This window comes from Rhinatrema bivittatum, chromosome 2, assembly GCF_901001135.1.
Source record: "Rhinatrema bivittatum chromosome 2, aRhiBiv1.1, whole genome shotgun sequence".
In the NCBI taxonomy this organism is placed as follows: Eukaryota; Metazoa; Chordata; class Amphibia; order Gymnophiona; family Rhinatrematidae; genus Rhinatrema; species Rhinatrema bivittatum.
In genome coordinates this window covers 361,917,156-361,989,244 of record NC_042616.1, presented here as the reverse complement: position 1 = coordinate 361,989,244, position 72,089 = coordinate 361,917,156, and positions in this window count along the sequence as shown.

Below are 72,089 nucleotides of genomic sequence, written 5' to 3'. Positions count from 1 at the left end.
CAGTTACAGCAACTTACCAGGTTCAACCGAGGGACCAGTAAAACAAAATACCGTTGGTTCCTATAGCCTCAGGCCACTTGGCCCTCTGGCTTTTTTCCAAAGATAATCCCACAGATTGAATAAACAATACAATTCCGGCTTCCTAAAACAGCCCACTCCAAAGGTCTTACCCACTGATACTTCAGAGCTAAACAATTGTATAAATCCCACATAGCTCTATTGTTAATATATCAAGGCTGCGCAGTTACAAAACACAACAAAGACATATCTTTTAAAGCAGGGCATAAGCAACTACATGACTTCAGCAGAGCTTTTACCCTTCACCCACGTGGAGAGTCACAGAAAGGTACTATCCCTGACAAGCTGACAGTAAACAGATAATTTTAGGTAGGGAAGATCCCTCTCTCTGTTATCAATCAGTAGCTGGCTTAACTGGCTCTCTGCACCTAGCACAGAGGCTTTCTGCGCATAACCCCATGGAAATTTACTCAACAATGGGAAAAATCCTTTAGTACATGAGGTAAACTGAAAAGAGGCATTCCCAGGATCACATCTAGAATAGGAAGGAAAAGTACATAAATTGATTGTACTTTCAAATCTTTCTCCATACTTTCTCAGCAAAATTCTACCTGCAGAGAAAGCAGGTGCAAGTGCTTATGCATACGTTCTCATTGCAAGCTGCAAAGTGAAAGTACATGCTGCTACTTAACAAATTGATTCAAAGTCCTCAGAATTTGTCCCAATCCAGTTTGAAAACTGCTTGCTAAAATTGTCAGGTGAAATTAAAAAACCCAATGGGGTAGATTTTCAAAGGGTTGCGCGCGTTAAGATATGCGTGCAACCCCCAAAAACCTCCCCCTGCCTCCCCCTGCGCGCGCCGAGCCTATCTTGCATAGGCTCAGTGGCGAGCACAAGCCCCGGGATGCGTGTATGTCCCAGGGCTTGCAAAAAGGGGCAGGGCATGGGCGGTCTGGGGTGGTCCGGGGGCAGGGCGGGGCCTGAGCCTCCAGGCACAGTGCCCATTTGCTGCTGTGCCCGGGATCGTGGGCCAGCCGTCGGCTGGCACACGTAGCTTCTTCAACAAAGGTAAGGGGGGATTCTAGGTAGGGCTGGGGGGTGGGTTAGGTAGGGGAAGGGAGGGAATGGTGCGGGCGGGCGGAGGGAACAGAGGCAGGATGCGCGGCTCAGCACGCGCAAGTTGCACAATTGTGCACCCCCCTTGTGCGCGCCGACCCTGGATTTTATAACATGTACGCAGCTGCGCGCGCATGTTATAAAATTGTGTGTAGATTTGTTCGTGCCAGGTTGCCCAAACAAATCTGCGCCCGCCGCAAGTTTTAAAATCTGCCCTAATGTGCGCATTAATTGGGGGATGTGCAAATATGTCAGACTCGCACGTGGTGAGCAGATTTTAGAAGCTACCGAGATAACGCACATATCTCCCGGAGTACGCACATCTCGGACGTTTGCAAAAAGGGGTGGGGCATGAGTGTGGCCTGAATCGATCAAGGGCATTTCAGGGTGTGAACCTCAGATGTGCATGTAAATATTTATGCAATCTGGCACGCACCAAGGACCCCTGTGGTGTAACTTTACTTCTGCTATGGATGACGTATAAGTTCAAAAATAAAGAAAAATAGGCAGATCTACAGTGTTTTAAGTGTCGGGACTAACTAGGGTAGTGAAGGCTATCAAACCAGGGGGGTTGGAGGACCTGTCTCTTAACTGGGAAAACTGGGGATGAACTGGTAAAACTTAGAATGGAGTTGTCATGCATCTCTTTTAAAATTCCCTAATTTATGTAGTAGACATGGCATTTGCACTCCTATGTGCATGCCCACTTAAAATCTGGTACACATGTGAGTGTGGCCAGTCTATTTTATAACATGTATTTATATATGTGTGCAAGTTATAAAATAGCTGCATTCCTGGTTGGGGGGGGGGGTATAAAATCTACCCCATTAGATGCAACACATGCAAATCTATTTCTTGAATATTCATTGTAGATATCCTGAAAACTGGGCCAGTTTAAAGATCTTAAGGACAGGAGTTGGCCACCCCTATTTTATAAGCTACTGCTAAATTAAATATGTAATTAATAGAAAAATAATCTTTTTCATCTTGAGACCCACTATGTGGAATTTCTTTACCTTTTAACCTCATGGAATTGGATTTGGGTTTAGTGACTCAATTTAAGCTTTTGCTTAACCTTGTGCTATTTTTATTTTGTTTTATTGGCTTTTTTGTTTGTGATTATGATATTCTGTTTTATGATTTATGCTTTATTTCATATTGATACTGTGTCCATTGCCTTTCTGGAGGGATGCAATTAATAAATTGAATAAATAAATAGAATAATCTGCTGCATATGCTCTTTGCTTTAGAATTGAAAAAAAAATATTTGTATTATATAGACAGTATGGGATCTGTTTGTACCTCCAGTTTTTCAGCCTCCCTTGGTAATGCCCCATATCTGAATACTCACTCTGTGGCTTTTGCCTTCTAGCACCACACAGATGGTCCTAGTAAATTTGAGATCCACTATGCCTGACCTCCCATTCTGTTTTTATGAGACTGTGAGAATAGCCTTGGACAAGAAATCCTTTCTCCCTCTCTCCCATCAAAGTAATGGGGCACCATTCAATTCAAACCATGAGACTGTCCTCCATTAAAAGAGGAGACTGACATGTTTTGAAGTACCATCCTCTTATCTTGCCGGCCAGTAGGTGGGAGGATCATAGGGACTGGCACATGAGGGAAGGAATCTCAGGGATTACATGGCGGCAAAGTGATCTTAGGAACTGGGAATTAGAATGGGGGAGTGAGACATGAAGAGACTCGGAGGTAGAAAGATTCTTTGGAATAGGGGAAAGCAGAGGAAGGGAAAGGATGCTAGGATACATTATCAGGGAGGAAAAAGAAAGGAAGAGGTGCTCCATGTCTGAATACCCAACTTGACTGCTTTTTCCTGTGGCTGGACCCTGTGCAGATGTCAGCTCTTGTAAGGTTTACCGTTTTTCCTCTGAAAATGGTAAATTCTGTGGAAGGGCAATATTTTTTCAAAAGTTTCCACAACCACAGAATCAAGGGAAATCAAGGAATATAACCACATCATATTTTCTCCCTGAGATCATGGAACTCATTTCCCATCAACCCATCTAGTTAGACAAGTTGGATACGCCAACAGAATATTCACTGGCTGACCATACCCTGAAGAAAAAAACATTGGTTTGAAACATGCACCCCTGTCGGCAGACAATGGAAGGGCAAGAAAACAGATAAGCCTTATAAATTGGTGGCATCAACTGACATTTTTTAAATCCTTCTCACTTGGAAATGGGAGAGTTTTAAGAAAACTAAAGCTAAGTTAAAAATTGAATTATTAATAAGAGAAGTTTATCAAGATAATTGATCTCTGGAAGACTATTATTTTAATTGTATCAAAAAATGTAAAATAATTGTGACTGCTTTATTTATATGTAAAAAAAAATATAATAAATCAGCAATACCACCACTGAGCTATGATTAGATATAAGGCAGAAAAAGCATTTGTGTGAAAACCCACTTTGATGATGCCTAGTATCAGGTCATCATTCCTAATATACTAAGAATATTTTAGTATTGAAGAGCAGAGGCATGTTTTTCACACTCGTTATTTAAGAGCACTTTGACCACTCTACTACACAAGAAGCATAGTAACCACACATTTGCCTCCCTTTCATTCATAATTCTTCTGCACATACTCTCTTCCATATACATTCACCACCTTTATCACACCACTACTTCTACTTATCATTTCTATAGCACTATTAGATGTTCCCAACACTATACATACTCCTAAACACATCTATCAGTCAGGCTGAAACACCTTGAAACAAATAAAAAAGGTACAGGAAACATTTTTCAAGGCTGTAAACAATAAAAATGTATTGCTTCTGCCTTGATAAAAGTCACATATTAGAAATAGCATTATTTTACATAAATAACCTTTGATTTAAAAAAAAAAATTCCTCAGTCTTGATGTTCCCATAGATTTCCTCAATATCAAATGTCTTTATTACAAATACATGCAAAATAAAAGAACACTATTTGATTAGTGATACTATTGCAGTAGTAATTCTACTCATGAGATTAGTCTGTGAAGTCAAATCATTAGCAGCTGCGGGGTGAGTAACTATAATCCACACTCCTGGGAGTAAGGATGATTATATCTGGTGGGAAATCATGAAGCCTTCTAAATATATTCAAAATTGTCTTTAGAAGTACTTATAAGAAGACTACAGATACCAGGAGATACTAAGAGAATATGAATGATTTGCAAGGATTTTTGAAAAACAATTCATCTAATTGTGCAGAATTTACATCACTGCCATGCCTTATGCTCAGGAGATGTTTTTAATCCATCTGTCATATTTTATTCTACAAGAGGCCAGAAGTCTCTTTATATTTTAGAAGGTTAATCAGTAAAATACTATGAATTACTGTGGTGTGTATACAGCAAGGAAAAGGTGGTGTAGGAGTACATTATTATCTTTTCACTTTATCTGCTTCACATTTAACTAACTTTGATCTTATCTAGAAATAGATATTTTGCTGAATTAATCACCATTTAAATATATTAGGTTGTTTGACATAGGTACTACACACAGTGAAAATCAATAATGATTATACAATCACTAGATACAATGTAAACTGCATACCAAATGACTTAACAGGGTTAGATAACATCATAGAAATCCTAATCAAAGTCAATAGTCGTTCATTTCTACAGGCAGCACTTGAACTTTTCTTCTTTATATTTTGTAACAAGTCCTAATGATTTGTGCAAAATTTGTCGCAAAGAAAATGAAAGAAAAGAATGACAAGTACACTTAACAAGCACATATCAGTAAAGGTCAATGTTTTCTGTTCTTTAGAAATAACAATTATAGCTGTATTTGCTGCATGATCTGGCATGTTAAGATTAATATGCATAGATTTTGGCACAGACATACCACAGATAAATTGGCTTACATTAAGATTTTACTAGCAGGGTCCATAAAATCTGTAAATCTGACAAACACAAACAGAAAATGACTGCACTTGCATACAACAATATTGCTGCTGGATTGATAGTGCACTGCCATTCACATAAAGAAGCCTGCTATATGTGTATCAGTGTGCTTGCTTCCACTATACAAAATTAAACTTAAGAATAGTTTTGTGCTGCCCAGTTTCCCTGGCTTCCAGATGTCTCTAGCTTATTATCTATCCTCCTTGAAGTCCATATTAAAATAGTAAAAGTTAATCTTTAGTAGATAAACATCCCTCATGCTTGTAAACCTGTATGGCACTGGGCTTCTCTTTTGCTGTTTTTTCTTTTTCTTTCTTTTCCGGAAAAATACAAGCTTGCCTTTGGTGAGGGGTAAATTTATCCCTAGATTTTTGGACTTTTGGTTGAATAGTGGCCAAAGAGCAGGTTTTCCCCACAATCTATTGTTGTAATCAGGATATTTGGCCACTATTTGAGTTGTTTTGAAACATTCAAAACCTTTACTTGGAAGAGGAACCTGATTATACATGACATATTCAGGCTCTACTTTACCTTCATTCTTAGCTACAGATGTTCATATTTATTTATTTATTTATTTATTTATTTATTTGAAAGTTTTTCTATACCGACATTAGTAGGCACATCATATCGGTTTACATTAAAACTTTAGATGGAAAAATACAAAGAGCAGGGAGCGGGGGAAAGGGACAACAAGAGGAACAAGTGCAATGGTGTTGCAATTAGTGTAGGCTATATATGAGATATCTAGATCTAGTCCATATCTAGATATGAGGCTTTTCTCCATCTACAAGCAGGATGAATCAGCCTTACTAGATGTCACATGAAAGCACCTACACAGAACATTTTTTCCACAGTTATGGAAAAGCCTCACAAGCATTTCTGGGCATGTGTCTTCTTTTGTCCTTGAATCTGATTGACTGTGTTTCAGTTGTTCTAAATCATTTTTCTGTTTTCAGGAAAGATAGGCTTCACCTCTTTTAGTACCTTGGGGTTGTTCTGCCTTTGCTCCGCCTATCTTTGAGGTACTTTTCAAATTCCCTAATGGCACTTGCTGACTCTTGGTCTTGTAATGGCAATCTAATGGTTTGCATACTTTATGTACCTCTCAAAGACCACTGGGCTTTTCATACCATTCATAGTACCTCTTTGCCCCTCTTTTGATTCCTTGGACTTTTGATGCCGTTCTTCTTCCTTCCTCAGCCCTCGCTATATATCATGGGGCCTTGATGTGACTCTGTGTTCTTCCGCACCTACCATTTGTGATTTTAAATGCCAGCACTGCTGCTATTACAAGCCTTCCTTGGTACATTGGAGTGATTCTGCCTCTGCTCCAGTTAACTGAGGTTATTTCCAAATTCCCTTGTCTTACTATACTCACCACTCTTGTTCTTAGTGTGACAATCTGTTGGTTTGTACTGATCTTGCTCAGTTACATTTAACTGTTACGGTCCCGGGCCAGGCCCCAGGACCTTCACTTACCTCATGGCCAGGCTGGGCCGCGAGAACCCTGCTCCGGCCATCCAGGCCTGAAATATGGCCTGCTGCAGCGTTCCCTCTGCGAGGGAGATGCTGCCGACCTTCCGCCACTGCCCCGCCCCCTAGGCACGTGCGTGCGCCGGGGCTCAAGATTTAAAGGGGCCAGCGTGGGAGATGGAGGACAGCCCTGTCGATGACGTCAGACGCTGCCGGGTTATTTAAACCCGGCAGCCACAGCTAGACCTCACCTTGTAACGAGGTTCACTCTTCTGAGTTGATAGTTGCTGCATTGGATTCCTGTTTGTCTTCGGCTCCTGACGTCTGACCCTGCTTCGTTCACCGACTCCGGCTTCAGCTTCCATTCCTGGTTTTGGCTTCTGACTTCTGGCTTCTGACCCGGCTCCGTCCATTGACTTCGGCTTCAGTCTTCATCTTTCCTAAGTCCCAGTGGCTCGGCTTCCAAGGGTGAAGTCTCTTCTTGCCTCCTGGGCTCTTCTGCTCCCGTCGAATACCTCTTCAGCTGCTTCTCTGGTCCTTGATCGCATAGGATCTCACCTAATTCCAAGAGGCCTGGGTCCCTACAGGCTTCTCCTGGGCGGACCTCGGGTTTCCAGTGGTGAAGCCTTCTTCGGAACACCTCTTCAGCACCGCCTCCCAGCTGCGATGCCCACTGTGGAATCCCACAGTGCAACTCCATCAGTCTCAGCCGGCCCAAGGGTCCACCCCCCGTAACATTAACAGCTTCATGCACTCTTGGACTTTTCATGCTAACTCTCTTCTCTTATGGTTCTTATTGACTATTGGTCTCATCCAGTATGTAGCTTTTTATGGATTGCACCACAGTAAAAGGGTAGGTACAGCAGACATGCAGCACCCAAAACCAGCACCATGCTCTTACATGATTACTGCATCTCTGATAATGGAGGCAGTATATGTAAGAACTGGTTGAAAGGAAGAATCATGTTTTGGATTTGGTGAATCACAGGATATTGAACAACTGGTAGCTGAAGTAGGGCCATAGCTAGCCATTGGCCAATATTGCCTTAACCATAGGTGACACTGCTCAAGGGTGTGACCATGAAGGCCAACAGTACAGGAGGAGCACACACTCCCCACTTTCCTATCCCATCTTTAGCCACCAACTAACACCTCTATCCAGTCCAGCAGCAACTGCTGCAAGCGGCACCTCTTTCCTCTTCTGATCCCATGGTTGAAAGTTCAGCTATTTGAACCTAGGGGACCATAACATTTAAAAAGCTAGTGTTTGAACCAAATGGGGCTCTGTCATTACTCACTACAGTGCTCTGCACTTCAAGTAGCTGAGCCTTCAACTGCCAGACCAGGAGACTAAAGAGGCACCACCTGCAGCAGGAGCAGCTTGTGAGACAACAAGGACATGGGAATTTTGGAGGGGGAGATCAAATCAAGAAGGAAGAATGGCTGGGGCAGAGTAGGTGTGTTATTGTGCTTTATATAATGATTGTGAATGTCAATTTTGTTATCTGCCAAAGGCTTTTGGATTGTATGAGCTATAAATTGCTCAAATAAATAAATTAGTAAATAGGGGAGGAAAAGGGCAAAAATGAGGACTGTCATAAGAACATAAGAACATAAGAACATGCCATACTGGGTCAGACCAAGGGTCCATCAAGCCCAGCATCCTGTTTCCAACAGTGGCCAATCCAGGCCATAAGAACCGGGCAAGAACCCAAAAACTAAGTCCATTCCATGTTACCGTTGCTAATGGCAGTGGCTATTCTCTAGGTGAATTTAATAGCAGGTAATGGACTTCTCCTCCAAGAACTTATCCAATCCTTTTTTAAACACAGCTATACTAACTGCACTAACCACATCCTCTGGCAACAAATTCCAGAGTTTAATTGTGCATTGAGTAAAAAAGAACTTTCTCCGATTAGTTTTAAATGTGCCACATGCTAACTTCATGGAGTGCCCCCTAGTCTTTCTATTATCCGAAAGAGTAAATAACCGATTCACATCTACTCAAGGTAAAATCCAGGAACACCCATACCTTTCCAAGACTATACCCTGGCCCTTTTTCAGAACTTTTCATTTGCACATGTAGCAGAAAGTATGCATGTATGCAGGCAGCTTTTAAATTCCACTTCGTGTGCACCAGCCCGACTTGTGTGCATATCTCCCGGTTTTGGCACTCACTGGACTTATAAAATTCACCTTCAAGTCAATTTGATTAATAGCAGTTTATGGTCTTCTCCTCCAGGAACTTATTGAAACCTTTTTTAAACCCAGCTACACTAACTGCTCTAACCACATCCTCCTGCAAAACTTAATTATACATTGAGTGAAAAAGAGTTTTCTCTGACTTATTTTAAATCTGCTATTTACTAACTTCATGCATTGCCCGCTAGACCTTCTATTATCTGAAATACTAAATAACCAATTCACATTTACCTCTTCTAGTCCTCTTATGATTTTATAGACCGCTATCATATCCCCCCTCAGCCGTCTCTTCTCCAAGTTGAACAGCCCTAACCTCTTTAGCTTTCCTCATAGAGGAGCCATTCCCTCCCCTTTATAATTTTAGTCTCCCTTTTCTGTACCTTCTCCAGAGCAATTATATCTTGTTTGAGTTGCTATGACCAGAATAACACACAGTACTCTAGGTGCCGTGTCACCATGCAGTGATACAGAGGCATTATGACATTCTCCATTTATTCACCATTCTCTTCCTAAGAATTCCTAACATTGGGGGTTATTTTCCAAGCCGCGACAGGCCCTGATTGCGGCAGTAAGATTTAAATTAGGGGGATGGGAGGAGTCAGGGCGGAGTTAAGGAGGGAATAATGATAACAGGTGGCGGCACCACTGCCGGTGATAATGTTTGAAACATTATCACCGGCAGTAGCACGAGGAATAGCACCACCTTTTATGAAGGTACTATGCCCGCGATAGCCTGCAGCTGGCTGCACAGCGGCAGGTGAAACCACAATGCCGTGGTGCAGCTGGCTGCAGGCTATCTCCCAACCGGCCCCTGCTTTGCCCCCTTGCCCCCCTGAAGTGCAGGGTTCAACATTCCACATGGAATGAATGATGAATCCTGGCCATTGTTTGCTTTTTTTACCACTACAGCATACTGAGTTATTTTTCCCTATATGCATCACATTGCACTTGTCCACATTAAATTTCATCTGCCATTTGGATGCCCAATTTCCAGTCTTGCAAAGTCCTTCTGTAATTTATCACAATCTGATTGTGATTTACCTTCTCTGAATAATTTTGTGTCATCTGCAAATTTGATCACATCACTCATCATTCCCTTTTCCAGATCATTTATAAATATATTGAAAAGTACCAATCAAAGTGCAGATCCCTGATGCACTCCACTGTTTATCTTTTTCCACTGAGGAACTGACCATTTAATCCTACTCTCTGTTTACTGCCTTTTAACCAGATTGCAATCCACAAAAGGACATCGCCTCCTATCCCATGACTTTTTAGTTTTCTTAGAAAAACTTGGGGATGGGAGAGAACAGTATAAGAATGTGTACTGGGGTATTGGAGAGAAGAGGAAGAATAGAGATTGGATTGCAGAGCAGAAGAAAAAGGACATGGCACAGAACAGGAGACTAGGGAGAGAGCATGGGAATAACAGGGACTGAGAGGTAGGAAAGCAGGGTAAGAATAGGGACTGAGGGTTAGCAGAGCAAGTGAAAAATGGGATCTGGTGAGGACAGAACAAGAATGAATGGGGACTTGGGTACTGGAGGGTGGAAGAGGAGGTGAAGAATGTGGACTTGTGGAGAACAGGGGGACTCAGTGACTTGGAGTACAGCAGGGACTCAGGGATTGAGGATAAGTGGGGACATAGGAAGGCAGGGAATCAATGAGTGAAGGAGAACAGGGCAGGGACTTGTGAATGCAAAGAGCAGGGACTTAAGATTTGTGCAGACAGTATGGATCTGACAACTGGGTATGAGTGGGGGTACATTAGTTGGGCTGAAAAAGTAAAAGTGAGTGTGTGAGTCATCTGTTGTACTGGAGAGAGTGTGAGAGGCAGTGGAAAGGAAGCTGGGTGCTGTGAAAGTGAGAGAGGATGGGAATAGAGCTCAGAAGACAGTGAAAGAGGGGTAGCGGGAGCTTCAGTAGGGAGTTAAGAGAAAGCAGAAAGGGTCCTGGGAGGGAATGAGTGACAAAAAAGAAGCAGGGGATGAAAGGCAGAGGAAGGTAGATTTGGGAGGGTGTGAGTACAGATGTGAGAAATAAGAGACTAGAGAGTGGATAAAAAAGCGAAGCTGGGGAATGACTGTAAGACAGAGGGAGGAATGGGAAAGGATGAAATAGAAAGCTGGAAGGTAGGTGAGAGGTGAAAAAAGGGAGACTGAAAACTGGGTAGAGAGGGGAAGAAGAGGGGTGAAATTTATCTATGATTGGATAGAGGGGCAGAAGAGAGAAATTAAGAGAGTCTCTGAGCTCCTGTTTTGTATAGGGTGAGGACACATTTTCTTTACTTGGCCAGAAATGCCAAACTGATTAGTTATGGCTCTGGGCTGAAGAGAAGTTGGGGGCCTTTAGTTAGTCACATCTTATCTTCCAGTGAGGAGGTTGAGGAGGCAGATGATACCAATGGGACTGAGATTAAACCACAGCAAAGAGAAAGACCATCTCCAAGCCTGAACCCTCAACCCCTTCCCTAAATGATTCCATAAGGTAACTACAATGGGCCTCCTCCACAGATTTCCTGGCTTCTCCCTGCCCAAGGATACCAAGTTCCCCATCTTCTGGCTTCTAGACTTTGGTCCTATATATAGATGAAAGTCTGAGGTCCAATTTGCACATCAAGACCACTACAGTTCTCTTCCAGAGATTTCCGGTCACATCTCCTTGCCCAAGGTTTATACCAGTTTAAATGGTGCTCTTTGCCCCTTCATTTGGGGTGTTCTTGCCACTATGGCTGGTTTTCACCTCTCATGATGCTTTCCAATCTTCAAGCCACTACTTCTGCTGCTTTGACCCTCTTTCAGTGCCTTGAGCTTTTTTCTTCCACTTTTGCTGCTCTGTCCCCCCTTCATGGTGCCTTAGGCTGTTCTTGTCACACTTCATGCTGCTTTGCCCCTCTTGTAATGCTTTAGGGGTGTTTTTGGTGCCCTTTACTCCTCTTTTGGAGCCTGGGGACATTCTTGCCACTCTTGTTGTGGCCTTGCTCCTTTTATGGTGCCTTGGAGGACTTCTGCTACTGCTGGTACCATTTTGCTCCTTTATGGTGCCTTAGGCTATTTGTGCCACTTTTATAGCCATTTTGAGATGGTATTAGTGCTTTGGAGTACTCTTTCTCCTTCTGATGATGTCTTCTCACAAGTTTTATTAGGACTGATTAGAAAACTCCAATTTTAGATCCCCTAAATAGGCTACATTGTTTCCTGCATTGAATTAATGGGAAATTAATACATGAATAAATAAATTAATGAATGAAACAAATAATAGGAGTGTGCATTTGTTTGAAACAAATGGGCAAAACATAATGAATGTGCCCATATTAGTTTAATTTGTCGGACCCTGAAACAAATGGATGGGGTCCCACAAATGAACAAAATATACTTCATCCCATTTCCTTATGCTTCCCATTCATTTCTATGGCCCATTGACATCTATGGCTGTGTACTGTGGAGGAAAAAAAAATCAAAACTGGTAACTATAGCAACCAGCTCTGGATCAAGTGATGCTAACCCAATCACTGTAAAGTCTAAGCAAGTCCAAGAAGCTCAGTAGTTATACTCAGAATTGCTGCTATGCCCAGACATTGTACCTTGTGGGTCTTGCTGTCATAACCCAGTCTCTACACTTAGCGCATCCATGTCACTGTGCATGCACTTCCCGGCATGCACACATAAATGCGCTGATTTTATAACATGCACGCACCTGCGCACACATGTTATAAAATCCGGGGTCTGCGCACATGCTGGGATGTGTTGCCATACGGAAATTACATAAGTCACCTCCCTTGCACGCGCCGCGCACACATTCATGCACATGTTATAAAATCCGGCACGCATGTGCACATGGACCCCAGATTTTATAACTTGTGCGCAGCACGTGCATGTTATAAAATCGACATGTTCATGTGTGCATGCCGGGAAGAGCACGCACAATGCTGCACACGCACTTCTTTTAAAATCTCCACCTAAGTGTAGAGTCTGGGGTATGACAGCAAGACAGAGTGACAGCAAGACCCACAAGATACAATGTCTGGGCATAGCAGCAATTCTGAGTAGAACTACTAAACTTTTTGGATTTGCTTAGACTTTACAGTGATTGGGTTAGCGTCACTTGATCCCGATAGCCACTACAGGCTAGTTAAAAAGATGTACTGTAATTTGTCCTCTGGCTAGTCTCCTTGCTATCTTGTCCTGCCGGCACTGCTGGCGCGCGAGGCTCCTGGACAGTGAGCAATGACGCTGCCACGGCCCCTCCCCCCCCGGGCCCCCTCCCCGCACAGAACACGTTCCCGGGCCCACCCCTTTCAGGAAAGCTGGCACTTGTGTGTGTACCAGTCTTTACGCATGTGTCCAAGCCTTGTTGAAAATTGGCTCAGCGAGCACATGGCCCAGCCACACGCAAAAAGGGTAGAATTTACTAGAGATGTGCTTTGGATTTAAATTTCGTATTGGGCTTTGTTTCGGGGACAACCCCCCCCCCCCCCCCGTGGGAATTTCATTTTTCCTGCAGTTTGGGGTTTTTTTTTGGGGGGCCCCAATTTTCGGGTTAGTGCACACTAACGGGAGTTAGTGCGCACCAACTCCCATTACTGTGCGCTAACTCCCGATAGTGCACACTAACATGGCAGAGTTAGTGTGCATTATCGGGGAGTTAGCACGCACTAACCCGAAAATGAATTTTTTTCCGAAATTTCGGAAAAAATTCAATCGTTTTTCAGTTCTCCCAAACCATTCCGAATTAGGCAATTTCATTGAAATTGCCTAATTCGGGAAAAATGATTGCACATCCCTAGAATTTTCACACGTGGCTGAATAAAAATCTACCTGTTAGAGATTTTCTTGCTACTCTTTGTGCTGATTTGCCCCTTTATCAGTGCCTCTGGGGTTCTTCCTGCCTTTTTTCTGCTTTGTTCATCTTTCATGGTCTCTTAGGATGTGAATGCCCTTTTGGGTGCCACTTTGCCTCTCCTAGTGCCTTCTAGGGTTCATGCTGTTGGATTCGTGGACCCTTGGGCCGATCGGAGCCAGAAGAAGAGCTGCTGTAGGTGGTTGCAGCAGCGACCCCGACCGGGAGGCAGCGCGGACAGACTGGTGGCTGACCGAAGGTGGAACTCTGGGAGCCCTATGCGACCAAGAGCTCTGGCGAAGAAGGAGGTGATGATGGCGCTGGCGCTGTGTTGAGAAGACCTTCGCCCTGGAAGCCGATCCTCCCCCGAGAGGAGCTCGTAGGAGTCCGGCCGCTGGGACTTAGGAGATTCACCCTGGAAGCCGGAGTCCCCCCAGGAGGAGCCCGTAGGAACCCGGCCGCTGGGACTTAGGAGGGCCCGCGAGAGCCTGGTCAGCTGTAGTCCAAGGTTGAGTGCCGAAGGGTTGTCGCTCGCCAGTCCAGAGTCAGGAACCAAAGGATCACCGTAGGCCAGTCCGGGGTCAGAAGCCAGAGAATCAACGTAAGCCGGTCCGGGGTCAGAAGCCAGAGGGTCAACGTAAGCCGGTCCGCGGTCAGAAGCCAGAGGATACCAAATGCCAGTCCGGGGTCAGAAGCCAAGAGTAGGACGTAAGCCGATCCGGGGTCAGGAGCCAAGTAGGAGACAACGAAGCAGGAACGCAGCAACTGGAGACAGGAAAAAACCCTGGGAACCTCGTTGCAAGGCAATGGCTTGGCTGAGCTGCAGGGTATAAATACCCTGCAGCGTCTGACGTCACCGGAGGCTTCCCCTGCATTTTCCCGCGCTGGCCCCTTTAAATTTGGGTCAGAGACGCGCGCGTGCATCTAGGGGGCGGGGCCAGCTGCCGAGGAACGCCAGCTGCTGCGACGCAGCGAAGAGGAGCTGGCAGGAGCGAGCACAGGCCCGGGCGAGGTGGGGGAATGCCGAACCCGCGCTGGCTGAGGTCCCCGGAGGTCCAGGGAGCGCAGGCCCAACACGGAGCCCCGAAGAAGTGAGTAGCAATTCCGGGGCCGACCCGGAATCGCAACAGTACCCCCCTCCTACGCCCCCTCCCGGTGGGCCGCGGCTTGTCCGGGTGCGCGGCATGAAACAGGCGAAGAAGGTCCTTATCCAAAACATGGGAAGAGGGCTCCCAGGAATTCTCCTCCGGGCCATATCCTTCCCAAGACAGGAGGTATTCCCACCGACGGCGTCGGAACCGGACATCCAGCACCTCTTTAACCGTGTACTTGGCCCCAGGGTCAGCAGTGACAGCAGCAGGCGTCGGAGGCAAAGGACGAAAGCGGGAGAGGACCACCGGCTTGAGGAGAGAGACATGGAAGACGTCATGTATGCGGAGGGTAGATGGGAGGCGTAGGCGGTAGGAAACCGCGCCAACACGTTTGACTACCTGAAAGGGACCGATGTAACGAGGCGCTAGCCTCATGGACGGAAGCCGGAGCTGGATGTTCCTAGTACTGAGCCACACTCTGGAACCGGGCAGTAACACTGGAGCGGAGCGCCGAGACTTATCCGCGTAAGCCTTGAAGCGTGCGGCGGTGTGGCGGAGCTTTTCTTGCGTGGAGTGCCAAAGCTGCTGAATCTGGCTGGCCGTCAGTTGCGCTGCTGGCGAGGAGGTAAAGACTGGTAATAGTAGTGGCGGCTTGGGAACCTTTCCATAAACCATCTTGAAGGGAGACTGTTGCGTGGCGGAGTGCCGGTGGTGGTTGTAAGAAAATTCCGCCCAGGGAAGAAGGGCGGCCCAGTTGTCCTGCTGTTCCCCTACAAAGGCTCGGAGGAACGCCTTCAGGGTACGGTTCGTGCGTTCCACTTGGCCGTTGCCCTAGGGGTGAAAAGCCGTGGTCAAGTCTAGTTGAACCCCGAATTTCTGACAGAGCGCACGCCAGTATTTCGCCGTAAATTGGGGTCCTCGATCCGAGGCGATGTGCTGCGGCAAACCATGCAGGCGGAAGATGTGTCGGATGAACAGCTCGGCTAACTCCGGGGCCGTAGGTAACTTGGCCAGTGGCACAAAATGGGCCATCTTCGAGAAGCGGTCAATGGTGACCCAAACCACTGTTTTCCCCTCGGACGGGGGCAGCTCTACCACAAAGTCCGTGGAGATGTGCGTCCACGGTTCCGTAGGTATCGGGAGTGGTTGGAGGAGACCCCAGGGACGGCCTGGTAACGGCTTCTGCTGTGCGCACGTGGGGCAAGACTGGACGTATAGGCGGACATCCTCCTTTACTCGAGGCCACCAATAGAACTCGGTTAGTAGTTCCAGAGTCCGGGAGATTCCAGGGTGGCCTGCTGTCAGCGAGTCGTGCGCCCAAGCTAGCACCTTTTTCCTCGAGCGGAGAGGGACCACCGTCCTACCATCGGGAACTAGGTCAGTGGCAGCCAAGTGGACTTTCGCAGGATCCAGGATGTACTGAGGGGGTTCGGAAGAATCCTCTATTTCTGTGGTGCGTGAGAGGGCGTCCGCCCTAATATTCTTGGCCGCCGGTCGGTACCGGAGGGAGAAATTGAACCGGCTAAAGAAGAGTGACCAGCGTGCCTGTCGGGGGTTGAGTCTTTGTGCTTGGGATAGGTACGCCAGGTTCTTGTGGTCCGTATACACTACGATTGGGTGTTGGGCCCCCTCCAACCACTGGCGCCATTCCTCGAAGGCCAGCTTGATGGCCAGTAGCTCTTTGTCCCCAATACCATAGTTCCTTTCAGCAGGCGAGAATTTCCGGGAGAAATAGGAACATGGCCGGGCCTTACCATCTCTGGAAATCTGGGACAGAACGGCCCCTACAGCCACACTGGAGGCATCCACCTCTACTACGAACGGGCGTGTGGGGTCCGGATGCCGGAGACAGGTGTCTTGAAGGAAAGCTTCCTTTAGGGCCTGAAAGGCCTGCACGGTGGTTGGAGTCCAGTTTCGGGCATCAGCACCCTTGCGTGTGAGGGCCGTAAGGGGAGCCACCAAGGTGGAGTACTGTGGAATGAAGTGACGGTAAAAGTTGGCGAAGCCTAAGAAGCGCTGGAGTGCCTTTACTCCCGTCGGCTGTGGCCACTTCCGGATAGCTGCAACTTTATCAGGGTCCATGCGGAAACCAGTCGAGGAGATGATGTACCCTAGGAAGGGCAAGGATTCTTCTTCGAACTGGCATTTCTCCAGCTTGGCATACAGTCGGTTCTCCCGTAATTTTAGCAGCACCTGGCGTACATGTTGGCGATGTTCTTCAAGGTTCTGTGAGAAAATCAGGACGTCGTCCAGGTAGACAATTACTGAGGTGTACAAGAGGTCGCGCAATACCTCATTCATTAAGTTCTGAAACACGGCCGGAGCGTTGCAGAGGCCAAAGGGCATGACGAGGTATTCATAATGGCCGTCCCTGGTGTTAAAGGCGGTCTTCCACTCGTCTCCCGGTCGTATCCGTACGAGGTTGTACGCCCCTCTAAGGTCCAATTTGGTGAAGATGCGAGCCCCCTGCAAGCGATCCAGGAGTTCCGGAATGAGGGGCAATGGATAGCGGTCTCGTCGGGTGATCTGGTTCAGGCCCCGGTAGTCAATACAGGGCCGAAGAGACCCATCCTTTTTGGCCACAAAGAAGAAACCGGCCCCTGCGGGGGATTTAGATGGTCGTATGAATCCTCGGTCTAGATTCTCCTTAATGTAGGCTGACATGGCCTTGGTCTCAGGCAAGGACAGAGGATAAACTCTACCACGGGGAGGCGTGGTATCTGGCAGCAAATCAATCGCACAGTCGAAAGGGCGATGCTCAGGTAATAACTCAGCCTTTTCCTTAGAGAAGACATCCCTGAAAGCCTGGTACTGTGGTGGTACTGTCAGCGGAGCGGTAAGGAGTGGAAGCGTCTGAAGTGGACGAGCAGGAAGACAACTGTGGGAGCAGGTTGGCCCCCAAGACGTGATCTGAAGCGAGTGCCAGTCTATTACTGGCGAGTGTTTTCTTAGCCAGGGCAGTCCGAGGATGAGCGGGTGAATGGATCTCTCAAGGATGAGAAAAGAGATCTCTTCCTTATGAAGGAGCCCGATCTGAAGCTGGAGAGAGCTCGTACGAGTAGTAATGGAGCCTGGAAGGGGAACTCCTTGGATGGATGATACTCGCAACGGGGGTTCCTGAGGCAAGACTTTAAGGTGCAATTGTTGCGCCAGGTCCCGGAGAATAAAATTCCCCCCAGACCCGGAGTCTAGCAGTGCCAGGGTGTCGAACCCTCCTTCAGGAAGACAGAGTTTAGCTGGAACCGTACATGGGGAGTCCGGAGAGGTACTGCCTAGAATCAACTCCCCGCTAGACTCTAGGTTCTGGCGTTTCCCGGACGCTCGGTGCAGCGAGCCAGGAAATGACCCTTACCACCGCAGTAGAGACATAGTCCCTGTGAGCGTCGACGCCTTCGTTCTTCTGCCGAGAGAGGACCCCGGCCCAACTGCATGGGTTCTTCAGGTGGAGAGGCAGCTGCCGCAGATGGTGACGCTCGAGCCCGCGGAGGCGTGGTTCGACGGGCGGACAGTCCCTGGGCGGACCGCCGCTCTCGGAAACGGCGCTGGATACGCCGGTCCACGCGTCCAGCCAGTTCGATGAGTTCCTGTAAGTCGTCCGGAAGGTCCCGGGCTGCGAGCTCGTCCTGGAACCGAGGGGACAGACCCTCCAGAAAAATCCCATGCAAACTGTCCTCACCCCAGGCCAACTCGGTGGCCAGGGTCTGGAACTCCATCGCAAATTCCTCTAGGGGGCGATTCCCTTGCTTCAGCTGGAGGAGTTCGGAAGCAGCTGTGGAGGCCCGGGATGGCTCATCAAAGATCCTCCGGAAGGCTTTGACAAATAGCACGAGGTTATTTAATCGGGAATCTTGGCGCTCCCAAAGAGAGGAAGCCCAAGCCAAAGGTTTCCCATCCAGAAGGGAAATAATGTAGGTCGTCTTTGCCCGGTCCGTGGTAAACTGCGCAGGCAGGTGGTCAAAACGGATGTAGCAGTGATTGAGGAATCCTCGACACGTCTTCGGATTCCCCGAGTACCTAGGAAGCGCTGGCATCTGTACCGGAACAGGGGAACCCGGGAAGACCTGAGGCGTGGATGCTGCGGAGCGAGCTGCGGAGGCCCCTTCTACGCGATCCGCCAGGCGTTGGACGGTAGACATCAATGTATCCAGACAGGATTGTTGCTGCTGCAGCTTCTGGGCAATGCCCGGAATGGCTTTTAGACCGGCAAGGTCCGCCGGGTCCATGGCCTTGCAATCTGTTGGATTCGTGGACCCTTGGGCCGATCGGAGTCAGAAGAAGAGCTGCTGTAGGTGGTTGCAGCAGCGACCCCGACCGAGAGGCGGCGCGGACAGACTGGTGGCTGACCGAAGGTGGAACTCTGGGAGCCCTATGCGACCAAGAGCTCTGGCGAAGAAGGAGGTGATGATGGCGCTGGCGCTGTGTTGAGAAGACCTTCGCCCTGGAAGCCGATCCTCCCCCGAGAGGAGCTCGTAGGAGTCCGGCCGCTGGGACTTAGGAGATTCACCCTGGAAGCCGGAGTCCCCCCAGGAGGAGCCCGTAGGAACCCGGCCGCTGGGACTTAGGAGGGCCCGCGAGAGCCTGGTCAGCTGTAGTCCAGGGTTGAGTGCCGAAGGGTCGTCGCTCGCCAGTCCAGAGTCAGGAACCAAAGGATCACCGTAGGCGAGTCCGGGGTCAGAAGCCAGAGAATCAACGTAAGCCGGTCCGAGGTTAGAAGCCAGAGGATACCAAATGCCAGTCCGGGGTCAGAAGCCAAGAGTAGGACGTAAGCCGATCCGGGATCAGGAGCCAAGTAGGAGACAACGAAGCAGGAACGCAGCAACTGGAGACAGGAAAAAACCCTGGGAACCTCGTTGCAAGGCAATGGCTTGGCTGAGCTGCAGGGTATAAATACCCTGCAGCGTCTGACGTCACCCGGAGGCTTCCCCTGCATTTTCCCGCGCTGGCCCCTTTAAATTTGGGTCAGAGACGCGCGCGTGCGTCTAGGGGGTGGGGCCAGCTGCCGAGGAACGCCGGCTGCTGCGACGCAGCGAAGAGGAGCCGGCAGGAGCGAGCACAGGCCCGGGCGAGGCGGGGGAACGCCGAACCCGCGCTGGCTGAGGTCCCCGGAGGTCCGGGGAGCGCGGGCCCAACGCAGAGCCCCGAAGAAGTGAGTAGCGATTCCGGGGCCGACCCGGAATCGCAACACATGCCATGGTTGGTGCCTTCTTTTGAATCCTTGGTGTGTTCTTCCCAATCTTGCGGCATCTTTGCACCTCTAATTTTGCCTTGGATAATTCCTGCTATTGCTGGCACTCTTTTGACCTTTACAGTGCTTTAGGCTATTCATGCCACTTTTGGTGTCTTGTTGATATAGTCTTCATGCACTGGCTTGCTTTCATCCTTCTGATGATGCCTACCTACCAGTTTTATTAGACTAGAAGCGAAAAACCCAATGTTGGAGTCTAAAATAAGCTGGAGTGCTTCCCCTATAGACTTTAATGGTAAATAAATGAATAAATTAAACAAATAATGAAAAAATATTTTTTGTTTAAAACTAATGAACCAAATTGAGATGCCTACAAATCAAATGAATGAAAACAAAATAACATTTTTCCTTTGTACACCCCTAATGAAGGCATTGTATTTGTCTAAATGAACCAAATAAAGTTTGGTGACTGTATGAGAATGGCCTGTAGAAATTGGTCAAAAGCCAACTAACTTTCCCTCACTTCAAAAGCACTGTGTATGTTTCTCTGGAGCATAAATGTTAACTTCTGATTATGCAGATAAATAATTCCCTTATGGTCTCCTGGGTAAAGCTCAGCCCCAGGGGACCATTTCTCCTACACCATTGTCTAGGGGAAATGTTGGAGTCACCTAAGCCAAGTCTCCCAGTTAGCCATAGGCAGAGCCCTCAGAATAGCACATAGAAGAGGGAGCTTGCACATTTGGATTCCTGGTGCCTTGGGTCCCCTTAAAGCAGGAAAGCAGGTCCTGACTAGGAGACTGGGCAACTGAATGGCAGATGAAATTTAATGTGGAAAAGTGCAAAGTGATGCACATAGAGAAATTATGGGATAGAAAATAAGAATATGAGAATTGTTATACTGGCTTAGACTGAGGTCTATCAAGCCCAGAATCCTATTTCCAATAGTGGCCAATCCAGGTCACAAGTACCTGACAGGATCCCAATGGTTAGATAGAACCCATGTTCTTAACTCCCAGAGGTAAGGAGTGGCTTTTCCCAAGTCCTTCTAGTTAATAAGAGTTTATGGATTTCTCCAAAAACGTATCCAAGCCTTTTTAAATCCCAGCTATGCTAGCTGCATATACCACAACCTCCAGTAATGAATTTCAGAGCTTAATTATGTGTTGAATAAAAAATAATTTTCTCAGATTTGTTTTAAATGTGCTACATACTAACTTCATAGATTAACTCCTAATTTTTGCATTATTTGAAAGAGTAAATAACAATTCACATCTACCTGTTTTATTGCACTCATGATTTTATAGAACTCTATCATATCCCCCTTCAGCTGTCTCTTCTCCAAGCTGAACAGCTCTATCTTCTTTAGCATTTTCTCATAAAGGAGATCTACCCAATCCACTTATTTTAGTTTCCCTTCTCTGTACCTTTTCCAGTTCAGCTATATCTTTTTTGAGCAGAATTGAACACAGTCAGATCAGACCCAAGATGGCGGCAGGAACGGTCGCAAAGGAAATCGCTCTGTGAATACATATTGCCTTGAAGAAGATGCCTCCTAAAAGAAAAGGTAAGGTTCGGGTTTTTCCCCCGGAGCCCGCCTTACTTTCTGGGCAGATGCTGATAATTCCTTTTGCGACAATGACGGTAGAATCTAGGGGTGAAATTATCCCTGCTTCAGCACCTGGAGAGGGAGCTTCAATGCTATATGGGGAAACTACTCTTAGTCCCCCTGATTATCAGCCCCCACCATGTCCAGCAACACAGCTGGAGTTGCAAAATGCAGTGCAGAAGGATGACATCACCCACCCAGCGGAAGGGGGAATCTGAGGAGCTGCAGCCTCAGTTCTCTTCCAGTATGCTGGAAGCAGAATCGATAAGGGCCCCAGAGGAGCTTGAATCATCTATATCCCCAGTGGATCTTCTGGAGGAAGAAAGGAGGATTTTGGCAGCGCAAGCAGTGGATTTTCCAGGTGTGGTGTACACCCGGGAAGGGGGTGAGTTTTTCCAATTGCCCCCGAAACCGGCCGTAGTGACCCTGGATGCTTTATGGGATCTGGTAGCTAGCCTAGGAGGGCTAGTGAAGGATTGTGAAAGCAAATATGTAAAATTGGCTTCTGAGATACAATCCCTTAACCTTAGTTTGGGAGGCCAGATCAAGGATATTAGTAAAAGAGTTGAAGTGGTGGAGCAAACTACATCGCAAGCTCAGACTATAAATTTTAAATTGATAAAAGATTATGGAATACAATCTAAAAGGCTAGAGTCTCTGGAAAATCATATGCAACATCTTAATTTGAGATTTTTAAAATTTCCTTGTGTTTTGGGAGAGGACATCCATAGCACACTTAGAAATTTGTTTGTGGAAAATTTAAAATTTGAAGAGACGAAACTTCCTTTGGTTAATAAGGCATACTATATATCAAAAGCCAGAAAAAAATATTAAAGATAAAGATAATCAGCTGGAAGTTCTTGACAACTTGACTCAATTTTTGGAAAGTTCAACAGAAGAGATTTTAGACGGAGGAACGTTACTTGTGACTTTTGTGACAAAGAAAGATAGTAGTGATGTAATGAGAAAGTACTTTCAAAATCTACCCTCTACTTTTCATGATCAAGTTGTTAAAATATTCCCAGAATTTTCTAGGGCCACCCAATTAAGGAGAAGGGAGTTTAGGTTATACGTTTATATTAAAATATCCTTGTAGGTGCATAGTTCGAGGAAAAGATGAATGCTTTGTTTTTACTATGTCAGAACAACAGAAATCCTTCTTAAATGCCAGGAATTTGAATACCAATCCTGTGTAACAGATCCCTTAAGATAATCATTTATTGTAATTCATCGTTTCTGTTAAGCCAGTTTTCCTGGGGTTGTTTTTTTTGTTTCCTTATATTCTCCCCTTAGATTTCTGGGTCTGGGACTATTGCTGTTTTTGCTTTAAAATAATTTTTACCTCACTGAAAAGTGTTGTAATTGGTAATAATTTTTTCCTGACTTTGTTCAATGTGAAATTTGATATATTACATATCTTTCTTTTATGATGGAGTAACATGTATGCTTACTTTATGAAAATTTATAAAATATGAATTATAAAAAAAAAGAATTGCACACAGTATTCTAGATGCAGTTTCATCACTGAGCAATACAGAGGTGTTATGACATTCTCCATTTTATTTTCTATTTCTTTCCTAATAATCCTAACATTTTGTTAGGAAGCGCTAGGAGAGTAGTTCCACTTTCCAGGGGATTGTGTGTCCTTGGGCCACGACTTGACCCCAGAGGAACAACGAAGAGGTGCCGAGGCAGGCAAAGCATGCCCGAGCAATGGCTAGACAGGAGCTAGGCTGGAGCGAAGACAGGCGATGGTATCCGGAGCAGGAACAAGGATGACTGAAGGTACTGATCCTCCACCAGACTTGCACACTTTGGAAAGACCAACAACGCAATGGTGGTCTTATGAACAGTCCTCTGACCGTTCCAAGCCCTTTCGGACCTGCCTCTGGGTAATGGCAAGAAGTGGCAGGCCGGACCCATTTTCCTAGTCTCACAAGGTCTTCATGCAATTTATAATAATCCACTTGTAGTTTCACTATTCAGAATAATTTTCAGTCATCTGCAAATTCAATCAACTCACACATTGTTCCCTTTTTGAGATCATTTATAAATGTATTAAAAAACACTGGTCCTAGTAAAAATTCCTGTTTACCCTTCTTGACTGAGAAAAAGGACCATTTAGTTCCATTCACTGTTTCCTATCTTTTAACCAGTTTGTAATCCACAATAGGACATTGTCTCCTGTCCCATGACTTTTTATTTTTATTTTTTTAAATTTTTTATTTATGCTTATTTCAAATACAAAAAGAAAATAGTTACAGATACAGTAATATATATATCATAATATAGTAATAATCATAATAATTGAAACAAAACAATTTTGTATCTATCAAAAGGGATTTAACCAAAATCCACTAGGAGTCATATTTTTTGGAATCTTTCAAGCGGTATTAGGAAACATAGTACAATTGAAAAAATAAGGTGGCACCTGTCTATCCTTTTATGCCTCTTAAGCCTAACCCTAGGATTCTTGGGCTTGTGAATCTAAAAATACTCTTAATTGGGTAATATCATAGAAAATAAATTTCTGATTCTGACGCATAACTTCGCATTTACACGGGAACCTTACTAACATTTTCCCTCCCTTACGTTCTACCTCATTTTTCATTTCGAGGAACTTCTTCCTCCTTATCTGTGTTTGGCGGGATAAATCTGGATAAATCCATATAGGGGCCCCGTGAAATTTCTGCATCCTATTCCTCATAAACATACGAAGTATAGCATCCCTATCAGCTGGAAATACAAAGGAAATATGCAATGTGGCTCTATTTAGGATTTCTGTCTCCAGAGATGACTCGATTAAATCTGAAATATTCAGCTGTGGTTCTACGATCTTATTCTCTAAGTTTACTCCTTTTTTATTTGTCTCTACATAGTATATTTTTGATAGAGGGCGGATTGCATTCTCTGGCATTTTTAAAACAGCGCTAAGATATTCTTTAAACATATCTCTCGGTGTAACCATATCTAATCTTGGGAAGTTAAGAACTCTCAAATTCAGATAACGCAGTGAATTTTCAATTGACTCGAGTCTTCTATCATAAACAATTTCTATTTTTGTAAGTTTTTGAGAACAACTCTGTAAATTGTTTATCTTTATATCCATTTCTTGTTGTTTGCCATCTAATTTGGATGTCACAGTCTCAAGTTTCTTGAAACGTTGGCTTGTTGACTCAGTAGATTTGGTCAAATTTACTATAGCTGCTTCTAATGATTTTAAAGCAGACCAAATAGAGCTCATTGTAATTTCTTCCGTTTCTTCTATAGATAGTAATTTACCCTCAGAGATTATAGATCCAATTTGGCCCTCCTGGGTTTGGTCTCCTTCTCCTTCTATTCCAATAAGAGATTTAGCTAAATCATTGTCTGTAGAAATATTCTGAGGAGGAGGAGGAGTCTTAGGGGCGCCAGGTGTAAGAGATATTTCGGCCAGGGGGCTTCCCACCCGCTCCGTGGGAGATTCCCCAGCGGCCAATTCCACTGGCTCTTTAACTGGTGCAGGCGAATAGAAGGAAGATATCTGTGTTTGGATAGGCACAGGATTGGGAGATGAGGTTATTACCTCCCTAATCCTAGCCTTCCTCTTTGTGTGTGGCATAATTAACAGGCAATAATATTCACAGTCTCAACCTTCCAGCACTTCGCCTTCCTTATTTGATTTATTTTAATCTCCTTGTGGTAAATGGAGGTTAGAGCAAGGGAGACAAGGAAATATAAAGAAATATAAATATTCTAACTCACAGTTCAGAATGGCCTCACGTGGCTCGTTTTCAAAATAGCTTAGTTCTTCCAGATGTATTCCTACATTACCGCATGCTCCTTGGCGATGCGCCGGGACGGCGACGATGCGCCGAAGAGGGCTGGCTTTTGTGCACAAGCCAGTCGCCCCTTGATGACGTCGGCGTACAGCTGGTGGTGTAATCTCTTAGCGAGCGGCCTGCCTCGCCCTCTCCTCGCCGCGGTAAGCTCCTCTAGCCGGTAGCTGGTCTCACCTCGCTCCTCCTCACATGACTTTTTATTTATGTATTTATTTATTATTTATTATTTTGTTATACCGAGTTTCATGACTAGAATCACATCAACCCGGTTTGCAATTAACAATGTGGGTAAGGCAGAGAGTAACATAGTAAACAATATTCCCAATTCAAACTTCAAATACAGTAAAAACAATAATATGGATGTGAGAAAGTTACAATAAAACAGGGAAAATTAACTAGGATCTGGAAAGGGGGAGAAATTGAACAAAGAAATATTTACATTTCAGCCAATTGCATCAATTAATATAGTTGTATAGCAAAAATAAATAAATATGATACAGTTGTGAAGGACGATAATATGGTGCTGTGTATGAGTGGGTAGTTGGTGGATTCTTATTTTAATCCAATTTTTGAATACGAGTTTGTGCTGATGGGTGGAGGTTTTAATCAAGGCCTGGGAATGCTTTTTTGAAAAGCCAAGTTTTTAGTCTTTTCCTAAATGTTAGAGTGCATGGTTCTTGTCTCAAGTCAGGTGGGATAGAGTTCCATAGAGTTGGACCTGCTGAAGAGAAAGCTCTGAGACTCAAGGATTTATGTTGGTAGGTTTTGGCATGTGAATCTGGAGTGATTCTTTGTAGTATTCCCTGATGGGTCTGGCGGATGTGTGTTTTTTAAATGGGATTTGTAGGTCGAGTTGAGTGTGTTGGTGGATAGCCTTGTAGATGATAGTGATGGATTTGTACATGATTCTGTAGTGGATCGGTAACCAATGAAGGTATTTGAGGATAGGGGAGATGTGATCGATTTTCCTGGAGTTTGTAAGGATTCTGGCTGCTGTGTTCTGTACCATTTGTAGAGGCTTGGTATAAGAAGCTGGGAGGCCTAGTAGTAGTGAGTTGCAATAATCTAGTTTTGAAAAGATTATTGCTTGCAAGATTGTTCTAAAGTCCTGAGCGTGGAAAAGTGGCTTTATTCTTTTCAGAATATGTAATTTGTGGAAGCAATCTTTGGTGGTTTGGTTAATGAATGGTTTGAGGTTAAGACAGTTGTCTAAGATGGCTCCTAGGTCTCTTACGTGAGCGGTTTGAAGGAGGGTGGGTGGCTTTGAATGTGTGTTGTTGTTTTCTGGTGATTTTTTAATTTTCTTGGATGCCTCTCATGAGGCACTCTGTCAAACAACTTCAGAAAATTTAAATATACTATATCTACTAGATCACTATTATCCACATTTATTAAACCCTTCAAAAAAAGTAGCAGATTGGTGAGGCAAGTATACATTCATGCTGGCTGTGTCCCATTAAACCAAGCCATTTTATATGTTCTATGATTTTATTCTTCAGAATAGTTTCTATAATTTTTCCTGACACTGAAGTAATGCTCCCCTGTCTATAGTTTTCTGGATCAGTCCTGTAGCCCTTTTTAAAGATTTGCGTCATATTGCATCCAATCTTCAGACACAATAGATGATTTTAATGATAAGTTACAAATTACTAGACCTGCAATTTTACTTTTGAGTTCTTTCTGAACTCTGGGATGTAAACCATCTGATACTGGTGATTTGCTACTCTTTAGTTTGTCAATCTGCTCTATTACATCATTCAGGTTCACAGTGATTTGTTACAGTTTTTACTAATTATAACCATTAAATATCATTTACAGCACAGGTATCTCCACAACAATCTCATAAGTAAATACCAAAGCAAAGAATTAATTTAGTCTTTACACTATGGCCTTGTCTTCCCTAACTGCAGTTTTAACTCTTCAGTCAAGTAATAGTCCAACTAACTCCCTCATAGACTTCCTACTTCAAATATATTTTAAAAAAGGTTTTATTATAAGCTTTAGCCTCTACCACCATCTTATAATAAAATTCTTTATTTGCCTGTCTTATCAACATTTAACATTTAACTTGCTAATGATTTACAAGTCAATTTTATAAGACCCATTCGCAAAAACCTGGGTTCGCAAAGACCCATTCGCAAAAACCTGGGTTCACGCCCCTGGCTCGGCCCTGCACACACCGAGTGCATTTTTGAAAGGGTTCAGCCATGCGCATAACCCCCGATACATGCAGAACTGTCAGGCCTGAAGAAAGGGACAGGCCAGGGAGCAGGGTCTGGGCGGAGAGAGAATGGATGGGGCAGGCTGGGACATCACCATCAGATGCTGTCCCAGGGAAGAACGCTCCGGCAACTGGCCAGCATGCAGAGTTTACTTCTGCTCCAGAGGAGCAGTAAGTATTAAAAAAAAAAATTAAGGATAGATAGGTTTAGTTTAGAGTCAGGGACGAGAGGGGAAGAGGGAGTAAGGTTAGGGTTAGGGCTAGGAAAGTTCTCTCCCAGTCTGCTCCTTTATTGGAGCGGACTGGGAGGGATCTGGGTAAAGGCCTGATCATGTCACCACGTGATTCTTTTAAAATCCCCCCCTGCATATGGAGGAGGCTACCCACCACACATACGCATGCGGACATTAAAATCCAGCACGCATGTGCGTGAGGGAATTGCATTTTATAACATGCATGAGCCATGCATGCATGTTATAAAATAGCTGTGTCCATGTATGTGTGCCGGGAACCACGTGCATGGATGCACATGCGGGCCTTTTAAAATCTACCCCAATGTTTTTTCCTGTTTTCTTCAGTTGGACTAATTTTTGAAAGAAGCTATTTTAGCTAAAATTGCCTTTTTACCTCACCTTTTAACCATGCTGTCAATCATTTGGCCTTCTGAAATACCCTTCACCTCTAATCTGAAGAACGTCCAGCATAGCCTCCAGCATTGTGCTGCATCCCAGAAATATGGTTGAACGTCTGCAGTTACTGAACCCCTACTATAGGGCATGCTGGCTGATATTTCAGGTGACACACACAGGTGACATCACATCCTGTCTCATACAAAAGGATGCTCAGAGCCACCTTTCAGTGCCTTTGCAACAGGTCTCATGCTCTTTCTGATGTGCCGTTACAGTGTATTCCTGCCTTGTTCCTGGTCTTGTACCTGTATGTTCTTGCCTTATTACTGGTTTTGTTCCTGGATGTTCCTGCCTTGCTCCTGGTATGGTTCTCTGTGTTCTTGCCCTGCCTCATTCCATCCTTACCTTCTCCTGTCTGTCCTGCTATGTTTCTCCCTCTGGCCTTACTTCTCATTGCCTTGACTTCAGCCTGGATCTTGATTTCACGTTGCTCTCCACCTACCTTGACTTCAGCCTGGACCTTGATTTTGCTTTGCCCTCTGCGTGCCTTGACCTCAACCTAGCCACTTACTTCACTTAATCCTATGTATCCTGGCCATCAGAACTTGCAGGCTCATCCTAAGGGGGAGGTTGCTGGTCAGGCAGATGATCTCATCTTGCAATGCATCAGCTACTGTTTATTAAGGTCTATCTTATGCTCACATGAAATAGGCAGTACCATCCTAAGAGTGGCCCAAGAGTTCACTGCCCTCATTTCATGACAGATTGCGAAGGTTATTAGCTCCGTTGATTTGCCGGTGCTTCTTCTCTTGCAAGGCCTAACATTGCAAGTTCAGCAGCTCACCGGTTCCTTATCAACCCTATATAACTGTCTGGACGCTATACAGACTGTGAATACTTCAGTCCAGCATCTGCTCACTAAGCCACCACCAGTCACAATGCAGATTTCCTCAGTGCAAGAACTTTCAACCATGATGTCAGGCATACATTTCTTGTCACCACCACATTATGACAGAAACCCCAAGACTTGCAGAGGGCTCCTGAACCAGCATCAGATTGTTTTTGAACTGCAAAATGGGAGTTTTCTCACTGGGCAGGCACTGGTCTGAGCATCCCTGCTATGGGAACAGAAGAACTCGATGCTGAGCAGCCTAGCGAAATTCATAGAGCACCTTCACAGGGTCTTCAAGGAACCAGGCTGGTCCTCTTCCACTGCTTCCGACCTCCTGCCTCTCCACCAGGGATATCACATGGTGGGACATTAAGCAATTCAATGGAATTAAGAGAGCCTAACCACTGTATTGTGGCAGAGCCTGGCTGCCCAGATCAAGGACAAACTTGCTTGGTGACAGGTCCCTACATCCGTTGACATACTGATTTCCCTCTGCATCAATATTGACGTCCATTTCCAGGAGAGGTCCTGTGAATGGAATTACTCCCACAGAGGACTGCATTTGACTCCTAGATTCCAGTGCCCTCTATTGGTTCCAGCAAAAGATGCTAGCCCTATACCAACTCAGGAGGACCATATGCAATTGGGCCATTCTCGATTGACAGAAGAAGAGAGGCATTAACACCAGCCTCAAAATCTGTACCTCTATTGTGCTGCCCCAGTCACCATGTTGAAACCTGTTCTTTGAAGCTAGGAAACTCCAATACCTAGGGCTTGCTTTGAAGGCAATCCTAGGTCCTTCTGGAAACACTTCCCTTTCTCATATTGTTCTACCTGTCCATCTTCAAACAGGTACTGAAGTTATGCTCACCAAAGCCTTTCTTAACTCAAGAGTGGCAGGGAATTTCATCAAAGAAATCATGGCACGTTATTACACCAACCCTGTGGATCAGTTGCACAGACTACTCATCATTTCTTCAGTATATGGGGAACTTCTGCCTGAGAATATCATAGCTGTTACCCAACACATAACCCTCAGGGTGAATCTCCTGCTTTACAAACAAATCCCATTCTACATTCTTCGGGGTTCTGTCAACCCACTGGTCCTGGGTCTACCCTAGCTTAAGCAACATAGTTCCATCATAGACTGATGCATAGGAGACATCCAGTCATAGAGCCCCTATTGTTTCCTACATTGCCACTGTTTTGTTGCCCCCCTACCACTATTGTACTCTCAGATCTTGTGCAGCCTTCAGTAATATTCAAGTGGAGACCCTTCCCCCTCACAGAGCCTATGACTGTTCCATTGACTTCCAACCTGGGAAAATGTTGCCTCATGAAAGGGTTTATTTGCTGTGCCAGAAACCCAGGCAATGTCTAAATATATCAGGGAAAACCTAGAATGGGGTTTCAGCCACTCATCCTCATTGTCTGCTGGAGTAGAACTTTTCTTTGTTGGCAAAATTGACAGGTCCCTTTAAACCTCTATTGACTAGCTTGGTCTGAATTCCATTACAATCAAGAGTAAATATCCACTAGAGATGAGCTTCATTTTTTTCTACCGGGTCATTTTTTGAGTCGTACACTTCGGAGTAAAGTTTGTTTTTCCTCGGTTAGTTTTTTGGAAAAACGAACAAAAACTAAATCGGGAAAAATGAAACAGGCCCAAAAAACGACACGGGAAAACAAAGCTCAAAAAAACCCACCCCGAGCATTAAAATTTACTATAATACATTACATACAATCCCCCTCCCCACCATCCAGATCCCTCCCCAAGACTTACTAACATCCCTGGTGGTCCAGCGGGGTCCCGCGAGGGATTTCTCCCTCCGTGCCATTGGGCTGTCTGGCCTGCCTCGATCAAAATGGCGCCGATAGCCATTGACCTACTATGTCACAGGGGCTACCAGGTGCCATTGGTCAGCCCCTGTCACATGGCCATCGGCGCCAACTTGTACTCCTACCATGTGACAGGAGCTGACCAATGGCACTGGTAGCCCCTGTGACATAGTAAGGGCAAAGGCTATCGGTGCCATTTTGATTACTGGCAGCCGACGGTCCGAGTGCAGGAGGTCACTCCCGGACCCCCGCTGGACCACCAGGGACATTTGGCAAGTCTTGGGGGACCCTCCTGACCCCCACAAGACTTGCCAAAAGTCCAGTGGGGGTCCAGGAACGACCTCCTGCACTCAGACCGTCGGCTGCCAATAATCAAAATGGTGCCGATAGCCTTTGCCCTTACTATGTCACAGGGGCTACAGGTGCCATTGGTCAGCCCCTGTCACATGGTAGTAGCACAAGATGGCACCAATGGCCATGTGACACGGCCTGACCAATGGCACCGGTAGCCCCTGTGACAAAGTAGGTCAAAGGATATTGGTGCCATTTTGATGTGAGGCAGGCCCGAAAGTCAGATGGCACAGAGGGAGAAATCCCTCGTGGGACCCCACTGGACCACCAGGGATGTTAGTAAGTCTTGGGGAGAGATCAGAATGGTGGGGGGGGGGTGTATTACAGTAAATTTTAATGGTTGGGGTAGTTTTTTATTTAAAAAAAATAAAATGTGCCCCTCCCCCCATACAAACCCGAAAAACTAATTTTCCTTGTAGTTCGGGGAAAATCAGTTTTGGGGTTCGGGGCCCCCGACCCACGACGAATTAGGCAATTTTGTTGAAATTGCCTAATTCATAATAAACGAACCACATCTCTAATATCCACTGCCTTTCATCTCCAAGCTGTTCAATTGACTTCAAGATGTGAAGATCTTCAACAAGTTGGACCTTCGTGGAGCTTATAACTTGATAAGGATTAAAGAGAAGGTCGAATGGAAGACCATATTTAACACAAGAGATGGACATTATGTCATCCATTTGGACTTTCAAATGCCCCTGCAGTGTTTCAGAACTTTGTGAACGACATCTTCAGAGATCTTCTGCAGATGTGTAATTTGGTATACCTGGATGATATCCTAATCTTCTACCACACAGCACTTTCTGCAGAAAGAGCCCTCCAGTGACTTTGCAAAATGAGGCTATATGCAAAATTGGAAAAATATTCATTCAAACATTCTGAGTTAACCTTTCCAGGCTATATCATTTCAGTACAAGTCCTAAAGATAGACCCTATCAAATTCTCGGCCATCAGAGATTGGACCTGGCCTGAGGGACATTGTTTAAAAATACAGTCCTAGAAGCGTAGTCCAGATATATTCCATGCATTAAGAAAGATGGAAGGAAGGCAAAACAATTACTGGCATGGTTAAAAGGTAAGGTAAAAGAGGCTATTTTAGCTAAAAAAAAAAACATCCTTCAAAAATTGGAAGAAGTCTCCATCTGAATAAAAGAGGAAAAAGCATAAGCATTGTCAAGTTAAGTGTAAAACATTGATAAGGCAGGCTAAGAGATACTTTGAAATTAAGTTGTCTGTAGAAGCAAAAACTCATAATAAAAACTTTAAAATATATCCGAAGCAAGAAACCTGTGAGGGAGTTGGATGGACATTAGATTACCGAGGGGCTATGTTGTGCTAGTGGACCCTTAGGTTGAGGCAAGGTTGGCATCACCTACAGGGAGGAGCTCTGCAGGTCCTCACCATCAACATGCAGACCTGGCTGGAGCAGAGACCCAACAGAACCTTCACCAATACCAGCCCACGTTCCCCACAGGTTGAGACACTGGGTGTCGGGGCCAGTTGGACTTAGGTGCAGGTCTCTGGATGGCGAAAAATCCTATGAAGGCTAGAGAATAGCAAGAAGAGCAGTCCATGTGGGCTAAGGTTGGATAGGTGGCAGGCGGAGTCATGGACGTAGCCAAGGTTGAGGCAGGTGGCAATCAGCAAAGTTGAAGGCAAGCTAGTCGTCGGGGTAGGTGGAAGATGAGTAAAGTCCAGAGGAAGTCCAAGGTCAGTCAGAAGTCAATCCAAGAAGAAGGCAAAGTCAGGAGCAATCCAAGGTCCACGTCAAAGAGACAATCCAAGAAGAGAAGGGTGAGGCATCAGGAGCCAAGGAGTCAGGAGCCAAGGAGCAAACAAATTGTCAGGGAGCAAGACCTGTTGCTGAGGCATCTGATGATGGCCAGGTCCGGGTTTAAATAGCCACGCCCTGTTGATGTCATGGGGGGCGTGCAGATGTTTTTCCACTGTGGGCCCTTTAAATCCAGTCATATCATGCGCACACCTAGGACCGCCCCCTGCATGGAGTGGTGTCTCCAGTAGGGCTATGCCCTTGCGGCAGCCTGATGCATTTTTGCCATGGAATTGAGTAAAGCTTTGGCCGAGAGAGGTGAGAGCAGACGGGCATGAGACGAGCCCATGGCCAGCCAAATGTACCCCTTCCTTTAGAGCCTCCCTCTGGAGATTTGGGTCTTCTAGGGTGAGCTGCATGGAATGCCCTTAAAAGACCCTTGTACAAAATGTTCAAGGTGAGTTCCCATGTGTTCTCTTCTGGGCCATAGCCCCTCCCAGGAAATCAGGTACTCCCACTTGTGATTCCTTCTGTATATATCCAGTACCTCCCTGACCTGGTAAACTTGGTTCTCCTCAGAAGATAGATCTGGCAGTTTTGGCAGTCCGGAAGAGCCAAGAGAGAACTAAGGGTTTGAGCAATGACACATGGAACACATTGTGAATCTTTAGAGATGCAGGAATCGCAACTGGTAAGAGACAGGGCCAACGACACATAATGGGGTAAGGTCTGATGTAACATGGTGTGAGCCTCATGGAGGGTATCTGGAGCCAGATGTGGTGGGTGCTTAGCCAGACTTTATCTCCTGATTTAAATTGGGGAGCTGGTTGCCGATGAATGTTCGCTGCCCTTTTGGCTCGTTGAGCCGCCTTCTGGATCATCTTTTCAGTTTGTACCCAGAGGTTGTTTAGTTCTTTGGCTGGCAGTTGGGCTGCAGGTGATGAGACAGAGAGCAGCACTGGAAGAGGAAGAGCTGGCTGTTTCCTGTACATGATCAAGAACGGGGAGGTAACTGTGGCAGCATTAATGTGGGAGTTATGAGAGAACTTAGCCCACGGGAGTAGAGTAGCCTAATTATCTTGCCATGCATTCCACCTGACCATTAGCCTATGGGTGATAGGCAGTAGTGAAGTCAAGTTTAATATTGAATTTCTGGCAGAGTGAGTGCCAAAATTTGGCTGTGAACTAGATGCCTCAGTCAGAGACTATATGCTGTGGGAGACCATGCAGATGAAAAATGTGAGAAGTGAAGAGACATGACAATTCAGGTGCTGAGGGGAGGCCCAGGAGTGCCACAAAGTGAGCTATCTTAGAAAATCAGTCGACTATGACCCATATAATATGGCAGCCATTAGAAAGAGGGAGTTCTACCACAAAGTCGGTGAACAAATGAGTCCAGGGTTACTTGGGGACCAACAACAACTGTAACAGCCCCCAAGGTTGCCCTATCACAGGCTTTTGCTGAGCACAGATAGGACATGAGTCCACATAGGCCTTTATATCACCCTTCATCTGGAGCCACTAGTAATACCATTGGAGTAGTGCCAGGATTTGGGCCCGCCAAGGATGTCCTGCAACATGAGAATCATGGGATCACTCCAGAACTTTCTGATGGAGTCGGTTTGGGATAACTGTCTTTCCTGGGGGAATGGTTAGGGAGGTTGCCAGGAAGATTCAAGTTGGGTTGTTGATATGCCCCGGTGGGTTGGGGATGTTCTCTGCCTCAAAGAACTGGGATAAGACATCCATACAGACATTCTTATTTGCTGGCCGGTATCTAAGTTCAAAATCAAATCAAACAAAAAACAGGGATCACTGGGCTTGACGGGTGTTCAGATGTTGGGCTTGGTGAAGATGCTCCAAGTTCTTATGATCAGTGTATATTGTAATGCAGTGTTGCACACCCTCCAACCAGTGTCGCCATTCCTTGAGCACCTACCTTATCCCCAATGTTGTAATTTCGCTCGGCAAAGGAAAATTTTCAGGAAAAGAACAGCCAAAGTTGTAGGACCCCCGAGTTTGCATATTGACTTAACACAGCACCCATGCCTAGGGAGGAGGCATCGACCTCTAGAAGAAAAAGACATGTGGGGTCTGGGTGATGGAGACAGGGTTCCTAAAAAAAGTCCTGTTTTAGCTTATGCTTAGGCCATGACTGATTCGGGTGACCAGGTCTTGGTATTAGCTCCTTTCTTGGTAAGTGCTGTGAGGGGGGAAGCAATTCGAGAGTTAATTGGAATAAAGTATCAATAGAAATTTGCAAGTCCCAAGAACCACTGTAAGGCTCAGAGGCTGGTGGGTTGTGTCCAATCTTGAATACAATGTACTTTCTCCAGGTCCATGCAAAAGCGCCTGCTACAAATTATATACCTCTTGAAGGAGCATTTTTTGATCTTGGCATTAAGCTTGTGAACCTGTAAATGCTGAAGAACCTCATGAACATCCCGACAACGGGATTGGAGGTTCTTTGAGAAGACAAGGATGTTGTCATAAGTATACTACTACCGAGACATATAGGAGATCCCTAAAGATCTCGTTCATCATGTTTTGAAACACTGCAGGGACATTGCACAGCCCAAATGGCATTTCCAGATATTCATAATGACCATCCCGCCAATTGAAGGCTGTTTTGCATTTGTCACCTGACTTGATGTGAATGAGATTATACACTCTGTGTAAGTCCAACATGGCAAATATTCTGGCACCCTGAAGCTGATCAGGAAGCTCTAGGATGAGAGGCAAGGGGTGCCGATCCTTTTTTGTTATAGTGTTGAGCCCTCAATAATCAATGCAAGGGCATAGCATTTCGTCTTTCTTGGACACAAAAAAGAACACTGCCACTGCTGGCAAGGTGGAGGGTATGATGAATCCTGTCAAGGTTTTCTAGAATGTTCTGAGACATGGCCTTAGTCACCTGAAGGGGCAAGAGATACATCTTTTCCTGTGGTGGGATAGCCCCAGCAGGAGATTAATGGCACAGTCGAAAGGCCAATGTTCCGGTAACACCTCCGCCTTGTCCTTGGAGAACACATCCTCAAAGTCTGCATACTGCTGAGGTGGGCCCACTGAAGTCCTGGCCATAGGAACAGTTGTTGGGGGTCTAAATTGAGGAAGGCATGAGTCTTGACAGCAGGGCTAAGCTGTAGTGTCTCACAATCAAATCAAGGTGAGTGATGCTGTAAACAAGGTAATCCCAAAATTATGGGGTGTACCATCTTGTCAATGAAATAAAATGTTATCTGTTCCATGTGCAGAATACTAGTGCAGTGGCACAGTGGGATGGTCGTTGTGGTGATCCAGCCAGGAAGTGGTTCTCCATAGATTAAGGAGATGATAAGAGGCGTCTCCCAAGGAACAGTTGGTAGTTTCAGATGGTCAGCCAGAACTTTCATGAGGAAATTTCCTCCCGTGCCAGAATCCACCAGTGCCAGGGTGGCAATTTTGTGGTTCCCCATGGAGTTCATTACCAGGAAGGTGACCTCTAGGACTGAATTATTACAGCCTAGGATCATCTCCCCACCAGCTCCTAGACTTGCTTGTTTCCCAACCTCAACAGACAATGTTCCATAAGATGCCCTTTCCCGACACAGTAGAAACATTTATTTATTTTATTTATTTATTTTTAGATTTTTATATACCGGTGTTCCTATATGAAATAAAGATCACATCGGTTTACATTGAAACAGAACATGAAAATTGCCAAAAGGCATTACATAGAACAAGGTTATGAAACTTGGAACAGTGTACATAAGTTCAAAATTTAACAATAACGTTGTAACATTGATGACCAAAAGATAAAGGAGAAAAAAAAAAAAAAAAGACTTAAACAATTAAGTTGACAGGTCTTATTGAGCATAAAAATTATAACATATAAGTGAGAAAGTCTCAAGTGTCCTGCAGCAAGAGATTAGATACCGAAGTAGGTAGCGGTATGGAAAATGGGGGTTTGTGAAGAAGATATGTTCTTGCTGGTTGGAGGGGAAAAAATGATGATCATGGTCCTGGAAAAGCTTGGCTAAAGAGCCAGGTTTTAAGTTTTTTTTTGAATGAAGAGTGGCAGAACTCAAGCCGAATGTCTGGTGGGAGCGCATTCCATTGAATGGGGCCTGCTGTAGATATGGCACGTTTATGATGCGAGGATTTTGTTGAAGGTACATAGAGTGTGCCTTTATATGCTCCTCTGATGGGTCTAGAGGAGGAGTGAGGGCGTAGTTGGTTACATAATTGAAGAGGAGAGATATTGTGAATGGATTTATGAATTACGGTGAGTACTTTATATAGGATCCTTTGCTTTATAGGCAGCCAGGGGAGGAGCTTGAGAATGGGGGTGATGTGATCTCTTTTATTCGTATTGGTAAGGATTCTGGCTGCAGAGTTCTGTAGCATTTGGAGGGGTTTGATGGATGAATATGGAAGGCCAAAGAGAAGCGAATTGCAATAGTCGACTTTTGATAGAATAATGGCTTGTAGGACCATCCGAGAATGGTTGAAATAAAGAAGAGGCTTCAATTTTTTTAAGACTTGTAACTTATAAAAACAGTCTTTGGTGGTTGTGCTTATGAATTTTTTTAAAATTGAGCTGATTGTCTAGCATGATACCTAGATCTCGAACATGTGGTGAGTGATTTAATATGGGAGTGGATGAGCTGAGTAGGTCAGCTGGGTTTAGAAGTTTGATGTTGATGTCTTGATTGATGATTAGGATCTCAGTTTTGTTGTTGTTAAGAATGAGGCAAAGGCTGGAGAGAAGATGATTGATCTGTTGCAAACAATTGTTCCAGTGAGCCAAGGTTTTTTGTAAGGATTCTGAGATTGGGATGAGTATCTGGATGTCATCCGCGTAGAGATAGTGAGTTAGGTTTAGTTTAGTAAGTAGATGACATAGAGGTAAGAGGTAAATGTTGAAGAGGGTAGGGGAAAGGGAGGAACCCTGAGGGACCCCCCGGTTGGAAGGGATCGGTTGTGATTCTTTGTTGTTAATCTTTACTTTGAATTGTCTATTTGCTAGGAAGGATTTGAACCAGCTGAAGACTGTTCCTTTAATGCCTATATCTGCCAGACATTTTAATAGAGATGAATGGTTGACAGTGTCAAAGGCTGCAGAGAGATCTAGTAGTATCAAAAGATGTGGTTGTTTTTTGTCCATATTAGATAGAATAGAATCGGTAAGAGAGATAAGGAGAGATTCAGTGCTTAACGATTTCCGAAAGCCATACTGGGAAGATACAAGAATGTTGTTTTCTTCCAAATATTCAGATAGTTGTTTATTGACTATCTTTTCCATAATTTTGACGATCAATGGCAGATTAGCTATTGGGCGGAAGTTAGCTGGATCTGTGGTTGGAAGGTTAGGTTTTTTAAGTAGAGGTTTGAGAATGGCTAATTTAAGTTGGTCAGGAACTAGACCCTGGGAGAGAGAGCAGTTAATGATGTCTGCAATTGGTTTTGATATGGAGTTTCTTATTGCGATGAGAAGGTTAGTAGGAATTGTGTCTAAGGGATGAGATGACGGTTTCATTTTTTTAAGTATGTTTTCTATCTCAAGTGCTGAAGTGGTCTCGAAAGTTTCCAGCGTTGTATTTAGTTGAGGTGAGGTAATGTGAGGGAAAGGGGGATATGAAAAAGATGATGAGAAAGAGATAGTCAGTTTGTCAATTTTATCCTTAAAGTATTCTGCTAGTTCTGATGCTTTGTTGAGTGCTTGATCATCAGGAATGGTAGGAGGTGATGGTTTAGTGAGAGCTGAAACGTAGGAGAAAAGTGCTTTTGAATCAAATATGAAATGATGTATTTTTTTTGAGAAAAAATCTCTCTTTGTTCTCAGTATGGTGATCCTATAAGCATTGAGGGAGGTTTTATAAATAGCTAATGTTGTGGGGGATGGGTTTCTCCTCCAAGTGTGTTCTTTATTTCTTAGCTCTTGTTTAAGCAGCTTCAGTTCTGGGGTGAACCAGGGTTTCCTGTTGTCTGGCGAAGGTTGTACTACTTTTGTGATGGAAGGGCAGGTAATGTCTGCGATCTTTTTGGTGATGTTGCACCATGAGAAACATAGGTGCAGCCTCCAGCAGTGGAGCCTCTCTTCCAAAGTAAGTCGAGTCTGTCCCAACTCATGGACTCCTGGAACTGGGCCAGAGCCGAGGTGGCCATAGCTGGTGGAACGAGGGGACAGGAAAACTCCAGGGCCAATGGTACTTGCCTACGGGGACCCGTAACTCCTGAGCCCCGCTGCTGGAGATGTCAGTAAATCATTCCAGCCAAGTTAATAAAGGCATCAAGGAACTCAGTGAGTTTCCTTGCTGTAAGTTCATCCTTTATTCATGAGGCTAGTCCTTCAAGAAAGATACTGCACAAGCTATCCTCCCTCCAATTCAACTCCATGGCCATGGTATGAAATTCAATGACACAATCCATCAATGGCCGTGAGCTTTGCTGAAGGTGCAGCAGATTAGAGCCAAGGGTGGCCAATTGTCCATATTCATTAAATACTTGCTTGAAAGCCTGGATGAACTGTTGTACATCTAGAAACAGAGCATTTCCACATTCCCAAAGGAAGGAGGCCCAGTCCAGAGCTTTGTCATCCAATAGGGAGATGATGAACATGTTCTTAATGGCAATAGTTGGGAACTGTACTGGTTGGAGCAAGAAGTGCATCAAACACTGATTCACAAATCCTCGACAAAATTTAGGGTCCTCTGCATACCGGGGTGGAAGCAACAGCCACTGGGGCCAGGACAACCAGTGTCAGGGTACTAGTCATGGTAGCGAGGGCATCGAGATGGGTGCTGAGATGATCCATGGTGCCCACTTTTACTTCCAACATTGATGCTGCTGCTGAATCTTCTGTGTGAGGCTGGTATAGCCTGAAGGCTGAAGAGATCCATTGGATCCATGGTTTTAGCAAACTGTTGTGCTAGTGAACCCTTAGGTTGAGACAAGGTTGGCACCACTTGCAGGGAGGAGCCCTAGAGTTCCTCACCATTGACAGGCAGACCTGGCTGGAGCAGAGACCCCATGGGACCTTCACCAATACTAGCCCACGTTCCCCTCAGGTTGAGCCCTTGGGTGCTGGGGCCAGCTGTACTTAGGTGTGGGTCTCTGGATAGCAAAGAATCTGATGAAGGCTGGAGAACAGCAAGAAGAGTGGTCTGTACTGGCAAAGGTTGGATAGGTGGCAGGCGGAGTCAAGGATGAACTCGAGGTTGAGGCAGGCGGCAAGCAGAAAAGTCAAAAGCAAGCAAGAGGTTGGGGCAGGTGGAAGACGAGTGAAGTCCAGAGGAATTCCAAGTTCAGTCAGGAGTCAAGCTGTGAAGAAGGCAAAGTCAGGAGCAATCCGAGGTCTAAGCTGAAGAGATGATCCAAGGAAAGAAGGGTGAAGAGTCAGGAGCTGAGGAGTCAGGAGCCAAGGAGCAAGTAAATATTCAGGGAGCAAGACCTGTTGCTGAGGTATCTGATCATGGCTAGTTTCAGGTTTAAATATCTATGCCCTGATGATGTCATGTGGGGGTGCCACATAGATTTTCCCGCTACTGGCCCTTTAAATTCGGTGGCGGCGAGTGCATGCATGCCTAGGACCACCCCCTGCTTTGAGCGCCGGGTCCACTGGGACTAGGCCTGCACAGCAGCCTGCCGCATCTTCGCTGCAGCATTGAGGAAAACTTTGGTCAGGAGAGGTAAATGTGGCCAGCCGTGAAACGAGCCCACGGCTGGCCAAACATAACAGGTTAAAGGGGTTCTTAGGGAAGATAAGGCCATTGCAGAAAGACTAAATTAATTTGTTGCTTCAGTGTTTGCTGATGAAGATGTTGGGGAGATACCAGTTCCAGAGATGGTTTTCAAGGGTGAGGAGTCAGATGAACTGAACCAAATCACTGTGAACCTGGAAGATGTAGTACGCCAGATTGACAAATGAAAGAGTAGCAAATAACCTGGACCGGATGGTATGCACCCAGGGTTCTGAAGGAAATAAAAAATGAAATTTCAGATCTAGTAGTTAAAATGTGTAACCTATCATTAAAATCATTCATTGTACCTGAAGACTGGAGAGTGGTCAATGTAACCCCAATATTTAAAAAGGTCTAGAGTTTCAGGAGACGCCCACAAGATGGCCGCCTGAGCAGTCGCGTTTGTGAGAAGCTCCCGAGTTTTACCTTTAAAGCTGTTTTTTCTGAGGATCTATTATGCCCCACACCAAAAGAAAGGCGAGGGTACGGGGGATAGAGATGACATCTACCCCGTTGGAGTCAAGTCAACCCCGCATCGGGAGCTTTTTCGCGGTGGTGTTGCCTGGAACGCCCGGAGAGCATGTCGCTGTGGGAGCGGATATGGAGCGGGATCTGCTCTCCTTGACATCTGAAACATCTCTCAGCCCCAGGTCTCCGCGTAAACCGGCACCACCAGGCTTCGTTGATGAGACAGGATTGGTGGAAGCTGCAGCCCCCCAGGAGAGGGAAGGTACAGCCGGACAAGAGTTGCCAACGGAAGGTTATGAAAATCAAGAGCAAACGGCAAAGGTACAGCCCCAGAGGGGTAATGGCGTCCTGGGACTGGAAAATGCCATCAGGCTGAGTAGTCCGAGCCTGGGTACTGGTGCCAGGGATATAGTGGGTGGAGGAGACGAGAGAAAAGAGTCACCTAAGACTGAGAGAGTTATAATTCCTACAACAGAAATTTCTTTAACAATGATTTGGAATGCATTGCAGGCATTGGAAAAGGCAGTTGTGGGTCTCACTAAAGAAATTCGGGAAGTTAAAAATCAAGTAACTAAAAACGCAATTGAACTAACACAACAAGAAGTGAGAATACAAACAATGGATGGACGCTTAAAGGAAGTGGAAAAAATACAATTTAATTTAATTCAGAGTGAATCTGTTGCTAATAAGAGGCTGGAGACTATAGAAAATTCTCTGAGATCCCATAATCTGAGATTCTTGAATTTTCCTGTCTTGAGAAATATTTCTCCACTTGACTTGTTTAGATTTTATACATCCCAGATCCTGAAAATGCCTGAAGAGGTGAAACCTGTAGTGACAAAAGCATACTACTTACCAACAGCAGATTCTAATCGTGGAAATATAGAAGAACATTTATTACATGATGTTACCACTCTACTTGAATCTTCACAAGAGATGATTGTGACTCAGAGGAGAACTTTATTGATTTCTTTTGTGTTTCTTATGGATAAAAATAATGGGGCGGATTTTAAAAGGCACGCGAATAGCCTACTTTTGTTTGCGCTCCAGGCGCAAACAAAAGTACGCTGGATTTTAGTAGATACGCGCAGAGTCGCGCGTATCTGCTAAAAACCTGGATCGGCGCGCGCAAGGTTATCGATTTTGTATAGCCGGCGCGCGCCGAGCCGCGCAGCCTACCCCCGTTCCCTCCAAGGCCGCTCCGAAATCGGAGCGGCCTTGGAGGGAATCCTCTAACGCCCTCCCCTCACCTTCCCCTCCCTTCCTCTACCTAACCCACCCCCCCGGCCCTGTCTACACCCCCCCTTACCTTTCTCCGGGGATTTACGCCTCCCGGAGGGAGAAGTAAATCCCCGCGCGCGAGCGGGCATCCTGCGCGCCGGGCCGCGACCTGGGGGCGGGTACGGAGGGCGTGGCCAGGCCCCCGGACCGCCCCAGGCCGTAGCCACGCCCCCGTACCCGCCCCCAAAACGCTGCCGACACGCCCCCGAAATGCCGCGACGACCGGGCCCGCCCCCCGACACGCCCCCCTCGGAGAACCCCGGGACTTACGCGAGTCCCGGGGCTCTGCGTGCGCCGGGAGGCCTATGTAAAATAGGCTTCCCGGCGCGCAGGGCCCTGCTCGCGTAAATCTGCCCGGTTTTGGGCGGATTTACGCGAGCAGGGCTCTGAAAATCCGCCCCAATGTTTCTAAATATTTCTTTAGAAATAGTCAAGAAAAATTCTTTGGTCATAAATTGTGGTGTTTCCCAGATATTGTTAAAACAACCCAAATAAGGCGTAAATCTTTTCTTGATATGAGAGCGGAAGCGATTCTAAAAGGGGCTCAATTTAAACTGCATTTCCCGTGCAAATGTCATATTATTTACCAGGAACAGAAATATATTTTCTTAGAACCCTCCCAGCTTAGGGATTTCTTGGCTTCTCGCTCCTAAGATGTCTCACTATAAAGCGGAAAATTAATAGGCAAAGAGTCTTCTCAGGCTGCTTTTTCATGTTGTAATAGATTACTTTGATATCGCTCCTTATATGAGGCGTCTCTGTATTACCTTTATTTTTTAAAATACAAATTAGTATATTGTTTCATATGTTATTATGTTCATTTTATTTCTTATTTGTATTTTATAATTTTCAAACAAGTATTGACTTGTATGTATGTTAAAATAAGAAATTAAAAATTAAAAAAAAAAAAAGGTCTCCAGGGGCGATTCAGGAAACTGACTTCAGTGCTGGTAAAAATAGTGGAAACTATTCTAAGGATCAAAATCACAAAACATATAGAAAGTCATGGTTTAATGGAACACAGCATGGATTTACCCAAGGGATATCTTGCCTTACAAATCTACTTCATTTTTCTGAAGGGGTTAATAAACATGTGGATAAAGATGAAACAGTAGATAATAGTGTATTTGGATTTTCAGTAGGCATTTGACAAAGTCCCACATGAGACGCTTCTAAGAAAACTAAAAAGTCATGGGATAGGAGGCGATGTCCTTTTGTGGATTACAAACTGGTTAAAAGACAAGAAACAGAAAGTAGGATTAAATGGTCAATTTTCTCAATGGAAAAGAGTAAGAACATGAGAACATAAGAAAATGCCATACTGGGTCAGACCAAGGGTCCATCAATCCCAGCATCCTGTTTCCAACAGTGGCCAATCCAGGCCATAAGAACCTGGCAAGTACCCAAAAACTAAGACAATTCCATGTAACCATTGCTAATGGCAGTGGCTATTCTCTAAGTGAACTTAATAGCAGGTAATGGACTTCTCCTCCAAGAACTTATCCAATCCTTTTTTAAACACAGCTATACTAACTAGGGATGTGAATCGTTTTTTGACGATTTCAAATATCGTCCGATATATTTTAAATCGTCAAAAATCGTTAGGGCCAAGATACAATACCAATTCCCCCGATTTATCGTTAAAAAATCGTAAATCGGGGGAAGGGGGAGGGCAGGAAAACCGGCACACTAAAACCCCCTAAAACCCACCCCCGACCATTTAAATTAAACCCCCCCCCCCCCCGAACCCCCCCCCCCCCCCAAATGCTTTAAATAACCTGGGGATCCAGCAATGGGCCAGAACGGCGGTGGTCTGGAACGGCCCCCTCAATTGAATCCTGTTGTCTTCAGCCGGCGCCATTTTGCAAAATGGCCACCGCAAAATGGCGGCGGCCATAGACAAAAACGATTTGACGCAGGAGGTCGTTCCGGACCCCAGCTGGACTTTTGGCAAGTCTTGTGGGGGTCAGGAGGCCCCCCTAAGCTGGCCAAAAGTTCCTGGGAGTCCAGCGGGGTTCAGGAAGCGATTTCTTGCCGCGAATCATTTTCCGTACGGAAAATGGCGCCGGCAGGAGATCGACTGCAGGAGGTCGTTCAGCTGGGGTTCCGGACCGCCGCTCAACGACCTCCTGCAGTCGATCTCCTGCCGGCGCCATTTTCCGTACGGAAAACGATTTGCGCCAAGAAATCGCTTCCTGAACCCCGCTGGACTCCCAGGAACTTTTGGCCAGCTTGGGGGGGCCTCCTGACCCCCACAAGACTTGCCAAAAGTCCAGCGGGGGTCCGGAACGACCTCCTGCGTCAAATCGTTTTTGTCTATGGCCGCTGCCATTTTGCGGCGGCCATTTTGCAAAATGGCGCCGGCTGAAGACAACAGGATTCAATTGAGGGGGCCGTTCCGGACCGCCGCCGTTCTGGACCACCGCTGGATCCCCAGGTTATTTAAAGCATTTGGGGGGGGGTTCGGGAGGGTGGGGGATTTAATTTAAAGGGTCGGGGGTGGGTTTTAGGGGGTTTTAGTGTGTCGGCTCACGATATTAACGATTTTAACGATAGTTTACACACCCAAACGGCAACAATATGATTCTCTCCCCCTCCCAGCCGAAATCGATCGTTAAGACGATCGAGGACACGATTCACATCTCTAATACTAACTGCACGAACCACATTCTCTGGCAACAAATTCCAGAGTTTAATTGTGCGTTGAGTAAAAAAGAACTTTCTCCGATTAGTTTTAAATGTGCCCCATGCTAACTTCATGGAGTGCCCCCTAGTCTTTCTACTATCCGAAAGAGTAAATAACCGATTCACGTCTACCCGTTCTAGACCTCTCATGATTTTAAACACCTCCATCATATCCCCCCTCAGTCGTCTCTTCTCCAAGCTGAAAAGTCCTAACCTCTTTAGTCTTTCCTCATAGGGGAGTTGTTCCATTCCCCTTATCATTTTGGTAGCCCTTCTCTGTACCTTCTCCATCGCAATTATATCTTTTTTGAGATGCGGCGACCAGAATTGCACACAGTATTCAAGGTGCGGTCTCACCATGGAGCGATACAGAGGCATTATGACATTTTCCGTTTTATTCATCATTCCTTTTCTAATAATTCCCAACATTCTATTTGCTTTTTTGACTGCCGCAGCACACTGCACCGACGATTTCAATGTGTTATCCACTATGACACCTAGATCTCTTTCTTGGGTTGTAGCACCTAATATGGAACCCAACATTGTGTAATTATAGCATGGGTTATTTTTCCCTATATGCATCACCTTGCACTTATCCACATTAAATTGCATCTGCCATTTGGATGCTCAATTTTCCAGTCTCACAAGGTCTTCCTGCAATTTATCACAATCTGCTTGTGATTTAACTACTCTGAACAATTTTGTGTCATCTGCAAATTTGATTATCTCACTCTTCGTATTTCTTTCCAGATCATTTATAAATATATTGAACAGTAAGGGTCCCAATACAGATCCCTGAGGCACTCCACTGTCCACTCCCTTCCACTGAGAAAATTGCCCATTTAATTCTACTCTCTGTTTCCTGTCTTTTAGCCAGTTTGCAATCCACGAAAGGATATCGCCACCTATCCCATGACTTTTTACTTTTCCTAGAAGCCTCTCATGAGGAACTTTGTCAAACGCCTTCTGAAAATCCAAGTACACTATATCTACCGGTTCACCCCTATCCACGTGTTTATTAACTCCTTCAAAAAAGTGAAGCAGATTTGTGAGGCAAGACTTGCCCTGGGTAAAGCCATGCTGACTTTGTTCCATTAAACCATGTCTTTCTATATGTTCTGTGATTTTGATGTTTAGAACACTTTCCACTATTTTTCCTGGCACTGAAGTCAGGCTAACCGGTCTTTACTTTCCCGGATCGCCCCTGGAGCCATTTTTAAATATTGGGGTTACATTTGCTATCCTCCAGTCTTCAGGTACAATGGATGATTTTAATGATAAGTTACAAATTTTTACTAATAGGTCTGAAATTTCATTTTTTAGTTCCTGCAGAACTCTGGGGTGTATACCATACGGTCCAGGTGATTTACTACTCTTCAGTTTGTCAATCAGGCCTACCACATCTTCTAGGTTCACGGTGATTTGATTCAGTCCATCTGAATCATTACCCATGAAAACCTTCTCCATTACGCCAGGAAAGCCCTGGGGGAGGGCTCCAACTCGGGCCCGTGCTGTCCGCTGCAGGGGAAGCCGTCCTGCTTCCTTCAGCGGCGTCTCTCCTCCACCGGGGAGATCAAGATGGCCGCCGCCATGAAGATCCAAGATGGCCGCCATCAACTCATTTGCATTTAAAGGGACCTGGTCCCTTTAACTAGACTCACCTGTTTCCAATGATCCAGAGCAGAGGAAGTATATAGGGAGGCTTCCTCTGCTCATTCCTTGACTCGGCAACGTCCCATTGCTATCTAGTCTGCTTGCCTTGGTGAGTTCTTTGTACTTGGATGCTGGTTCCTGTTTTCGTCTTGGTGTTCCTGATTCCTGACTTCGGATTGGCTTACGGTGATTCTCTGGTTCCTGACTTCGGATTGGCAAGCGGCGATTCTCTGGTGCACGACTTCGGACTGGTGAGCAACGACCATCTGGCACTCGACCTAGGACCCCTCCAAGACTCTGTCACCAAAGGCCCACCTAAGTCCCAGCAGCCCGGGTCCCTACGGGCTCCTCCTGGGGGGACCGTGGGCTTCCAGGGCGAAGCTCCAGTTGGCCTTTGCACCATTGCTCTGACCTCCCTAGGTCCACCTAAGTCCCAGCGGTCTGGTCCCTACGGGCTCCTCCCGGGGGGACCGCAGACCACCAGTGGTGAAGACACAGCGCCTCTCCTCGTCGCTTCATCGCCTTGATATTTGCCTCAGCCCCAGTGCCAAGGGCCAGCTGGTCCCACCTCTTGTTCTACCTCGCCACCCGGCGTGAGAGCCTACGAGACTTCCGCAAGGTATTCCATCCTCACGTCGGCCCAAGGGTCCACAAGCCCGAGCATAACATTACAGGTACCTCCCCAACATCCTCTTCAGTAAACACCGAAGCAAAGAAATCATTTAATCTTTCCGCGATGGCCTTATGTTCTCTAAGTGCCCCTTTAACCCCTCGATCATCTAACGGTCCAACTGACTCCCTCACAGGCTTTCTGCTTCGGATATATTTTAAAAAGTTTTTACTGTGAGTTTTTGCCTCTACAGCCAACTTCTTTTCAAATTCTCTCTTAGCCTGTCTTATCAATGTCTTACATTTAACTTGTCAATGTTTATGCTTTATCCTATTTTCTTCTGTTGGATCCTTCTTCCAATTTTTGAATGAAGATCTTTTGGCTAAAATAGCTTCTTTCACATCCCCTTTTAACCATGCCGGTAATCGTTTTGCCTTCTTTCCACCTTTCTTAATGTGTGGAATACATCTGGACTGTGCTTCTAGAATGGTATTTTTTAACAATGACCACGCCTCTTGGACATTTTTTACTTTTGTAGCTGCTCCTTTCAGTTTTTTTCAAACAATTTTTCTCATTTTATAAAAGTTTCCCTTTTGAAAGTTTAGCACGAGAGCCTTGGATTTGCACACTGTTCCTTTTCCAGTCATTAAATCAAATTTGATCATATTATGATCACTATTGCCAAGCGGCCCCACCACCGTTACCTCTCTCACCAAGTCCTGTGCTCCACTGAGAATTAGATCTAAAATTGCTCCCTCTCTCGTCGGTTCCTTAACCAATTGCTCCATAAAGCTATCATTTATTCCATCCAGGAACGTTATCTCTCTAGTGTGACCCGATGATACATTTACCCAGTCTATATTGGGGTAATTGAAGTCTCCCATTATTACTGCACTACCAATTTGGTTAGCTTCCCTAATTTCTCTTAGCATTTCACTGTCCATCTCACCATCTTGACCAGGTGGACGGTAGTATACCCCTATCACTGTAGTCTTCCCTGACACACAAGGGATTTCTACCCATAAAGATTCAATTTTTTATTTAGTCTCATGCAGGATGGTTATCCTGTTGGACTCTATGCCATCCCGGACATAAAGCACCACACCTCCTCACGGCACTCCAGGTGACTCTATGCCATCCCGGACATAAAGCGCCACACCTCCTCCCGGCACTCCAGGGGAGTGCCTCAGGAATCTATACTTGGACCAGTGCTTCTCAAACTATTTATATATGATCTAGAAAGGAAAATGTCGAGTAAGGTTATCAGATTTGCAGATGATAAAAAATTATTCAGAGTAATTAAATCACAAGCAGATTGTGATAAATTGCAGGAGGACCTTCCGAGACTGGAAGACTGGGCATCCAAATGGCAGATGAAATTTAATGTGGACAAGGGCAAAGTGATGCATTTAGGGAAAAATATCCCATGCTGTAGTTGCACGATGTTAGATTCCATATTGGGAGCTACATCCAGGAAAAAGTTCTAGGCATCATAGTGGATAATATATTGAAATTGTTGGTTCAGTGTGCCTCAGCAGTCAAAAAAGCAAACAGAATGTTGGGAATTATTAGAAAGGGAATGGTCAATAAAATGGAAAAGGTCATAATGGCTCTGTATCGCTCCATGGTGAGACCACACCTTGAGTACTGTAAATGATTCTGTCGCCGCATCTCAAAAAAAGATATAGTTGCAGTGGAGAAGGTACAGAGAAGGGCGATCAAAATGTTAAAGGGGATCTAACAGCTCCCCTTTAAGGAAAGGCTAAAGAGATTAGGGCTGTTCAGCTTGGAGAAGAGACGACTGAGGGGAGATATGATAGAGGTCTTTAAAATCATGAGAGATCTAGAATGGATAAATGTGAATCGGTTATTTACTCCTTCAGAGAATAGAAGGACTAGGGGGCACTCCCTGATGTTAGCAAGTAGCACATTTAAAACTAATTGAAGAAAAGTCTTTCTCACTCAACGTACAATTAAGCTCTGGAATTTGCTGCCCTAAGATGTGGTTAGTGTAGTTAGCGAAGCTGGGTTTAAAAAAGGTTTGGATAAGTTCTTGGAGGAGAAGTTCACTAACTGCTATTAATCAAGTTGACTTATGGGTAGATTTTAATTCATGCTTCCCGGCATGCACACATGGATGCAGTGATTTTATAACATGCACGTGTTGGCACACGTATGTTATAAAATCGTTGGGCTGCTCGCACATGCGTGCCAAATTTGTAATCTGCAAGGGCAAGAGGGGTTAAACTTTGGCAATTTTGCTCGGCGACGCAATGGGGCCTTCCTCAGTTCCCTCCAAGTCCACTCCAATTAAGGAGCAGACTGGGAATGAACTTCCCTACCATCTACCCTAATCTCTTTTCCCCTTCCCCTCTCCTCCTCGCCCCCTATCCCTATTCTATCTACCCCATTTGTTATTGTTTTTTACCTTTTACTCCTCAACAGGAGCAGAAGCAAGTTGCATGCATCAGCAGAGTGCCCATGCACACCTCCCTGGCACATCGGCAAATAGCCCCTGTACCTGTGCCTCAATCCCCGCCCCCGGACTGCCCCTTTTCTTCGGCCCGCACTTTTGCGCATAATGAGAGTTATACGCATGACTGGGCCCCTTCTAAAATGTGCGCAGCGCGCGCAAGGCCCACCGCATTCATAATCCCCAGATTTTACGCAATCGTCTGATTAAAAATGTGCCTGTTAGGTAATAGCTACTGCTTTGATAGGCATTTGAAGCATGGGATCTACTTAGTGTTTGGGTATTTGCCAGGTACTTGTAGCCTGGATTGGCCACTGTTGGAAACAGGATGCTGGGCTTGATGGACCCTTGGTCTGACTCAGTATGGCGATTTCTTATGTTCTTATGTTCAGTTCATTACCTGAGGTCCGGATCTCTTGAGGAGTTCAAAGAATCATTACCTGACCTTTCAGGGAGTTCACATCATTACCTGAGGCTTGTGTCACTTAGGGAGTTCAACCATCCTATGCTACCAAAATGTTAAAAACCTTGAAACTTACCATGCCTGGTTTCCTCCCCAGAGATAATCAGTGATGAAACAGACTTTCAGTTTCAAAACATTAACATTTATTAAGCAGCTTAGAGATCTTATAAGAAATGGCAATATCTGTTTATTTCATGCATGCATACAAAGTTAAGATAGAGGAATCTATAAGGAAATCAGATTGTGCTTCCGTATGAGAGTAAAGGAGCCCATCTTACAGAATATACTGTTTCGTGAGCAATGCCAATTTACTCATCATTTTAAATTTGCCTTTCATTTTTATACTGTTAAACATGGCTCGCATATGCTTACCCCTCTCCTCGCTCATCCCCTATGTTTGCTGGTAATTTTCCTTCATGCGCCTCTCAAACATCACACATTCTGCTTACTCAGTACTTCCTTTGTTTCTTGTAACTTTCTTATCAGGCATTCACTCTGCATTCTCATGCCGTTCTCAGCCTTGGGCTGATAATTACATTTTTCCCTCTTCAGGCCTTTTTATTGCAGTTACTAGTCAACATGAGGCAGTTTTCTTAAAGTAATAATTTAACCTAATTATTCAGTTCTTAAGCTCCAAAAGCTTCCTGGGGTTCCAAATTACTGTCATCAATTCATTCTCCACTACTTTTCACTTATGTGCCCTCTTACGGACCTCTTCCACAAAGGAGTATTCCCTAATGACTTGTTCATGGATACAGTCTTAGCCTTTGAGCAATTAAAAGGGAACTTTGAATCCACATCTTTCCTTCAGCACCCAGACCTGGATCGACTCTTCTTCCTCAAGGTGAATGCTTCTTACATAGGGACTGGAGAAGTTCTTTCACAGGCAGCATTTGATGGAAAACTTCATCCTTGTTCCTTCTTCTCCAGAAGATTCTCACCCACCGAAAAGAATTATACCATTGGGAACCAGAAAATTCTGGTGATAAAGCTCACTCTCAAAGAGTGGTGACATTTTTTGGAGGGAGTCAACCACTCCTTCACTGTTATGACTGATCATATAATTCTTCTCTACCTTCAGGAGGCCAAGAGTTTCAACCCCCACCAAGCTTGGTAGTCTTTATAATTCAGCTAATTTGATTTCCACATAGTCTTCCAACCAGCAGAGAAAAATGCCAGGGTAGAAGCCCTGTTTTACTCATTCAACCCTTCTGTTACTGCTACCACCAGGAGTGGATTCTGGGTAAAGATTGGCCCGGGGATTTTCCTCCCAAGCAGGCCCAGGAGATACCCCATGGTCTGCCGAGCACGGCTCTGTCGTGGCCGCACTTGGTAGACCACATGACCAGAGCGACCGGCCCACCGGGGGATGCCCGATCCCCTGATAGGCCAACCCGCCCCTGGCTACCACACCACAGTTCATTTTACACCTAGCCAAGTTTCTCACCACAACCTCCTTCTGAGTTCTTCTTGGCAAGATGATACTATCTACATGCCTTAGAGAGAAAGTCTTTAATTGGGACAATGAATCTAGGCTGGGCTGACACCACGAGGTCCAGAAGATTATTGGAATTGATCTCACACCAATACTAGTGGCTCTGGATGACCCAGGACATCTGGGCATATGTGGATTCATGTCCTAACTGTGCTCACAACAAACAATCTCACTTAGAGGGCTGTACTCTTATCTGGGTCATTGTGGATTACTTCTCCAAGAAGGCACACTTCATTCCCTTACCTTCACTGCCCTCAACAGCAACCTTGTTTACAATTTCTTCAAATAAGTCTTCCATTTCCCTGAGTTATCCATAGTGAGTGACTGAGGGATACAGTTCACGTCAAAGTTCTAGAAGGAAGCTATTTAATAAACTCAATGTTTCCCTTGCCTTCTCCTTGTCTTATCACTGCCAATCTAATAGACTAAATGAGAGAATCAATCAGACTCTGAAAACCTTCTTTTGGGCCTATGTTTCTAAGCAGCAGAGCAACTGGGCCCAGTTATTGCCATGGGAAGAGGTTGTTGGGTTTTTTTTATAATAACAAAACCTGAATATCTTCAGGGACCTCTCCTTTCTTCATTGTCCATGGTAGAGAATCCAAAGTGTCCCTTCTATTTCCTTTAATTACTATGAAACCAGCAACTGCCCAAACAGCGTCCAATCTGCTATAACTTTGGAAAATGACTCATCAACTCTTCCTTAAAGCTAGTGAAGCATAAAAGAAAAAAAACCAACATTAGGAGGCACCTTTACACCTCAGCACTCACCAGGAATCCTGGTTTAGTTAAGCATGCAGAACCTTTGCTTGAAGCTTTCCTCCACTAAATATGCTTCTTGTTTCATTGGTTCCTATCCCATCCTGAGACAGGTTGGACTTGTCACATACCAAGTAAGCTACTTTTTACTCCGTAAATCTACATTGCTTTCCACATTTCTCTTCTAAAGCCTGTGGTACTTAAATGGAGGGAAAGGTAAACACTAGTGCCCATGGCAGTTTCCTCAGACTCCGATACAGAATTTTAAGTGCAAGAAATCTTGGACGCTAAGAGATAACAAGGTACATTTAACTATCTGATTGCCTGGAAGGGATATGGTCCTAAGGAAATCTTCTAGGAACCAAGAGCCAATGTTCAAGCCCCTCTTCTAAGCAAAAGGTTTCACCAGCTCTTTCCCTGTAAATCCAAGCCTAGGAACCTCAGGAGGGGGTCAGGGGGGTGCTGTAAAGCCTCTCACCTATAGTTTGGAGCATGTTGACTCCAGCATCATGCTGCATTCCAGGAACATGGCTGAAATTTCTACAGTTCCTGACTCCTTGTTATAGGGCCTGCTGGCTGAATTTCCTATAACATATACAGGTGAAATCACATCCTGCCTCATATAAAAGGAAGCTCAGAGCTTCCTTGCAGTGCCTATGCAACACTTTTCCTGTTCTTTCTGCTGTGCTAATTACTACAACGTGTTCATGCTATGTTCCTGGTCTTGTACCTGTGAGTTCCTGCCTTATTCCTGATTTTGTTCCTATATGTTCCTGCCTTGCTCCTGATTTGTTTCTCTGTGTTCTTGCCCTGCTTTATTCCAGCCTTACCCTCTCCTGTCTGTCCTGCTGTGTTTCTCCCCCTGACCTGATGTCTTATTGCCTTGATCTCAGCCTGGACCTTGATTTTGCTTTGCTCTCTGCCTACCTTAACCTCAGCCCTGCCACTGATGTCACTGACTTCTATTCAGCTTGGAAAGCCCTGTTGGCCACCAGAACTTGCAGGCTCAACCCAAAGGGGAGGTACCTGGTCAGGCAGAAGATTTTGTCTTACAGTGTTTCAGTTGCCACCTGTTAAGGCCTATCGTGTGCTCAACTTAATAGAAGCCAAAGGGCTCACTATCCTCACTTCATGAGACCTTTCTTCTGCCTTTTCTGATGCATAGAATACATTTGGTCTGGGCTTCCAGGATAGTATTTATAAACAATGTCCACACCTGATATTAAACTCTTTATCTTAAACTGCACCCTTTTTTTTCTACCTATTTTGCTAGATTTACTTACTGTCCTCATCTAGTCACTAACTTAAATTTGATTGCATTATGATCTCTCTTGCTGAGCAGTCCCCTCTACTGTTATCTGTCAAACCAATTCCTGAGCTCCACTATGAATTAATCTGAAATGGCTCCCCTTTTCATTGGTTCCCAGACCAACTGCTCCGTGAAGCAGTCATTTATTTAATCTAGAATCTTTTTGACCCTAGCATGTCCTGATGTTAAATTTTTCCCAGTCAATAATGGGATAATTGAAATCTCCCATTATTACTGGGCTACGAAATGTGTTACCTTCCCTAATTTCCATTAGCATTTCATCATCTCTCTGTTGAATTTGGCCAGGCATATGGTAGTATACCCCACCATTATACTCTTCTCTGTCACACATGGAATTTCCACCCATATAGATTCTATTGTGCAATTAGTCTCATAAGAACATAAGAACATAAGGAATTGCCATGCTGGGTCAGACCAAGGGTCCATCAAGCCCTGCATCCTGTTTCCAACAGAAGCCAAACCAGGCCACAAGAACCTGGCAATTACCCAAACACTAAGAAGATCCCATGCTACTGATGCAATTAATAGCAGTGCTTATTCCCTAAGTAAACTTGATTAATAGGTTCCCTCCAGTGCCTCCGGCCCTGCCATGCCACCCAGTGTTGCTAGCCAAGATGTCTCTGTTTGTCGGGCCTCTCTGCGTTGCCCATGGAGAGACACCGCCATCAGCGCCGCACCCCTTCCTAGGCGCGCACGCATCATGGATTCTTTTAAAGGGCCCACGGCGGGAACCTGGCCATGGACCCGGATGCTGATGTCAGACTCTTCAGCGTATTAAAGCTCAGGCCTCGCTCCATAGAGTTGCCTTTGCAATAGGTCTCCTCATACTCTGAGTACTCATTGCTGATCCTAGATTTGTCTCATCAAGTGTTCCTTTTTTCCTGTGGTTCCCGGTTCCTGTTCTCCTAGTTCCTGTTCATCTATGTGTTGGACTGACTCTTTGGATTTGACCTCTGCTACACATGACTATTCTTCAGCTTCTCTCCAGCCCCAGACTTCCGCTACTTCTGACTACTCTTCAGCTTCTCTCTAGCCCCGGACCTTCGCTACGCTTGACTACTCTTTAGCTTTTCTCCAGCCCCGGAACTCGGCTATGCCTGACTACTCTTCTGCTTCTCTCCAGCTCTGGGCCTCCGCTACGCTTGACCACACCTGCCTTTTCCATGCCCTGACCACCGCCTTGATTGACTTCACCTGCCATCTTCGTGCCCTCACCACTGCCTTGATTGACTATGCCTGCCTTCTCTGTGCCCTGACCCTTGCTTTGAATGACTACGCTACAGACTATCCAGTGTCCAGAGTTCTACAGTTGCTTGCCACAACTTCTACTCACCACCGGCTGTGATCCTAGCCTGTCAGTGACGCCTCTCCTTGCCTATCCTCTGGACGTGGTCTTTCAAGGCTTCAGCCTTCCTTTGCTTGAGTGCCTTCAGTTCCTCATTGTTCCTTTGGTGCCTGAGTTCCAGTACCGAATCCAGTCCAGGATAGGACTATGCCATCTACCGACTGCTGTCTCTGGGCTGAATCACCTTTCATCTCTAGCTAACCTTGAGGCCCACGTTATTCCTGCCGGCCCTAGCACCCAAAGCTCAACCCGAGAGGAACGAGAGCAGGTATAGGTGAAGCTACAGTGGCCTCTAGCTTCAGCCCACTCCACCTGCTGACGGGGGGTCCTTGCTTATGAGTTGCATCAACCCCACCTCAGCCCAAGGGTCCACCTCCGATGCAACAGATTTTGTACCATATTTACACACAGTTTAATTATTGGCCATAAAATTAGCTTTTATAAAATTGCAAACTAGCTTGCAATGTGTACGTTTTTGCCCTACCTTTGCCCACAACTTTAATTTAGCCCTCTGTTGGGGGAGGGGGGAGGGTAATCTCTGATATTAGTGTAATTAGAATAATATTAGTCACTGTGCTGCTCTCAGCATGAAAAGTCTGAAAACTATAAAACAGAGTCATATCCATCTTTATATAGTTTCTTATTCTTCTTTTTGCCCATTGCTTCTATTTATGGAAGTTTTACAAAGTCTTTAGTTTAGCATTAATTGAAAAATAATACTGAACAGAGTTTTTTAAAATATTAACTAGAAAAAAAGAAAACATAAATCAACATGCAATGTTTTCATTTGTGCATATATTAAACACAAGTGTTTTTCAAACCTTACATTTTTAAGACAGAGAAACTACAAAAAAGTTGGTGAAAATCTTTAATTCCTAATTCTTCTGCATTTCATAAAATTGAAAGGTTTTAAAAAATTCAGGGCAAATATTTTATTGCCCTATTCTCTAGTCTTTCTAGCTTTACTGTCAAATTTACTGTTTAAGCTTTTCTTTATAATCACACTATTAGCCATTTCATCACCTTGCCCACTCCCATCATTCCACCTAATGGTTTTAAAGGGAAAGGAAATTACTTGTCTTCACTGCCAGCACTTGACACTTTTATGGGTCATTTGTAATGAAGCTGTTCTTTGGCTTTAATGGAGACCTTGATTTGGACCAGTGTGAATAATTGTCAAAATGTGATTAATTAAATAATCACCACAAGCCTGTAAAATTGATCAACATATAACATTATACTGATCCAAAAGTTATTTTATTTCTGCATTAGACTTAAAATTCTATGCATTTAAACAAGCTTTAAACTGGGCTATATAATTTGCCATACATTAATTATACATATCGCATGACAAGATATATAAACAATTTTACACTCTTTTCTAACTTTATAAAATATGATGTTATTGCTTGTAATACTGCAGGGAAAAGTTCATTTTTTAACAAAAGTCTTGGACTTTATACTTGAAAAAGCAAAAAATACTCACACAAATTGTTTTGCATGGAATGAATTTTCTGAGCATTACCTAACTTGTTACTGCAGACATGTATTCCAAGATATCACTGTCAGCACAAATCAGTACAAGCAACAGTGCTAGGGAAAAATGAGATGCATTAGATGGTAGCAATAACAAACAAAATCATTCAATCACACTTTGGTGACACTGCCTGGTTGGGTCCATTGAAACATATTGCCTGACCCAGTCACTTCTTGACTCTTGAGCTCCCATTCCAGCAATAGGGGGTGGAGAGTGAGTAGTTGTTTGTGCCATAAGACACCAAGGCCTCATATGCTCCATTAAAATCATTTAGCAGGAAAATATACATTGCTGGGCTGTAGGAATCCATACAGTAACTTAGGAATGGGTTATGATCTGCTGCAGGGAGTGATAGGAGGAATATAATAGGCTTTCCCTCTTTTAAATTCCTCTTGGTTTGTTTATGAAGGTAGAATTATGGTTCTGGAAATGGCTCTAGTGCTTGATGGCAGGTGCTATTTCTTCTGCAGATCACCTTGATGAGGTGTTCACTCTAGTGCAGTCTGTGGAGGTTGGAGACATGTAAGTTCTGCAAATCTGGTGTTATCTCTGGAATGCAGTCACACTGGTTGGGGACCAACCTTACTGTCTTCAGCAGCCAGACAGACTGGTATCAGGATTTACCTGTTGCAGCCTCAGTGACACAGTGTGGGTGGGATCATCTGGTCAGATGACCATCAGGGGAATGGAATTGCAGAAGATGATGACATAGATTTATGTTGGTGAAGGTAGTATGAGGCTGGCATTCTCTGGCACTTTTGGGTCATGGTATCTAGGTGACACCCTCAGGAGGAAGGAGGTGAAGGCCCCATAATTCTAGCAAGACCACATGTATTTGATTGCATGGTAGTGCATTATGAATGGAATGGCAATGTGGTGATTTGCACTCCTCTGTTGTAGTGTACTGTAAGGTTGGGTCTGGGAGTGGCATGATCTTGTACAATTTCTGCAGAGCTGTGATATCAGTTGGGCTTGATACTGGGAATGTAGCTCCAGATTTCACAGGGGGTGATCTACTTACGTGTGGATCAGGATGGACCAGGAAAAGGGGTCTTGGATTATAGATCACATAATATTTGCAGACCCATGCATAATTAAGGGTTCTGAGCATGTGGGAAAGCAGCATCAAAAAGGAGGTGTGCCTCCCATGAAGAGATCAGGAGTCAGGATGACAGTGTGTAGTTGGTGGTAGCCCTTTGGTAAGGCTGTAATGCTGATAGTGTCAGGTTTGTGGGGGAGATTAATTAATAGGGGCATTCTATTCCTGAGGGAAAGGGTGATAGTCGAGAGTTTAGGGGTAGGGGAGGGGTCCCTGATATCCTCTATAATTGAATTGGCTGCTTATAAAGTTGGAAAGAGAGGTCTTTTGAGTGAAGTGGTACTGATGGATGTTGGATGGGATTCAGGGGCTATCTGAGTGTTTCAGTGTGGGCATTGGTCTCAGTGTTGTTTCAGAGTTTGGGCTTTCCCATTGCTATTAGCAGTGATTATTTTGCCATTAGCAGTGATTATTTTGGGTAGCTATTGGGTCAGGCATATGCTGTGTATGTCTTGAGCAATGCAAAAAGATTTGTCCAAGAAAAAATGTCGGGGTCTGAGAGTTTGAAATATGGTGTTGTAAATTGGGCAGAAGGATTATGGGGGTCAGTATTTGGGAAGGAGCATGGAGTTCAGATACGATGTGTGGCAAAACTGTACATGGTAGGCCAGAGACAAGGTGAGCATGAGTATAGCTGGCCCAGGGGAAATCTGGCATTCTCTGAAATGACATAACCTGTACCATTTGTCCAATTAGTAAGAAAGCATGTACATGACAGGTTCTTGGTGAGAATTTTCAGGGCTTCATGGGATAGAGGGTGAATGTTCCTTATTCTATTGCAGGTCTGGAGGTTCTAGAATTTCTGCTTGACTTTAAGATGTTCCCAGGATATCACAGCAAGAAGCCTGGAGGGAGCAACCAGTCTGTAGCTCAGATAGGTTGGTGATGAGCAGTGAGCATCTGTTCTTGTCTCATCTAATGTGGATTGTACTAGGTCAGTTGTTCAAGGTAAGATATGCCAATAAAGTTCTCTAAATCTACATCTCAACCATGTATACTGGGGTGATCCTTTGCATCTAAAGTGGGTACGGAAGTAAGTACTTCCTACAGTACCTACAGTACTTCCTACAATACCTACAGTTAAGAGTAAGGAACTCCTCAGGTGGTAAGAAGCCAAAACACAGTGGGAGGAAGAAGCAAGCATCAACTTTCAATGCTTCATCAGATAGTTCTGAGAATTATTTTGAATTAGGATCTAGTTCCTGTACAGATCTAGACAGGTGGCCAATTTAGGGGGGCAAGTGGAGAGAGATCTGCAAGTCAACACCATTATGAGGGTCTCCAGCTGCTGCAGGTGCTGATGTCATAGTGTCATGTATGTGTGTGTCTCTCTCTCTCTCCTGACCAACTGACCAAATCTCCAAACCCGAAATCATGTACCTGAATGTCACACTTGCCACCTCCTTCTGTCCCACACCCCATGACCGCTATCATACCTCCTTTCACATTTCAAAATAGTGCCCTTGCATACACTGATGGTGCACTGTCTACTTACAACGCCCTAGGTGACAACCTAGTCTGCCTAATTCTCATGCTGTCCCTGCTGCCAGTGCCAGTGATATAGTTAGAGCTTTGAGAGTGAATATCAAAACTATTACAAAGGAAGATTTGCAAGTGAACGTATGTTGATATTTTCCTTCTATTAGTGAAGTGTAGAGGGAAAGAGAAGGGCAAAAAAGAAAAAAGAAAAGAAAGAGAAAAAGTGGGTTAAGAAGGTACCAAAGACTATTTTAAATTGGATTATGTGCTTTCCTTACCTAATAACCATGGTGAGTCATTATTAACCCTTACAATAAGGTGCTTTGTTGGTGAGCACACAGGATTTGAGGCTTGTTCAAGGGCTGTTTATTTACAGGAACTTATAGCCTATCATATTACCAATAACATGTTCATGGAAGATAATTTATAAAACAACAATCAACACAATTAATAACACAATTAGTAAAAGAAATCAATTATAAACCATTTGAAAAAAAAATCATGAGAGATGGATGGAACAAGTGGGCATTGTTTTTAGCTAGATCACAGGTTATATGGGAAGGTACCTGTTTACCTACTCTGTCATAGGTGGGGCCCTCTGTAACTTCAGCTGCAAACTTTAATGAGAATGAAGGTTGGATCTGGTTCAACAATGATGAAAAGCTTGGGGACAAAAGGAAAGAAAATAGATTTATGTCTTAATCAAGGTGGATATCAGTTTGTGGAGCCACTGTGTCTGTAGTCTTTACTAGGCAGTCAGGTTAGGTAAGACCAGCCAACTCTAGTTTAAGAAAATGTTGGGCTTAATACAACTCCAGATTTGGAGGCCCAAACTCTATTCTATTACCCTTCTCCCTCCCCACCACACAGAAAAATTTTGTGGCAAAGAAATTTAGAATTACATCATGTGTCTGTCACACCCATCACATTCTACCCCACATTTTATTTATTTATTTATTTTATTTATAGGTTTTTTATATACCGAAGTATTGGTGGAGGCCTTCACTCCAGTTTACATGTTAAACAACAAGATACAAAAAACAATCAAATGATAACTTTAACATATAACTTTAACTGAAACAATCAGATGTTAACTTTTTATAATCTTGAACGAGATGTATCTACAGGTAGCATATGCGGGAGTAGATAGACGAGTATAGTCATTTTGATATGAAGAGGGCTGAGATGGAGAATACAGTGTTATCGGAGGGTCAGCTGGGTGTTGGGGTGGGCTGGAAGGAAACAGGAGGAGGGGAGTGAAGGATATACAGGGAGTGGCAGGGGGCAAGGTGTGGTAATGGAGGAGAGGGAAGGGGGGTGGAGGAGGTAGGGGAAATGCTGTGGTTTATCCAATCCCGTCTTTGTATGCTAGTTTGAAAAGCCATGTTTTGAGTAATTTTTTGAACATGGATGTGTTGTTTTGTGTCCGGATGTTGGATGGGAGGGAGTTCCAGAGGTGGGGTCCGGCTACAGAGAATGCTCTATTCCTTTTTTTTTTATTTTGTGGCAAATAAAATGTCTGACTCTCTCAGTTATCTCCTCCCTTCTTTTTTTTTTGCCAAATAGAAAATCTCTATCACCTTGCAATTTTTCAGAAAAACATTGATGCAAGCAGAAATGATGCAATGAGCATTGGGAACTATATCTCACTGCCAATCTCAGTCAGCCTGCTCTGGGATCCCAGGAACTGTGGGGCCCAATGCATTTGCTATAGCCTTAAACTAGCACTAAAGAGAGGCCATGGATAGACAGGATGTATGCTGATGATTTAATAACTCTACCTGTAGTGTTCCAGATGACAAATGCATACACATATATTTCCTATGTGTTAACATCCCAATAGTAAATGCCTCAAATGGGGTCATTAAGGGTCTAGGGGATCACCGAATGAAAGGACATTCACTCATTTCAGGTGATGGTTCAAGAGATGTGGTCATGGTTGAAGGTTTTTCTCAAACGGGTAAAGCAGTATGAAGAGGAGTGAAATGGGATGAAGAGGATTTCTCAAAGGTTTTTCAGATTTCCTATTCTGGTTCACTGTGCAGTTTTCAAGTAAAATTCACCACTGGCAGTGTGACTTCAGAATGTGGTAAAGGACAAAATCAATCTGAGTTGCAGTTGGGTTGGATAGCTGAATTGTTCTATGCTTGTCTTTTCTTAGCAATTCAATTATCACTGAAAAGGAACAGTGAGAAATACCACTTGATGCTAAAGTTGTCCCATTCTGACAGGCTTTCATGTAAAAATAAATGTGCATGGTCCATTTTGCATTATTTAATATAGCCATAGGGATGGTTCATTGTGTGGGTCAAAGATTTGGATAGCCAGCATAACATAATATAACATAGCACAACGTAACATTCATATTTATAGACCACCTTTCTCAAAGAATTGACGCAAAGTGATTTACAATAAATTCCAGCTTTTCCAGGTAAACCCAGATAGTTTTTTTGTTGGGATTTAAGATTTTCAGGAACTATTATCTTGATAACTATGCTGATGACTGTTGATAACTTTGATAACTGTTGCTTCATCTCATGCATATATTTTGAAAATGTATCTATTAGGTAACAGAATAGGAGACCAAATTGGACAGCACAGTGAATTATTTAAATTTACAATTTTTTTATGATTTATTTATTTTGACAATAATTTATTTGTGATGATGATTCATTTATTCTAGGCAAAAGGTTCAGCTGCAGGATGCCAGAGTGGCATCTCTAAGAAAAAGGTTAGGCTGGATGATGTTTCAAATTTGAATGTTTATTTTTTTAATTATGATCATTTTGTGCATGATCTATTTGTAATCCATCTAGTACAATGGATAGAGCAGTATTTTAATTAAAAAAATAGTAATGAAAATTTTAAAAAATAAATATCTTACTTGTTGGTTCCAAGGCTTCTGGGTACTTCTGAGGGTGACTGACTGATTTAGAATCACATTAGTGCAGAGAAAGACATAGGGCCAATTAACATGAAAGATTTTTAGGAAGTGAGCTGAACTCCAAGGCCATGTCTTCTTGGCTATTTTCTTAGCAAAATAAATTATTCTTCAGCAAATTCCATCTTTGGTGAGAAAACTCAATTTAGCATATTGGGATTTTCCAATGGGCATGGCATTTGTGAAACACTATTTAGCCACATCTGCTACAGATGTACAGTGTAAGCATAATTTAGTTAAGATTATCATGTGTTTACAAGAGAATGTTTGGGTGTTTGAGGTTTTCCTTTCTTGCTACAATGGAGTATTATTGTGGCAAGTGGACCCGGTTTATTCTGATGTAGCAAAGAGTGGGAGTTTCAGAGTAAACTATGAAGGGACTTGGTGTGCTGGCCCTTTGCCTGCTGTCTGAGTGACGCATATCCAGCATAGCCTCACGCATATCCAGCATAGCTCCCTGCTTCAACGGCAGGGGAGAAGATAAACAACCAATAAGGGCTGTATAACATAATCTGGGTAAAAACAAATAAGCATGGGTGTAGCTTGCTTATTGCGGCGGTTACTACCCCTACTACCTCTAACTACTCAAGCTAGATATTTCACTTGGATGCAGCTCCATCACCGCTCTCTACATTAATGGTGGGGGTGGAAGGGAATTAGAACCAAGAGCTAAGAGAAACAGATAAGTATGAGAGAAGAAATGAGGGAAGCTTGCTGGGCAGACTGGATGGGCCATTTGATCTTCTTCTGCCGTCATTTCTATGTTTCTATGTTTCTATGTTTCTATGAATTCTGGGATTGGTAACAATATAAATTTCTTAGAGTTATTCTCATTGATGGTGGCACTGGTGATTTGAGAGATAAATTGTGGGATAGAAAAGTAATATTCTGTTTCAACAACTTGAGGGTAGTTGAGATAATCAATCAACAATCAACTAAATGCCTTAGAGTCACTTGGATGCAGCTCCATCACTGCTCTCTACATTAAAGGTGGGGGTGGAAGGGAAATAGAACCAAGAGCTAAGAGAAACAGATAAGTATGAGAGAAAATATGTGTGAAGCTTGCTGGGCAGACTAGATGGGCCATTTGGTCTTCTTCTGCCGTCATTTCTATGTTTCTATGTTTCTATGAGTCAGACTTTCTCTGTGAATTTGTTTTGTGTTGTTTGCATCTTAATGTGATTGCATGGACAATGTACTTCTTTGAGGACAAGGAGAATGTTAAAGTCCTCATAAATAGTAATGTCATCAGATAGAGCCCTGGTTGGAAGCCTTGACATCACAGCTTCTAGAGCTTTCATAAGCTCTTCTGAACATGTGCAATATTGTGCCACATCAAGGACATAGCGTGGAGATCCTTTTATTTCCTTATTTTTCTGAGGAGCTGGTCAATTTACATCGGTAAGGTAAAATTTTCACTTACCCCAAATACATCTTTTTTTCATTTTTAAACAGGGAACCCTCTGATCAGATTTTCTCCTTCCTATTATCTCCTATGTAAGTTTTTTATTCTTTCTCAAGTTTTATTTATTTTTCTGTGGCCGTATCAGCACCAGTATCAGCATATCTATCAGTAGTGGTCAGGTCATTTTTCAATTTAAAAATCGAGTTGCTTGATTTAACATTGACTATTGTTCATCCAGTGTTTACCAAACTGAAAAATACTAGTGGCTTCTCCATGTGCTTCAATGCAGTAACATCAAGCAAGTCACAGACCGACATGACAGATGTGTGCTGTGCATTATTTATTGATTTATTTACTTTTTTATTTTTAATATTTGTTACCTGCCATTCCATAGTTCAAGGCGGGGTAAAAAATATACATATATAAGAAATAACATACAAAACAATAAAAATAACATGGTGATAACAATAAAACAGCAACGTAAAACTCAGCATCAAAAAACAAAAGACAACAAAACTTTTGGGGAATCTCAACTAACTAGCTCTGTGTTTCATTAGCAACCTTAAATAAATGCATCTTAAGTGCTTTCTTGAAGATTTTTGGAACATTTGTATTATGTAAAGATGCAGGCAGAGAGTTTAACAGAACTGGGCCAACAGTTGAGAAAGCCTGCTCTCTTGTTTCATAGAGATGGGAAAATCTTTAAGACGATAAATTTAAGAGAACTTGATTAGAGGATCTAAGTCATCACATTGGAGAGCATATTTTAAGTGTTAACGATATCCAGGGAAAGTTGACATTGTTTAGAAAGTTGGATATAATAACCACCAATTTATATTGAATCCTTAAAGCAAAGAGGAGCCAATGAAGTGACTGAAGCACTGGGATGATATGATCATGGATTGAGAAGCCATTTAGTAATGGGGCAGCAGAATTTTAGATGATTTGTAGTGGTGGGGAGGTCAATATAGAGGGAGTTACAGTAGTCAAGCCTGGAGAATATTAAAGATCACTGAACTGTATGGAAGTCAGCCAAATTGAAACAGGGTTTCAGGTGATTCAATACTCGTAACTTGGCAAATGATGATTGAACTATAGCTTTTAGATGGGCATGCATAGAAAGCGAAGGATTGATTTAGGACACCAAGATTACAAAGAATATTGGAAATATGAATATGATGACCTTCAAAAACAAGAGTGAAGGAAAAATGTGATATGATAATTTCAGATTTAATAATATTAAGTGATACTAGTTTGTACCATTCTAGAGACCACACCTTGAAAAGGATATAAACAATATGGAGTTGGTCTAGAGGGTGGTTGCTAAAATGGTAAGTGGTCTTCATTCTAAAGCATAGGAGGATAGACATAAAGATTTAAACATGTATACCCTAGATAGAGGAAAGTTGAGATAGAGGATATATGATAGAGATATTTAAACATCTGGTTTCCATGAACAGGAGGCAAGCCTTTTTCAATGGAAAGGAAACTTAAAACGAGTGGTCATAGGATGAAGGTGAAAGGGGGTAGACTTAGAAAATATTTCTTTATAGAAGGAGTTGTGGATGTGTGGAACCGCCTCCAAGTGGAAGTGATAGAGACAAAAACAATATTTTAATTCAAGAAAGCATGGGATAAATACAGGGGATCTCCAAGAAAAATGATGAAAATTATAATGCTAAATTGATTAGATGGATGGGCAGACTGGATGGGCCATAGTCTTTTTCTGCTGTCATGTTTCTATGTTTCCATTGTATTGTAACCAATTTTGAACTGCAGATAAGCAAAGTGAAGCAAATTGTTCTGGCAGCATGTGGTAACTAGGAGCACCATGGCTTCAGAAACAGCCAGGAAGACAGATGGAGGCACATTCCGGCTGGTTCCCACACGCAAAGACAATAGCATTGAAACAGCCATGTGGGTGCACAAATATGCCAGCATGCATAAATAGTAATCTAGTGCATGTGGGCTGGGCACTAGTACTTAGCTACAAGATCTACAAAGTGGCTGTACCAGTGACTGGTGACTGCCTGCTTTGTAGATGCACTGACAACTCTGATGTATTATACAGACCTAAACAGAGAAAACAGCCTCTCTATCTTGGGCACTGTTTGAATGGCACAGCTAGTGCAGTTGCTGCTGGTTCACTGAAACAAGTCCAAAATCACTGCAGCCAGCCATAGCATCTCTCCTGAAAGGGATAGGAAGCTCATTAAAAAAATAAAAATACAAGCCTTCTTTTGTCAGTGGGAGTGACAGTGAGATGTTAAATATAATGAAATTTAAAAATCTGTGCAGATGAACACAGCAGCCAAAGGGATTGAAATGGAAATGTTTCTGATGTTAAACCAGAACTATTGATTCGGAACACTCTGGAACACAGAGCTCAATACAACAGCAAAGAAAGTGGTGGTTGCCTGCAATGCCCTTCCAGAGGAAGTAGTGAAGACGAAAACAATTAAAGAATTCAAAGTGGCATGGAAAAAACACTATTAGGTAGATTTTCAAAACGCGCGATTTGGCGTACTTTTGTTGGCGCATCAGGCGCCAACAAAAGTACGCTGGATTTTAGTAGATACGCGCGTAGCCGCGCGTATCCGCTAAAATCCTGGATCGGCGCGCGCAAGGCTACCGATTCCGTATAGCCGGCGCACGCCGAGCCGCGCAGCCTACCTCCGTTCCCTCCGAGGCCGCTCTGAAATCGGAGCGGCCTCGGAGGGAACTTTCTTTTGCCCTCCCCTCACCTTCCCCTCCCTTCCCCTACCTAACCCACCCGCCCGGCCCTGTCTAAACACCCCCTTACCTTTGTTGGGGGATTTACGCATCCCGGAGGGAGACGTAAATCCCCGCGCGCCAGCGGGCCGCTAGCGCGCCGGGACGCGACCTGGGGGTGGGTCCGGAGGGCACAGCCACACCCCCGGACCGCCCCAGGCCGTAAGCACGCCCCTGGGCCCGCCCCCAAAACGCTACGTCCCGCCCCGAAAACGCCGCGCGGATCGGGCCCGTCCCCCGACACGCCCCCGACACGCCCTCCTCGGAAAACCCCGGGACTTACGCAAGTCCCGGGGTCTGCGCATGCCGGTAGGCCTATTGAACATAGGCGCACCGGCGCGCAGGGCCCTGCTCGCGTAAATCCGGGCGGATTTACGCGAGCAGGGCTCTTAAAATCCGCCCCTATGGATCTCTAAAGGCTAGAGGATGGAAATGAAGAAAGAGGGCATGGGAGTGACTTTTTCATGTGGCAGTTCCTTCCCTTAACCAATAAGCCTTGATACTTTTGACGCAATCTCAACATTTCTCACTGCTTCAATAGCAGAGTGAAAAGGGGAGTTGGATTCAGACAACAACCAATGAAGGCCTCGACTTTTACAGTCTGGGAAACCTTTAAGCATAGGGGTAGGGGGTCACGTGGAGCGATATGCTAAGGAGAACATGCTCTCCCTTAGCTCTGGGTGCCGTGCCTCTCTATCTACCGGTAACGCTCCCGCTTTGATGTGAAACCGAGCACTAAACTATAAGACAAATCTGGCTCATGTCAATTGTTCATTTTATGAACAAGACTTCGCCATCGATGGCCTCTTGGGGAGGAAAAAAAGAAAAAGAGAAAGACAAGATGAAGGCTGTGGATCCTAAGATGGCGGCAGGCACCGGCGAGCCAGGGCCTTCATCGGGGACGCCACTCACTGTGGATGTTCTAAAAGAAAACTTAGATGCAACGCTGGATGTCAAGTTGGCTGGGATAGTCCAACAGTTAACCGAGGTAAAATCAGCGCTGATAGAAATCGGACCAAGGATCGATCACCTAGAAGGGAGTGTGGTGAAAATGGAGGATCGGGCAACCACAATTGATGGAACAGTCAGCACTCATTCGGCAGTTTTAAAAGACTGCCAAGATAAGCTGGAAGATATAGAAAACCGGCTTCGGAGGGACAATCTCCGCTTTCTGGGACTGCCGGAGGTACTTGATGAAAAAGGCCTAGGAGCTTTCCTAGAAGAATGGCTACCGGAGGGGGTTGGGCTGGCAGATCTAAAGGGGGGAATACGTGATGAAAGGGTACACAGATTGGGGATTCGCCGCCCCTCAGACCCGAGGCCGAGAATTGTGATTACAAAGATATTGAATTCAGTGGTCAAGCAAAGCATATGGCATGCATATAAGAAATGTCCAGAGATCCTCTATCAAGGCCACAAGATAAGAATCACACAGGACAACTCGGTCCTTGTATCGCATTAGTGCAGAAAACTTTCTTCAGTGTGTTCTAAATTGTTCGAGAAGAAGTTCAAATTCACCCTTCAGTTCCCCTCTACACTAAACATTTGGCAGGATGGCAAACTACATAGCTTCACGGATCTGGAGGAAGCCCAGAGGTTTTTACAGATCCCAAAAATCTGATTATTCCAGCCTTTTGCAAAGGCTTTGATTTATCATAGTGGGGACCACGGGCGAGATAATAGCGGTGGGGGCTGGCGTCATTTTTCAAGCCACTATCTGTGGCCCGGACTGGTAGCTAATTGCTTAAAAACTAGAGATGTGAATCGGAACCGGAATCGATTCGGATTCCGGTTCAGATTCACATGTGGGTTTTTTCCCAGCAGGCCCCTTCGCGTTTTGTTTATCGGCTGCCCAGCCGATAAACAAAAAACCCACCCCGACTCTTTAAAAGTAACCCCTTAGCTTCCCCCACCATCCCGACCCCCCCAAAACCTTTTTACAGGTACCTGGTGGTCCAATGGGGGTCCCGGGAGCGATCTCCCGCTCCGGGCCGTCCTTAGGCTACCAGGCCGTCCTTTGCCCTTACCTAGTGACAGGATATCCGTGCCATTGGCCGGATCCTGTCACATGGTAGGAGCACTGGATGGCCGGCGCCATCTTGTGCTCCTACCATGTGACAGGGGCTGACCAATGGCACCGGTAGCCCCTGTGACATAGTAAGGGCAAGGCCTGCTGCGGTGTCTCCACTGCGAGGGAGACGCCGCCGACTTCCCGTTGTTGGCCCCGCCCCCTAGGCGCACACTCGTGCAGGGGCTTCACTCTTAAAGGGGCCAGCGCGGGAAACCTGGGACAGCTCCTCGACATCAGACGCTGCAGGGTATATTACCCTGCAGCTGGGATTAGATCCTCGCCTTGCAACGAGGTTCCTCAGGGCTTCCTGACTTGCTAGTTGCTGTGACTTAGTCTGTTGCTGCTGTCTTTTACCCGGCTTGCTTCCTGACCTGTCTCCTGCCTTCGCCCCTTGGTTTGGTATCGACGTCTGACTTCTGGCTTCCAACCCGGCTCCGTTCCATGACTCCATCTTCAGCTTCTGTTCCTAGCTTGGCTTCGTGTTCTGACCTTCTGGCTCCTGACCCGGCTTGCTCCTGGACTCCGACTTCGGCTTCTTCCTCATCTCAGGTACCTGGTACTCACTGGCCCAGAGGTTTCTCCTAAGTCCCAGCGGCTCGGGCTCTCACGGGCTCCTCCCGGGGAAGCCACGGGCTTCTGAGGGTGAAGACTCTTCATCCACCTGGGTCCAGCCATCGTCCATCTCTTCAGCCACTGCCTGGGTCCTTAGTCGCATAGGACTCCACCTAAGTCCAAGAGGTCTGGGTCCCTACGGGCTCCTCCTGGGGGGACCTCGGACTTCCAGTGGTGAAGTCTTCTCTGAGTCTCTCCCGAGCCGCCTCCCATCTGGGATGCTTGCTTTGGCCTTCCATAGCATACCATCTTCTGTCCCAACTAGCCCAAGGCTCCATGACCGTAACAGTTTGCAAGGCCATGAACCCAGCGGACCTTGCCAGCCTGAAAGCCATTCCAGGTATTGCCCAGAGGCTGCAACAGCAGCACACCTGCCTTGACGCTCTGACGGCGACTGTACAGAGGTTAGCCGACCGTGTTGACGGAGCCACGGCTGCCAGCTCCACTGTACCGGGAACCAGGGCCACTTCCACCGCTACAGCCCCCATCCAGATGCCAGTACCTTCGCGGTATTCAGGGGACGCGAAACAATGCCGAGGGTTCCTGAACCAGTGCTACATTCGCTTCAACTTGCTTCCGCTTCAGTTTCCAACTGACCGGGTCAAGACAAGTTTCATCATTTCTCTGTTGGACGGGAGATCCCTGGCCTGGGCCTCCAACCTTTTGGAATGCCAAGATCCTCGCCTGGACAACCTGGTGTACTTTGTCTCTGCCTTTAGGAGGGTCTTTGACGAAGCCTCCCACAAGTCTACAAGCCTCAGAGTTACTCCAGTTACGCCAGGGGAACCGGCGTCTGGCAGAACAGGCCGTGGAGTTCCAGACTCTCGCCGCCGAACTAAACTGGGGGAGCGAGAGCCTGCATGGCATTTATCTGGAGAGTCTTTGCCCAAAGCTGCAAGATGAATTGGAGGCCCGAGACGTCCCTGATGACCTGGACGCTCTGATTGATCTCGCAGGCTGTGTGGATTGCCGCATCCAGCGCCAGTTTCGAGAAAAGAGGCCGACTCATAGGCCGGGGCCCTTTGGATCTACTCCTTCCCGCAGCGGGAGTTCCCCGCCTGTTTCTTCAGGGGCCCAAGACATCGAACCCATGCAGGTGGGTCAGGGACCCATCTCCCAAGAAGAAAGAAGGAGACACCGGTCGCTGGGCCTATGCCTGTACTGAGGTGGCAAGGGCCATTTCCTTGCCCATTGTAGCGAACGTCCGGGAAACGCTCAGACCTAGGGACAGTCGGGGAGCTAACCCTAGGTCACACCGCTTTCAACTCCCCGTGCTTTTTGCCGGTGACCTTACTCCTCCCGGAGGGAGACTTCGAGACGCAAGCCTTGATTGACTCTGGAGCAGGGGGTAACTTCATTCTTCAGGATCTGGTCCAGCAACTCCAGATCAGAGTACAACCCCAAAGACCCCCTCTCCGCATGTCTTCCATTCAGGGGAGAATCCTTCCTGGCGCCCTCACTACCCGCACTAAACCTCTCGTTCTACGCACGGGCGTTCTGCATCAGGAGGAGATCTCCTTCTTCATTTTAGAGAAATCCAATGCACCAGTCATCCTGGGCCTACCTTGGCTTCGGAAGCACTCGCCCGTAATCGCTTGGGATTCCCTTCAAGTAGCATCCTGGGGACCAGCGTGCTTTGATTCCTGCCTAGCCACGGTTACTCGGCCACCAATCCCTCTCCTGACATTGACCCTGGCTTTGCCGCCTCACTATCAGGATTTTCTCGATGTGTTCTCCAAAGAGAAGTCTGAGATCCTCCCGGAACACCGCCACTTTGATTGCAGGATCAACCTGCTCCCCGGTACCACATTGCTACTAGGACGGGTCTACCCATTGTCCCTCCCGGAGACTCAAGCCATGTCTGCATACATCCGGGAGAACCTGGATCGCGGGTTCATCCGGCCATCTAAGTCTCCGGCCGGGGCAGGCTTCTTCTTCGTAGCGAAGAAAGACGGGTCGCTCCGACCCTGCATAGATTACCGTGGCTTGAACAGCATTACTCGGCGGGATCGGTACCCTCTGCCCCTGATACCAGAACTCCTGGATAGGCTACAAGGGGCCAAGATATTCACTAAACCGGACCTCCGAGGAGCGTACAATCTGGTGCGGATTCGTCCTGGCGAAGAATGGAAAACCGCATTTAACACAAGGGATGGCCATTATGAATACTTAGTCATGCCCTTTGGCCTCTGCAATGCTCCGGCGGTTTTCCAAAACCTCATGAATGAGGTTTTCAGAGACATTCTACACTCTTGAGTCATCGTTTACCTCGATGGCGTGCTTATATACTCCAAAGACTTGGAATCGCACCGCCAGGATGTCCGACGAGTACTACGGAAACTGCGAGATAACCGGCTTTACGCTAAATTGGAAAAGTGCGTTTTCGAGCAGGATTCGTTACCCTTCCTAGGGTATATTGTGTCTGCCACCGATTTCCTGATGGACCCCGAGAAGGTGGCAGTGATCAGAGACTGGCCACAACCTCAAGGGGTGAAGGCATTCCAACAATTCCTGGGATTTGCTAATTTCTATCGTCAATTCATCCCCCACTATTCCCAGATGGTGGCTCCTCTGACGGCCCTCACCAGGAAGGGGGCCGGTGCCAAGAATTGGCCGGCAACGGCCACACAAGCCTTCCGCGAATTGAAGGATGCCTTCCTCCAGGACACCTGCCTGCGCCACCCAGACCCTCAATGCCAGTTCTTCGTAGAGGTGGACGCCTCAGACATAGCCATGGGGGTGGTGCTAAGCCAACTGTCTGCCGGAGGCAAATCCCTGCCATGTGCATACTACACCCATAAGTTCACACCGGCAGAGAGGAACTACGGTATTGGTGATAAGGAGTTATTGGCTATCAAGCTAGCTTTCGAGGAATGGCGCCAATGGCTTGAAGGGGCCCGGCACCCAATAATCG